This window comes from Pelophylax lessonae (genome assembly GCF_965119305.1).
Source record: "Pelophylax lessonae genome assembly, chromosome: 1".
Taxonomy (NCBI): domain Eukaryota; kingdom Metazoa; phylum Chordata; class Amphibia; order Anura; family Ranidae; genus Pelophylax; species Pelophylax lessonae.
Genome location: NC_138768.1, coordinates 821,734,072 through 821,806,160, shown reverse-complemented (window position 1 = coordinate 821,806,160; position 72,089 = coordinate 821,734,072). Strand labels below are relative to the sequence as shown.

The following is a 72,089-nucleotide window of genomic DNA, read 5'->3' as shown; positions in this document are numbered from 1 at the left end:
AGGAAAGGAAAAAGACAAAGGAAGGGGGGAGAAAGGATGTAAGCAAGGAAGAAAGAAGGATAGAAGGGAAGTCAGAATATAAAGAAGAAGAAAAAGGATGAAGAGGAAGTAAGAGGGGAGGAAAGGAGGAAGAAGGGATGGATGGAGAAAAGAAAGGATAGAAGAAAGGAAGGAAAGAACAGAAAGGGGTGAAGGGATGGAATAAAGGAAGGAAGGATAGAAAGAGGGTGGGGGTGGAGGAAAGAAGGTAAGTAGTAAAGAAGGAAACCGTAGGGCTTCTCAGGATTTCTAGAAAGGAAGGGAGGGAGGAAGAAAGGAAGCAGAGGGAGGGAAGGAAATAAAGAACAGGAAGGTAGAAGAGGGAAAAAAAAATAAAAAAAATAGACGAGGGAAGGAAGAAAGGAAGGAAGAGGAGGGGAAGCATAGAAGCAAGGAGGGAAGGAAGGAAGGAGAGGGAGGAAGAAGGAAGGAAAGGAGGAAAAAAGGAAGGAGAAATTAATGAAAGAAGAAGGCAAGGAAGGAGATAAAAAATAGAATAGAATATAGAATATAGAATATAGAATATAGAATAGAAAGGAAGAAAGGATACAGGAATGAAGAATGAGGGGAGGAAAGATAGAAGGAAGGAGAGAAACGAAAGTGGAAGAAGAAAAGGAAAGGTAGGAAAGGAGGGTGATAAAAAGTAAAGAAAGAAAAATCAAGGAATAATGGAAGGATTGATGGAAAAAGGGGAGGGAAAGAGTAGGGAAGAGAGAGTTGGGTAATGAAGGAATTTTTGGGAAGATTCCCTAATTTAGAGAGAAATCTTTGGCCATTGATGAATAAATATTAAGGATTAGTTCAAATAATGGTTTGGAGTCAGAGCTTAACACACCTCATACACTTATCAAGCACTGACATGCATTTACTAAGTGCTTGGCAAGCCCTGTCAGCAGCTAGCTATGCTCACCATTCTCTACAGTTAGAGAAAATCAACATTAGAAGCTTCACAAAATGTTTCTCAGTTGGTTCTATCAATGTGAATCGCATCATCCGCTCTAACCTATCATACAGGTCGGGCGGCTGATGCGATTGACATACACCAGTCATCCCAGCTGCAAAAATCCACTGATTGTTCATAACTGCCTGTGTGAAGGAGGCCTTCTAGTTCCCTATAAGATGGAAGCACCCTATTGGACACAAGCACTTCCTGTCTTGGTGACACAAGCAGCAATATAAACCTGAGGTTCAAACTTTTCCAAGCTCTACTGCGGCTGTTTGTGTCACTACTGAACAGATTTAAAGCAGATCTCCAGTTTTCTTGTGACTTTAAATTGTTGGTTTGGACCAAGCTGGTCAAAACCAACTATTTATTTTACTAACAGATGCACCTGATGCCTGCGTTGTGTATTGTGTGTAACAGCAGCTATACAGCCCGGGGGGCAACGCCTACCTTGTGGTCCATGATCCACACCATTGAACAGCCAACTGCATGCCTTTCAGGTGCGGTATCTTTGACCAGACCCCTCTTTACGACCAACGTTTATGTTATGTAATATGATTTATGTTTATAATATTCATATACAATGATTTTATGTTTTTCCTTACATATATATTGCATATTTTTCTTCTAGTAACTGTACCGATGCTTGTATAACCCCTCAACTGCCCCTGAGGAAGCGGCTGTTGCCGTGAAACATGTTGGGCTACAGTTTTGGGCATCATCGATCTTCACACAGATACTAACCAGGGGATTCTGCTTCTGGCTGGTAAAGGGTCTGTAGTTGTTTCTATCAGCCTCTGTGGAAGATACGACATATACTGTCTGTATACAGTTTGCTATAATATGGCTTGTATTTCTTATGTTTTTAAACCAATGCTGTAATACTGTTTTGATTTGCTGAAAGTCAGTATACATTTTATGTTTTTGTTTTTTCAATAAAATCATATATTTTATATATTATTCCTTTAGCATACTTGTCTAATGACGGCACCCTAATAGAAAGTCCCCCCCATGCGCCCTCTTCATGTTCTCTCTCTCTATTTAGCAGCTATACAGAGCTATGTTCTGACAACAGAATGGTCATTTCCCATCCCATTCCTGGAGCAATGTCGACTCAGGCTGAGTCCTGTTCACAGGAAGCCATGTATTTTATGAATGGATACAAGGCTTCCTCTGATTGGCTGAGGTGAAGAGGAGGTTGGGTGCCACAGGGACAGGAACTAAAAAGAATTTCTTGCAGCACCAGCATAGTAAAAACACTACAGAGGTTCTGATCCTTCCCTTTATATCCAAAGAATAGTAAAAAAAGTTTTGGTTGGAGTTGGGTTTAGGAGGTTTTAGCAGAATGTTGACCCTCTTTGGTTACTGATATATGAGCACTGAAGAAAAATGCTTCCAAAAGTCATATCCTTTTTTTTCCCTCAGATTAAATTCCATTTTTCCTTAGTAAGTGAGAAACTGATGGAGCATCACGGAGGGGTTAATGTTTTAAAGTGCAGTCATTATCTTGAGAGGAATGCTGTGCTCAGGATGTGAAGAGCCTTGGGGCAGTCTGAGGAGACCTCTCCCAGGTAAAACAGTAACACAAGTCCCCATCCAAGCTGGCCTGCGGCACCGATGAGAGCGGTGGAGCTCGGATTCATGTGTTTATGTTTTAGCATGGTCCCTAGAGACAGACAAAAGCTTCCAGCAAGTGTTTTGTCATGATCTATCATTGGTCTGTAGGCCTGCTACACTATCACTTCCTAAAACATGGCCGGAGAACAACTGCTTCCCATATTAGCCTCCATCTTTCACTGGCTGGGAACCTTTTAAGTCATCAGTCAGGTGTTGGGAGACACAGAAATTAGTTTGGGCCAAAGATCACAGGCCTAATGACATCAAGTACAGTGCAGTGTTTCTCTTTCCTTATCTTCCACTTTTCTTAACACTCGCTCAACAATTTGTGCAAACAGTGGGACTAATTTGAGCAAGATTTGCAATCATCAAGAAAGGATCAAATTGTATCTACAAAGATCAAAAGCGATCTAAAAGATGGTGTGCATCACATTCCAGCACATGGTACCCATTGGATATAAAAACATAATGGGGTATATTTTTTTTTAGGAAATTTGCATCTACAGAGCTGGCCAAAAGTGTTGAGAATGAGACAAATATTAATTTTCACAAAGTCTGCTGCCTCAGTTTTTATGATGGCAATTTGCATATACTCCAGAATGTTATGAAAAGTGATCAGATGAATTGCAATTAATTGCGAAGTCCATTTTTTTCCATGACAATGAACTTAAAGTGATACTAAACCTAAGAAGGTTTTTTTACCTTAAAGCGGAGTTCCACCCAAAAGTGGAACTTCCGCTTTTTTGTTTCCTCCCCCCCTCCGGTGCCACATTTGGCACCTTTCAGGGGGGAGGGGGGAACGAGTACCTGTTTTTGACAGGTACCCTTCCCCACTTCTGGGATACGGCGCCGCGATGCCGTCCCTCTGAAGCTCTGCCCCCTTTTCCCTCCTCCGCCGCCAAACCTGTAGGAATGCGCAGCGTGCTTCGCGCATGCGCAGTAGGGACCCACCCGAAAAAGCTGCAAGGCTTCACTGCTGGGTTCACTTACCGGCAATGGCGGCGGCAGCACCCGACAGCCGATGGAAACATCGGCTGCGGTGCCGACATCGCTGGACTCCAGGACAGGTAAGTGTCCTAATATTAAAAGTCAGCAGCTGCAGTATGTGTAGCTGCTGACTTTTAATTTTTGGAAGGGGAGGCGGAACTCCGCTTTAATGCATTGCTTGCATCAAGGTAAAACATTTTTTCAGATTCCCTGTGCCCCACCCCCCCCCCCTTCCCTGCGTGAAGATGAAGAGAGGGGAGAAGAGATCAGCTCTGTGTACGGCTTCATCTCTCCCACTTCCTCTTCTCACAGCATGCCATTGGCTCTTGCTGCTGTCAATCAAATGCAGTGAAGAGGAAGTGGGGGATAGGCCTCAGTCCCGCTGTGTAAGTCTATGGAGCACGGCTTCATAGATACACAGGTCAGATGCGAGCATGCACCGTATGTTCCCATAGCAAACAGCTTGCTATGGGGACACACAAAAGAAGAGGAGGGGCCAAGATCGCCACCAGGGACTGGAGAAAAAGAAGATGGGGCCACACTGTGCAAAACCACTGAGTAGTATAACATGCTTGGTATTTTAATTGAAAAAAAAAATCTGACTTTAGTAACACTTTAATGCCCCACCCCCCCCCCCCCCAAAAAAAAACAAAAAAAAAAAAACATTTCCATTGCATTATAGCCCTGCCACACAAGAAAAAGCTGACATCATGTCAATGATTGTCTCGTTAACACAGGTGTCAGTGTTGACGAGGACAGGGCTGGAAATCACTCTGTAACGTTAATTGGGTTCGAATAACAGACTGGAAGCTTTAAAAAGAGGGTGGTGCTTGAAATCATTGTTCTTCCTCTGTTAACCATGCTTATCTGCAAAGAAACACATGAAGTCATCATTGCTTTGCACAAAAAGGGATTTACAGGCAAAGATATTGCTGCTGCTAAGACTGCACCTACATCAACCATTCATTGTATAATCAAGAACTTCAAGGAGGTGGAGAACCACTACCCCCCAAACCATGCAGGAAATAACTTTGTTGTTTCAAACCAACCATAGATTTGAACGCCATAATGATATGTCTTTGAGAAAATTCACCTACCAGTGGGACTTCTGGACCTCTGCGTAATACACACCATGTGTTTATGATGGGGTCCCCTGGGGTCCCCCCCTTTCACCCCTCCCCTTCCCCCCCCACCCCACACGTAGGCTGGAGACCCAAAAGGGCGGCATACGTGTGGGAGACCTTGCACCTGCCCCCCCCCCCCCCCCAAATGACCTACAGTACATTATGCTATTTATATTTAGCCTTACCTATATACTCTTCCTGCTTGAGTGTATTTCTGCATCTCTATATCCCTTGGACATTCTGCTTGGTACGCATTCTACATATGTATATATGATCTCCATGTCAATATGTGATTGCCAATTTATGATCGTTACGTCTGTTTTTTATTGTTATTTGATGAGTAATGGCGATACCACGAGAGTTTACCTTTGCCCCCTTGCCTCCTGCCTCCTGCCGTTCTGATGGATGACGGACCACCACCCCCTCCCCCCCCCCCCCCCATTATATCCTCACTTGGATACTATTTTGCACTATGTTTCACATTTGCTGTTTTGTACTACATTATTGTTACAGTTCACATTTGTTTGTACCTGTGGAAATTCAATAAAAATGTATAAAAAAAAAAAGAACTTCAAGGAGGTTTAATTGTTGTGAAGAAAGCTTCAGGGCACCCAAGAAAGTCCAGCAAACGCCAGGACCATCTCCTACCGTGGATTCAGCTGTGGGATCGGGATTCCACCAGTGGAGAGCTTGCTCAGGAATGGCAGCAGGCAGGTGTGAGGGCATCTGCAGGCACAGTGAGGAGAAAACTTGTGGAGGATGGCCTGGTGTCAAGAAGGGCAGCAAAAAGGAAATTTCTGTACAGGAAAAAAAATCAGGGATGGACTGATATTCTGCAAAAGGTACAGGGATTGGACTGTTAAGGACTGGGGTAAAGTTATTTTCTCTGAGGAATCTTCATTCCGATTGGTTGGGGCAACCGGAAAAAAACCTTGTCCGGAGAAGAAAAGGTGAGTGCTACCATCAGTCCTATGTCATGCCAACAGTTGCATCTCAGGCAAGGGAGTGGGCTCACTTTCAATTTTGCCTAAGAACACAGCCATGAATAAAGAATGGTACAAAAACGTCCCCCGAAAGCAGCTTTCCCCAACCATCAAAGAACGGTTTAGTGATGAACAACGCCTTTTCCAGCATGATGGAGCACCTTGCCATAAGGCAAAAGTGATAACTAAGTGGCTTGGGGAACAAAACATAGAAGTTTTGGGTTCTCGGCCAGGAAACTCCCCGGAACTTAATCCTATTGAGAACTTGTGGTCAATCCTCAAAAGGGGGGGGGTTAACAAAAAAAATCCCACAAATTCGGACAAGCTCTAAGCATTGAGTATTCGATAACGGGCTGCCATTAGTCAGGATGTGGCCCAGAAGTTGATTGACAGCATGCCAGGGAGAATTTTAGAGGTCTTGAAAAAGAAGGGTCAACACTGCAAATATTGAATCTTTGCAAAAACATCATGTAATTGTCAATAAAAGCCTTTGACACCTATGAAATGCTTGTAATTATACTTCAGTATACCATACTAACATCTGACAAAAAGATTTAAAAACACTGAAGCAACAGACTTTGTACAAATGAATTTGTGTCATTCTCAAAACTTTTGGCCATGGCTTTACATTCATTGTGTGCGAATGGGCGTGAAAACAAATGTTATTAGGCCACTAGAATAGTACCTGACAAGGTGACCCAAAAGTCTGGGCGTCCAGTATTTCAAGCCGAATGACTGCTCTGATTTCCAGAATGTTGATAGGGGTACATCTCTCTACCCATGACCACTTCCTGTGGACAGTGGCTTCCTCCAGAACTGCTTCCCAGCTGGAGAGGCTGGCATCTGTAGTCACCACTTTCCAGGTCGTTGAAAGAAAGGATTTCCCCTTCTCCAGATATCTGGTCAACAACCACCAATTCAGACTCTGATGTACTCTTGGTACCAGAGACATGGACCAGTCCAGAGACTGAACCCTTCCGGTCCATGTAGACGGAATGTTGTTCTGTAAGGGTCTGGCATGGAATTCAGCATAGGGAATTCCCTAGTAACATCATGCAAAGACGTATAGGATATCTCAGCCTTACTACGGACCGAACCAGATCCTTCAGGTCTGTAACCCTTCTTGTTGGCAAGAATATCTTTGCCTTTACCGTGTCCACAAGAAGACCCAGATATTCCAGATGCTGAACCAGCTGTAATGCTGACTTTTCTAAGTTCAGTATCCAGCCCAGACGTTCTAGGAACTGTACTGTCTGGAGGACAAAGTATTAGTAATAGATCGTCTAGATATCCTATTACAGATAGCCCTCGAGACCTTAGAACAGCCAATAATGGAGCTAGGATCCTTGTGAACACTCTTGGAGTTGTGGCTAACCCGAAGGGCAGGGCCACAAACTGAAAGTGTTGGTTTTCAATTGCAAAGCATAGAAACCTTTGCTGAGCCTGCAATATAGGCACGTGAAGATATGCATCCTTGATGTCTATGGATGCTAGAAAATTCTCTCCCTGCAGGGAGGCTATGACTGAACGAACTCACTCCATACGGAAAGTACGAACATTCAGAAACTGGTTTTAGAGTTTTGAGATCCAGAATAGGTCTCACATCCCTGCTTGGTTTGGGGATTATGAACAGGTTTGAGTAAAAACCTCTGAACCTTTTGTTTTCCAGAAACTCTATTATCACTCTTTGAGCCCTCAGCTGGTCCAATGCCAGAAAGAGATCCTTTTTAGGGGATCTGTCAGTATACTTGACCTATAAACCGAGTATACGGGAACACCAGAAATTCCAGTTTGTACTCCTGAAATATGGTGGAAAAAACCCAGTTGTCTTGGATCGATTCCACCCAAACCTTTGAGAACTGCAGCAGCCTTCCCCCCACCCAAGTGAGTGGGAGCGCCCCTTCACAGAGTAGGCTTAGAGGAAGACTTGGCTGATCTCTGGGCCCATCGCTTTTACTGACCCTGCCCTGAAGGCTTGGTTCCAGACCCAGATGGTTGAGGCCGTCACCCCCGTCTGGAATTAGAAGCACTGGTAGTATGAGTGCTGGGGATCTTAAAAGAAAGACGCTTGCTCTTTCTTTTCACAGGTAACAACATATCCTTCCCCCCCAAGATCATTTGGATATACTTATCCAGATCATCACCAAAAAGGCGTTCTCCCTGAAAAGGGAAGCCAGACAGTAACTTTTTCATGTTAATTAACATAAAGTGCGAGGTAGATCTGACAGATCTTCCACAGACTCTCCTTGAGAAGGAACTGTCTTGGACACTTGCTTCATACAGTCTTTTAAAGACTGACAAACTCCTATGGCCGCTACTGCTGGTTGTACTATTGCAGATCCTGCAACTGCAAAGAAGGCTTTCAATAAAGATTCCAACGTCTTATCTGCTGGATCTTTAAAAACCTGGGCATTATCCACAGGGCAGGTTAAACTCTTGTTAACCGAACAAATGACAGCATCAACAGTGGGTATATATACTGTATATACACACCATTTCTTAGTAAACTTTTTCCTTCATAGGATACAATAGTGAAAACCTTTTAGGAGGAACAAAAAATCCTATCAGGATGTTCCAAATCATTATACATTTCTTGCTCCACAAGCGGATGTATGGGAAACGTCTGAGGACTATGAGGAGGGCGCAGTGAGCCTAGAGAGGAAAAGGAGACTTCAGCTGTCTCTAAGGGAGGAAATTTGTGTCCAGACCGGATAAGAGACTGAACCAACAATCTCTGGGTTTTAGAGGCTGACAGAGACTATGAGGAGGGCGCAATGAGCCTAGAGAGGAAAAGGAGTCTTTAGCTGTCTCTAAGGGAGGAAATTTGTGTCCAGACCAGACCATTTCAGTAAGGCACTGAACCAAGAACCTCTGGGTTTGAGAGGCTGATAGAGACTCCTCTTACCCTTACTCCCCAGAAGTGGAAACCTCAGCTTGACCTACTATAGGGTCATCATCAGCTACTTCTTCCACATCCTCTGCCCAATCCTGAACTTAATTCAGGGGGTGGCTCAGGTGAGGGGGATCTATCATGTTTCTTCCCTCTTAGTGATGCTGCAATCATGTGAGCAATCATATCTTTAAGGCTGGCTAATGCTGATGCAAAATTGTCCTTACTGACGTAGGTTGCGGCATAAGCACCTGGGGTAGCTACTATGCCTGACAACCATAATGGCTTAGATTGGCTCATCATCTCTGGCTGTTCGGGGGGAGTAGACATAGAGGAAGCAAGGCTAGGACCTTCTAGGCCTGACAGTGGCATCACAGTGCCCACCCCCAGCCCTCTTTGGGGCAGACATTGCTTTATAGCAAGACAAACTCGAGGTACTAACAGTAGTGTACCCAAGGCTTGTACAGTTTATCACACACAGCACTGATTATCCCAAGATACAAGACCTGTTTGTGCCAGTAATCATACACCCACAGTGACTCATGCAACTCGGCTGCTGCTGCTGCTCTGTGTCCCCCTTCAGCCTCAGCAGCGGCTAGCGCGTTGGAAACAGTTCCTTCTAAATTGCGCCCATTTATGCTATACTGCGGCGTGCTATGTGGCGTCCACATGCATGCCAATTGCATTCAACACGCCCTCCATACGGCATACGCCTGTACTTAAAGGTGAAGGATAGGCTTTCCCAACAGAAACGCTATCAAGGGAGGAGACAAACATGCGGGCGCTTATGCGCCAAAGCGAAAACAGCAACCACATGGGGTGAGAGCAGCTTAGGCTGAATTTTGTTTGTCACAGCTGATACCTTTCAGGTGATCAGCCCAGGGCAAGAAAACAGTGTGATAACAATAGGCAAATAAATAATTTTTAAACAAACTTTGTATCAATCCCACAACTGCACAAGCTCATATAATTACAATTAATATAAATGGAACATTTAATCCCTAAGGAAAAGCGGGAGCTTTCAACAAGATGTATTTTGCATACCTTACAACATCCACAGTCTCATGCACACATTGGTTTGTCACATCTGATACCTCTCAGGTAATCAACACAGGGTGAAAACAGTGTGTCAGAAAAACAAGCACAGAAATAATGCTTAACAGGATGTATTTTGCTTAGGCTTAACATCCATAGTCTCATGCAGAGACTCACATGGCACTCGGTCTCTGTTATCTTTTTAAAGTGCATAAAATATTTACAATTTGCAATTATGCCAGCAACTTTTACCTTCAAGGTTTGCTGTATGTGTAAATATTTTAAATTGGACTCACCAGTCCTGCTGCAGGATTCTGTATGAAAAAGGAATCCAATCTTCACCCATCACGGCGAGCTTTGTCTTGGTGACCTTCAGGGACTGGGTCCCCTTGTTTTAGAGGGGCCACGACCTTGGACCTGTAGAGCACCCTGCACAGAGCGCCTTTGGGGTTTGGTATTCCTAGGGTCTGGGTCCCAGGGTCCAGCGCCTAAGAAGGACAGCATTACAGGCAAAACCTCGTATCTGCTTCCCGAGGCTCAGGTACCATCTTTTTAGGGCTACCATCCAGTCTTGTTGCTAATAAAGGCCTGATGTATTTTTGCTGTTCTTGGCTAACCTGTACCCTTAACCCTCTCTCCCTAGACTGTTGACCCAATAAAGCATGCAAAGGGAGATTGGAAGCCTTGAAGTCTGATTGGTGCGACTGCAGGATCACTGAGTTTTTGGGTACAGCCATAGGATAGGTCACTAGTGGGGGTGGGGGGGGGAGCAGGGGAGACCATTAAATTCTTGAATTTCCTTTGGAGGGGTCATTGCTACATTACCACCTGTTTTCATTAAGGGAGGGTTATTCTTAAACATTCTGTGGGCTCCTTCCTTTCTAATGAGCATTTGATTATGTATAGGATCTGCTGCCCTCTACTGTCTGAATTTGTAAATGCCTGTAAATATGTATGCACTTCCTGCCCCTGTTTTTGTTGGTTTTGAAACCCCAGGAGGAGGAAGAGAGAGAAAGAGAGAACTGAACAAAATGGTCTTATACAGACAGGGGCTGCTACTGCTGTTGTATTTTCACCCAGATAAGAAGACCATTTTGCAAGCATTCTTACATTCTAAAAGTTTAACTACAGCTGCCCATAGCTTTTTTGAGTATATTTCTGAAACCTTGTGACAGACCTATTTCTGTCCTATTGCTATTATTTCATATGCATAGTGCCAGATAGCCTGGTCTCTGCTACTGTATGTGTTGTGGGCACCTTCCAATATGTTAGTTGGTGAACGTGTTTATTGCAATATGCTTTACATGCAGCTCAAATTATTCTAGTTAACCTTGCCCCTTCTGGTCTGGGGTTCTATAGCTAGTTTTAGCTTAGGGTTCGATAACCAGGATAGACTAGAGCTAGGTTAGATCAACAACAATCAAAATGGCCCCTTCCTCCACCTACAAATGGCCTTCATAGCAAAGAGCACATGGAAGGGCAACGCATGCGAGACAAAAGCAGAAAAAACTTCCAGCTCAATTCACCAATCAGTTTGCTTCCCAACCGAATTAACCTGTCTAACAGTATGCTTTAAAAACAGGGATTTAGTTAGCACACATTTGAAAACGCATGTGTAAGCTGCAGGGCCACTCCACGGCACCCTGTGATACCTGCAGTCCTAACTCCTGTAAATTTATGAGAGTCTCCACAGTGGAAGCACATGCACTCTAATGGATAGATAGGGGGCAGGTGAGCCTGGAGGTGGCCCAACCCTACATAAAGGCACTTGGGGCCACATGAGTTAGGACTGCAGGTAATACAGGGTGCCGTGGAGTGGCCCTGCAGCTTATACATGCATTTTCAAATGTGTGCTAACTAAACCCCTGTTTATAATGCATACTGTTATACAGGTTAATTCGGTTGGTAAGCAAACTGGTTGGCAAATTGAGCTGGGAATATTTTCTGCTTTTGTCTCTAGAGCCAAGTTAGGCTTCTTTGGCCATATCAGGCTCATAGGCTTAGAGGTCCGGTCACATGTCAGATTAGAAACTATTAGGGAGGGACTAAACAGTAGAGTAGATAGGCTGTTCCATAGCCACAGTTCCAGTTTCAAACCACAATTCCTGACGGTGAGAAGCTCTATTCCAGGCTGGTTGGACTACAGTTGGAGGAACTCCCTGTGACTGCTGATCTTGTCTTGAGGTCTCCGACAGATGTGGGATCGGCCTCTGGGGTCCCTGCAACTGAACTTTGCTGCAACATTTACTTTGAGGTATCCCTATTAATAACTATATACTATTTACCCAGGTATATATGCACAATTCTACCAGGACTCCTATCAGTCCCTTTGCTGATAAAAACTGTTTGTTCATTGGATATATGTACTGTTATTAATCTCTTCTCATATAAAGCTTGGTTTATTTTTATACTCGTGTACATCTATATGCTTTTGATTACTGTTATATGCTGGTTACAGTAGTGGGGAGGTACCCCAATATTCCGTCTATGCTTGAGGAATTCATATTGTACAATTGTTTGTGTTAAGTTCATATTGAATGGCCTAGGTGCCGTCATTGAACTATGATAACAATTGCTGTTTTACCACCTACCGACCACTCATCTAAAGATGGCCATGCAGTCGTTTGGGGCTTACAAATGTTGCAGCTGCAACGTTTTGCTTTGCTGCCTCAGCAAAAATGAATCAATGGCTGACTGATGTACGTATACAAACGTACTGTCATCATTTAGGTATTACAAGATCATAGCTGAAGCTACATCCATGAATTTGGTACTGTATTTTCTAGCTTTTGTTCTTCTGTTTTGATCACTTTGTCAGTGCTGAACCACTCCCCCTTACCACTGCCCATGGTAGTTAGTGGGCTTTCCCGTTCCTCTAAAGAGCTCAGGACCACAAGAAGCAGCCAGGAGGACAGCAGCCAAGCAGCAGAAAAGATGGGAGAACACCCATTCCTTGATCTCCTCTGTTACAAAGGAGCCTGGAAGCGACAATTTCATCACTTCCACTTTCAGAGTTGTCATTACTTTACTGTTACACCCAGGGAAGCAGCCAACCAAGCACGATCTATGCTTCATTATTTGCTTTGATATCTCCATTAAGAGAGGACCTGTCACTGCACAATACTATCACTATTAGCCCCCCTTGTGATAGCAATACATTTAAATAAAATAAATAAATAAATAAATGTAAAAAAAAAAAAAAAAATGAATTGAAATACAATAAATAAAAATAAAAATATTTACAAAAAATGTAAAAGCACCCCCATCCGCCTGCGCATTCATGCAAATGCAACACGCATATAGGTCCGGCACATGTATGTAAACAGCGATTGCGCCACACATGTGAGATATCACCATGAACGTCAGAGTGAGAACAATGATTCTCAGGCTAGAATTTGTGAATCGGTCTAAACTGAGAACCTGTGAAGCCTTATAAAAGATCACCTATGAACAATTTTAGGTACCATAGTTTGTCACCGTTTTACTGGCATGCGCTAATTTGACATGTTTAGTATTTGTTTACTTGACGCAACATCATCTTCAATACCTTACCAAAAAGTGGGTATTATATTGTGTTTATGTGCATTAAAATTCATTTTAGTGTATTTTTTTCTCAGAAAATTTGCATATGATAAAGAACTACGCAAAAATCACATGACAATACAGCCACCATTTTATTCTCGGGGTCCTCCACTTTTAGAAAAATATATAATATTTTGGCGTTCTAAATATTTTTTTTTAAACAAAAAAATGCAGATTTTAACATGCAGATGAAGAATGTAAAAATTAGCCCAGAGTTCAAGAGGGCAGCATGCTGCATTTGGCAGGCGGTATCAACGTCAATTGTGACCCATTTAAATGTATGGTACTGCTCTGCAACTTTTGTGGACCACTTTTCAGAGTGAACAAGCCCTAACAGGGAAACAGACAGCATTAAACACCTGACTGGGGTTCAAACCCCTTACCACTCTGTCCAAAACTAAATTCAAAATAGTCTTTGGGTTTTGATAAATTGTAATGTAAAGCCCCGTACACACGTACCGAATGTCGGCCGAACGATCAGCCGTCTTTTGTCCGGTGCTGTCCTGTCGGTTGAAAAGTGCTAAAGACTGCACACGAATTTTGTCGGCCAACAACAGCCGACTGCAGAAGTGATGTCATGTGATGGTTAACTTTCCATGTGTTTTTTCTTCTCTGAGCATGCCCAGTCTTGCTCATTTGCTGTTTGTCGGCCGAATTCTGTACTGACTGGCGAACAATCGGCCGTTCTGGTTTTGGCCAAAAAAAATTTTAATGCCTGCACACCAGATTCTGTTCGGCCGAAAAGTCGCAGTCGGTTGTCGTAAGCATCATACTAACAAGCCGACAATCGGCCGATCGGTCGGTGGCCGAATATGTACGGCCGACAATCGCTACGTGTGTACGGGCCTTAAGTCTTTTTTTTTTTTTTTTTTTATTTAATTTTTCTTTAATAAAAGGTGACATTTATAGTCACTAATTTATGATTTGACGCTCAGATCACAGGCTGGAAATTGGTGTATTTGTTTTTTAGTTTATTGCCTTTAAATGTTTACGTTGTCTCAGACAGGTGATCCATCACAGACTGGCAGCTTTGTATCCTTTTTGCCTCTGGAGAAGATCCATTTTCGTAAATTCCTGTCACACAAGCAGAGATGGACCTTCAAGACAGAGAGGCCACCAAGCTCTTCCTATGACCACTCTACCAGTCCGTCATGGTGATAAATCAAAGGATGGAAGGAACTTTCCTTGACGAAATCTTGTTGAGAAAGACATTTGCTCATTCATTCAGAAAGGATGGTGGCAAATTGCAAGACGGATGAGGTCATCCATCACTGAAGACTTCCAACCAACAAGGAGAAGTGGACGTCTAGCTGGAAAGGTTTGGTTTCGAGGTGATAACAGACATGAGCTTCTTTAAAGAGCCAGTTCAAGCAGCTCTACTGAGGTCCTGGGCTGGTAGGACGTCATTGTAATCATCAGAATTCCACCAAAACATCTACCAGGCCTAAAACAAGTAACAGAGATGGTACTTTCTAATATGTATCTAAAGTGAATCTAAACCCAATCTCTAAGTCCCGGTTCACACTGCCACGACTTGTGAGGCGACTTGGTCGCCTGAAAATTCACGCTTTATTCTGTGCAATGGAACCGTTCTAATCAGAGCGACTCAAGTCGCTCCGACTTAAAAAAAGGTTCCTGCACTACTTGGCGGCAACTTCGGAGCGGCTTGCATTGACTTCTATTAGAGAAGTAGTTTGCAAGCCGCGATGAAGTCGCGCTGCACGGGGCGGCTTCAAAGTCGGGGCGACTTTGAGTCGCCCCAGTATGAACCGGCTCTAAGGCTGCATTCATAACTGGGCGTTTGAAAATCATGGGCAGAATTGCCATGATTCTGCCCGCGATTCCAAAAGGCTCTGCTAAAATGACAAATCGCACAACACGAATTTCAGATGCCACTCATTATAACGGCACAATAAAATGCGGTGAGGTTCTGCCGCAGCTGTCACGTGATAAATCACAATGCAATCGTGGCAAACCACATGGCGCGAAGCTTGTCGCCCGAAAGAAGCTCCTGATCCTTTTTTGGGTGACAAGCTTAACGCGATGCGGTTTACCATAATTTTTTTTTGCGACAAGCGCGGCAGAACCACACCGCATTTTTAGGTGCCATTAAAATGCATGGCATTTTGATATTACTATTGCTATATTTGCTCTGTTTGTTTTTGTCTAAAAATCCAATAAAAACTAATAGATTAAAAAAAGAATGCATATCATCTGAAGTTCGTGTTGTGCGTTGTCATTTTATCAGAACGTTCTGAAAGCACGGCAATTCTGCCGTTGATGCAGAACGCCCAGGTGTGAATGCAGCCCAAAAGGCCATTAACGCATTTGGACCTGGTTCACACCTATGGGGTTTGCAGTGCGTTTTCAGTTTTGCAGAAACACACTACACTCCATTTAATATGAATTCCTATGAGTCACGCTCACATCGCTGCATTTTCAATCAGTGCGTTTTTTTGGAAAGGGTCAGGGACATTTTTGCCTACAGCAGGTTGCATTCTTGGTTCCATAGACTTTAGTGGAAACGCAGCAGAAATGCACCACAAGGTGCGTGCGTTTTTTATGTGTTTCTGCGACATCTTTGCTGGTTTCTCCTGAATGACAACAGATACCTCCCAAAAACACAAAACACATCAAACATGTGTGTCAAAAAATGCACTAGGAAAACGCAACAACCACAAACTGCATAGGTGTGAACCTAGTCTAATGTAATTACAAAAATGGGTTTCAAAATTTTTAATCTGCAGCTTTCATTGAGGGCTAGTTCACACCACATGCGCTCCAGGGCTTTTTTTTCTGCATCCAAAACGCATAGAAAGAAAGTAGGTTACATGGCTTTCAAAGGCATAGTTCACACCAGTGCTTACAGTTCCAGTGCATTCCAGTGCGTTCCAGTTCTAGAAAAAAAAAAGTAGAACATGTAGAACTGTACTTGAACGCAGTAGGGGCCAGTTAACACCATAGAAACGCAGTCCAGATGCGTTCAGATGCTTTTCAGCATGTGCGTTCCTGATATGTTCCAGATGCTTTTCTGCATGTGTATTTTTGATGCCCTCCAGTGCGTTTTTTATGCATTTTTGTCCGTTTTTGATGCAGTCCATTGCATTTTCCCCCTCTTTTTCTTAACCTTAAATAAGGACTTGTGTGTTCCAGCGCGTTTTTTGGTGCGTTTTACAGCATTCCAGTACAGTCCAGTGCAGGAAAAATGCAGCATGTTCTACTTTTTTTCTGGAACTGGAACGCACTGGAACTGTAAGCACTGGTGTGTACTATGCCACTGGAAACCATATAACCTATTTTTCATGCGTTTTTAATGCAAAAAAAAAAAAGGCACTGGACTGCATGTGGTGTAACCTGGCCCTTAAAAAACGCATCAAAATGCACCAGAACACATAAATAATGCACAAAAAATGCACTGGACCCTAATACAATGAAAAAAACAGGAAGAAGAAGAAAAAAGAAGGAAGGAAAAGGAAAAAAGGCATCCGGAACACATTGAAACACATCAAAAAACGCACTGGAATGCATAAAACGCATTAAAAACTTGCATGCAGAAAGGCATCCAGAACGGATCTGGAGGAGGTTTTTTTCACGTGGTGTGAACTAGCCCTTGAAGAAAACCTGTTAATCCTGCCATAAAGGTTGGGGAACTTCCTGTTATGGGGTGACAACTGTCTCCAGTTGTGACCCCCGTCTTAGCACCTTGTCACCCTGCGAAGACTACAAGAACCCATGAAACACATTGTGCATGTAGAGACCACCGTTGTAACAATCAGGGAGCAGTTCCAGAGCAATGACATTCCGCTGATGATGCAACGGGCTCAGGTAGGCAGGAACTGCCTGAAAGAGGTTGGAGGAGCTCCGCACCACTGAGATGAAAAAAAAAAAAAAAATGATGCAAACTATTTTATTTATTTATTTATTTTTTTGCAAAGAAAAGGCACCAGCAGTTTATTATACAGTGGTGGTCAAAAGTTTGGGCACCCCAGGTAAAAATTTGTTTTAATGTGCATAAAGAAGCCACGGAAAGATGGAAAAATCTCCAAAAGGCATCAAATTACAGATTAGACATTCTTATAATATGTCAACAAAAGTTAGATTTGATTTCCATCATTTACACTTTCAAAATTACAGAAAGAAAAAAAAAATGGCGTCTGCAAAAATTTGGGCACCCTGCAGAATTTATAGCATGCACTGCCCCCTTTGCAAGGCTGAAACCTGCCAGTGTCATGGATTGTTCTCAATCATCGTCTGGGAAGACCAGGTGATGTCAATCTCAAAGGTTTTGAGTTCTGTGGACCGATGAGGTTAAAATTAAACTTTTTGGCCGGAATGAGCAAAGGTATGTTTCGAGAAGAAGGGGCACAGAATTTAATGAAAAGAACCTCTGTCCAACTGTTAAGCATGGGGGTGGATCAATCATGCTTTGGGGTTGTATTGCAGCCAGTGGCACAGGGAACATCTCACGAGTAGAAGGAAAAATGGATTCAATAAAATTTCAGCAAATTTTGGATGGTAACTTGATGCCATCTGTGAAAAAGCTGAAGTCAAAGAGAGGATGGCTTCTACAAATGGATAATGATCCTAAACACACCTCGAAATTCACGGGGGATTACATCAAGAGGCGTAAACTGAAGGTTTTGCCATGGCCTTCACAATCTCCTGACCTCAACATAATTGAGCAGTGCGTGACAGAAAGCTCAGAAATCTCAAAGAACTGGAAGACTTTTGTAAGGAAGAATGGGCAACGATACCTCAAACAAGAATTGAAATACTCTTGGCTGGCTACAAAAAGTGATTACAAGCTGTGATACTGGCCAAAGGGGGCAGTACAAGATTAACTCTGCAGGGTGCCCAAACTTTTGCAGACGCCATTTTTTTTTTGTTTTCTGTAATTTTGAAAGTGTAAATGATATAAAATCTAACTTTTGTTGACATATTATAAGAATGTCTAATCTGTAATTTGATGGCTTTTGGAGATTTTTCCATATTTCCTTGGCTTCTTTATGCACATTAATACAATTTTTTACCTGGGGTGCCCAAACTTTTGATCACCACTGTACACCATGCTTTAGCAAACTAAAGGCTAGGTTCACACTGCTGTAGCTGCGATTTGATCCCATTTTCAGTGTGATTATTTATTGCGACTTGGTTGCATTTTGGATGTGGTTTGTATATTCTATGGGGCCAAATCATACTGGAATCACACCAGGGTGGTACAGGACAGGACCCTTTTCCAAAATTGCACTGCATTGCTCTGCCTTAAAGATGAAGTAAAGCTTCCTCTGTAACTTGTACCTATAGGTAGGCCTATAATAAGTCTTACCTATAGGTTTTGTATATATCTCCTACCTAAACATGTACTGTTTAGGAGATATTTACTTTGCATGCAGCCAGGGACATCACTGGCGCATGCGCTATGAAGGAACGCAACCCGTGCTGTTCCTTCAGAGCTCTGTGCTGTGAACGGCAGCTCCTGCGCACATGTGCGGGAGTGACATCATCGTGGCTCCGGGCAATCAGATGGCCGGAGGACATAAACCCAAAAGTAAGATGGCTGAACATGTCGGCCATGTCACCGGTGATAATACTACTACCCTAGCCTGTCTATATACTACCCTAGCCTGTCTATATACTACCCTAGCCTGCCTATATACTACCCTAACCTGTCCAAATACTACCCTAGCTTGTCTATATACTACCCTAGCCTATCCATATACTACCCTAGCCTGTCCATATCTACCCTAGCCTGTCCATATACTACCCTAGCCTGTCTATATACTAGCCTAGCCTGTCTATATACTACCCTAGCCTGTCCATATACTACCCTAGCCTGTCTATATACTAGACTAACCTTTTCCATGTACTGCCCTAGAATGTCTATATACTACCCTAGCCTGTCCATATACTACAATAGCCTGTCCATCTACTATCATAGCCTGTCCATATACTACACTAGCCTGTCCATCTACTATCATAGCCTGTCCATCTACTACCCTAGCCTGTCTTCATACTACCCTAGCTGGTCCATATACTACCCTAGCCTGTCCATATACTACCCTAGCCTGTCCATATCCATGGCGTGAGGAAACGAGCCGGTGTCGCCATTATTTGTCTTTAGGCCAGTCCAGAGGCTCAGATGCAGGCCTGCAGACCATGTGTGAAGAAATAGGTGAAGCCACGCCACCATAAAATAGGTCAGGAGCGGAGCCGAAATTGTGGTGTCGGCACATTTTGTCAAAAATCCTCCCTGCACCAGCCCTGAACTCAAGTTGCTGAACTATCATCCAGTGAGGGCTCTTTCAAACAGGCAGTGAGCTTACCGTCCTCAGGAAAGTGATTCACGGTGGATCGTTAGATGGCGGTTTAGCACTACTTCCGCCTCCTGATGCCTTTTGTTTTGTGTTTACTTTTTTTGACAAACTGCAATCTTTCATTGCGGGGCTGCATCACAACTGTGAGCCAAGTGTTTAGTTTGTGGTCATGGCATGGCCCATTCATCTCAGTGGTGGAGTTTGACAGGTGGTGGCACCTGTCAAATTCCGCAGCCCAGGAAATCCCCAGGAATACAAAGGACACTGATTGGCTGGAGGAGAGGACTGCTGCAAACTGCCTGTGAGTATGGGAAATGTAGTCCCTAGGAGACATTTTTTTTATCAAGCGAAGGATGGGATAGAACTAAAAGTCCCAGGAGAAGAGGGATCTGATGCTGGAGGAAAAGGAAGCAGAAGCCTGGAACTTGGGGCAGTCGTGTGGAGGACAGTGAGAGGGGACCATTTGAGTTTCAGAGAGATGTCTTCTGGAGAGTTCAACTTGGTGTTGGATAGCGAGAGACTCTTCTGCCATATCTACAAGTACATGGAAGTGACAGCTGTGAGTGATCACCACTGTCAGGTCCTGAGTCAACAGTTCCAGACAGAGAGTGAGATCAGCTAGTTAACAACCATGCAAAGTCAGTCCATGTCAATAGCATACAACATGCACCTTGATGCATTGCAACAGATATTAACAAGCCTGGTCAATGGTTGCCAACCCCATCCTCTCCAGATTCAAAATTCAAAAACACACAAAGGAAATGATTGTTGACACAAGGCAATTGCAGTTGCATAATGGTACAAAATGCACACACCGAGATCTAATCAGACCCTCAATCATTATTTTTACTGCTAAACGCCTGCACAGGTACAGTTATTTCCATATTTTTCTCAGCTGCTCAATACTAAAGGCAGAGTTACACATGGACATCATAGATTTTCCAGCACTATGGATGACTTATGCAATCAGAGCCATTCCAAAATGTTCAGTACTCAGGTTAGATAATAAAAACAAGACTTGATTGGCTATTGATACGTAATACTGCCATTTTCTATACACTGCCTGAATATATTGTGCAGCATAATCCTATGTGTATGAGTTTCAATGATGAGCAGATTGATTCACCAAAGCTTACAATCATCCTTCTTTCAGTAATTAGTGTCATCCGGATGCTTGTCACCGATCCCTGGTAATTCTTTCAATTTTACTGAGAGGCGTTCAATTCCTTCCTGTGGGCAGTTTTGTGCCTTTCACTCAATGACCTCTGGGTTTTCTTTTTTACTGATTAATGAGCAATGGAGAGAGTCATGGGCCAATATTCTTTGGTTTACAGTGATATGTGTGACCTAAAGCTGAAGAGTAAAGCATATAACACCTTCTCTTGCCCCCCATGCCACCTAAACAACATACAGTTAAACATTTTTAATCCTTTGAGACCCTGCAATGTCATGACTGGGTCTATCTGCTGGTCTTTGCTCTGAGTTTGATGAGAGGAGCACTCAGGCTCCTGTAAACATCATAGCACCCTGCCTTAGATTTTCATTCAAGATTATTATATGAAAGAACACATCACTGGCAACCTTTTAGATGGGCATTCTCCTTTATGCTGGCCACTGGGTGTTGCAGAATGGAGCTGTGCAATCTGCTGATCAGTTGCTTGAGCATGCATGTCCAAAGGGATGCTAGGGACTTGTTCATTTATATAAAGCTTGAGAACAATATGACTAATTGGAAAGAAAGCTAACTGTGAGAGGCAGCAAACAAAAGTAAAGATCAGGAGGAGAAGTGATTGATGATGATTGAAGATATTCACACAAGAAATGAGGGTGGGCTCAAGATAGCTGCTGCAACTTCAAATGCTTATGAATTGTGGAGATGCAAGTTTGAAGGGTATTTTGAGAAATCAGTTTCCAGCAAAGGGCTTGCTACAAGGGAAAAGAGTAAGGCTGGGTTACTGCTCTAAGTCAAGTCAGAAGTATTATACCTCCTTCTTAGGACCCACCCTATAAGAAAATACAGGGCATCCTTATTACGTCAGTTATATCACAATGGTTGGGGAAATGCACACCATTATTATTTGTACCCCTGTGTTTCGTCATAAGAGGAATTCCAATTGAATCCTATTCAGGTCAGTGTGTGAAGTGGGAGAAGCCTGCACTCAGAACAATGCTTAATATCCCCCATATCAAGTCTGATCAGGTAAAGTACCCATGTGGGTGGGGCTTACATGTGGTTATGGCGCAGCTGCATAGTGATCAGATTTTTTTTAAATCTTTCTTAAACTGCAGCAAAGGAAATAATGCTAAACATTCTTCCAGAATCAACTTTAATAACAAGGAACTCCAGTTCAAACATAGTGAAATTCTGCAGTGTGTAGGCAGGTTGAAGTGTATAAGTGTAGTAGGCCAGCCCAGGCAGAGAAGGGGGTTAAACAATTTCAGCTCAGTTCCCGGGCTTTTGGCTTCGGTGGAACCACCTGTTATATAAAGAGGGGGACCGCTCAGACCAAGAGCGTTGGCATCGCATTGGCTGGTGGCTGGAGAATGGAGTGAAGACACTTGTGAGTGCAAGGTTGGCATTGACTCTCACCTTAGAGGTATGCCTGAGCCACTACGCTATCTTAGCTAGATGCAGGGACAGGACATTATTACTTTTGTATTGCCATGCTGCATTTCAACAGTAAGTTGCTTTAACCGTTTTAAGCCTGGTTTGAAGTTATTCAAAGGGTTGCATGTTGGTTCTGCCGTATTCCAAAGAACCTGGGTCTGTAAATGCACTATAGGGTATGAAGTAACATTGCACGGAAAGGTTAACTTCACAAGACAAGGAAAAATAGTGTAGTTGCTATGGGTAACCAAGTAAAGGAACAAGTTACAAGCAACCAGTCGTTAGGTGTGGTACCTGGTAAGGTTTCTGGTCCTCCGGTAGCGAGGTGGTTGGTATTCTGGCTCACTCGCCAGCAGTTCCTCTCCCATGGCAATCGGGAACAGATTAGTGTTAGGGAGATCTATGGCCTGGTCACATGGTACGAGAAAGCAAGAGTAGAGTGAGAACATGCATGAGGTCTGTGATAGGTGATGGTGGAAACCAATTCTGTTGCTGGGAGTGAGGAAACAGAGATGCACTGGACTGGTGGCATGGATGCAGGCACAGCACGTCCCTTCTAATGCAAACATACAAGTTACGTTGTGTAGTGACATGGGACAAGTTGCTTTTCAGAGGAACTCTGTACTTTATTACTGCATACAGTGAAGGCTCATCTATAAGTTGAGGAACTGCCTTAATGTTTGACTTTTCACATGACCGCAAGCCCCATCTGGTCCCGGGCATTGATAAGAGGGTTCCACGCAGGGGTTACTCCATGTGAATGGCACAGTAGATCCCACCCACAAGTGCAGTAGGCATACAGTGCACACCTGTACATCTTTGATTGAAAAGAATAAAAGTACTGCACCCATCAGAAGCTCTCCTCTCGTTATTTACTCAATGCCAAAGGGGCCGCTACACTCTTTTTCGGTGGTTCGAATCCTGGCTTTCCTCTAAACGGGGGTTTGAGCATCACCTGGCCTTGACAGTTTTCTTTCAGCATCCAATGGCCACACATTCCTTGGTGCGTACCTTTATCCAGGAAGTTCGACACTTGGCTCCTCCAGTGCGGTCTCCATTGCCGCCGTGGGATCTCAATTTGGTGTTGTCAGTTCTTCCGAAGCCTCCTTTGGAAAATATTCAGGAGGATCCCCTGCTTACGTTATCTCAGAAGGTGGCCTTTTTGGTGGCTATTACTACTGCGCGCAGGGTGTAGGAGCTGGCAGGGCTGTCTTGTCGTTCACCTTACCTGGTGGTAAGGTGAACGATAAGGTGAATACAGTATTGTTTAGGGAGATGCCTTGGAACTTTGCTGAACAATCAAAGACAACTCTTAACTTGTCTGGCTTCTTAGGGTGATAAACCCCATTATGTGGGATGTACCACACTGTTTCTTCCTCGATAATGAAGGGACTGGTTCTGCATCACTTTTTCTGATTATTTCTTCCATGAATGCAGTGTAGTGTTCATGGTACTGTTTATTTGCCTTTAACCTTTTCTTTAGATGATGAAGTCGAATAATGGCCAGCCTCTTATTGTTTGGTAGTGCCAGTTGACTGTTGTCTTTGAAGGGTAATGGCATCTCATAGTCTCCATCTTTCCTTTTCATTATGGTTTCAGAGAGAAACTGCACAAAGCGAACGTCATCTTGAGGCACTTACTTATCTTCATAATTTCTTTCAATGAAGTCCATTTCTAAAGCCTTTAACACATCAGTGACCGGGGGCATTGGCATTTCTTTTACTGCGACTCTGTGTACGAAGCTCTGGCTACCCTGTCTATCAAGATGTGGAATTGCTGATCCTATAATGCTCCAGCCAAGCATAGTTTTTTGAGCGAAGGGTTCACTTTCGGAGACAGTAACGACCTCCATGGGAGCCAGTGCTGATGGGCAGTCATAGCCAATCAGCAGTCCTACTTCACAGTCTTGAAGTGGCTGTAACTTGTTTGCCAAGTGTTTGAGGTGTGACCACTGGAGTGCAGTCTCCTTAGTGGGGATGTGAGACATATCTACTGGAATGAAATCTCTCGTATAGGCTTGACGGAGTTGGACTTGAGCTTTAGAGTTGAAGCCAACGCACTCGCAGACCATGAGCAATTTGGCTTGATATAACTGTGTCAACAGCTGTCATTGTGCTGAGCTTTAGCTGTAACGGCTTGGTGCTCACACTTAGCTTAGATACCAGGATAAAGGTTGAATCACTCTGCGTGTCAAGTAAGGCATAAGTGAGGATTTCTCTCTGAGGCTCTGCCACAGCTGACAACAGAACTGGAACAATGCAGGATGTGGCAGAAGTATGTCTTGTCAATGTATGGGACATAATTTTGGGAACGTTGTCGTTTACTTTATTTCCCATGGCTACTGGATCATCGTTTGATGTTTTGACAGGCACAGTGTTTCTCTGTATGTGCAAACAGGTTGGATGATGTCGACTGCATATGTTACACGTGTGTCTTCCTTTGCAGTTTTTTGTAGTGTGGCCCTTTCTTAACCGCCTTAGCGGTATCCCCGAGCGTGACTCGGGGTAGGAATTTTCTGCTATTAGCGGTATCCCCGAGTCACGCTCGGGGTCAATGGGCAGAGCGTGCAGACATCGCAGCGGAGCTTCTCTTACCTTATCCTGGCGATCCAGCGATGAGCTCTCATTGCTGTGACCGCCAGCCGAGATCTCCGCCACTCGTCTGTCGGTAGGAGGACTTCCTAGTTCCGTTCCCTGCAGCAGCAATGCTGCATGGGAGCGGAACTAGGGAGGGAAATTCAAAAAAAAAAAAACGTTGCACAAAACACAAACACATTTTATATTATATATATGCATATATATATATATATATATATATATATATATATATATATATATATATATATATATATGCATATATATATATATATATATATATATATATATATATATATATATGCATATATATATATATATATATATATGCATATATATATATATATATATATATGTATATATATATATACAGTGGGTACGGAAAGTATTCAGACCCCCTTAAATTTTTCACTCTTTGTTATATTGCAGCCATTTTCTAAAATCATTTAAGTTCATTCTTCTTCCTCATGAATGTACACATAGCACCCCATACTGACAGAAAAACACAGAATTGTTGACATTGTTGCAGATTTATTAAAAAAGAAAAACTGAAATATCACATGGTCCTAAGTATTCAGACCCTTTGCTCAGTATTCAGTAGAAGCCCCCTTTTGATCGAATACAGCCAGGAGTCTTTTTGGGAAAGATGCAACAAGTCTTTCACACCTGGATTTGGGGATCCTCTGCCATTCCTCCTTGCAGATCCTCTCCAGTTCTGTCAGGATGGATGGTAAATGTTGGTGGACAGCCATTTTTAGGTCTCTCCAGAGATGCTCAATTGGGTTTAAGTCAGGGCTCTGGCTGGGCCATTCAAGAACAGTCACAGAGTTGTTGTGAAGCCACTCCTTCGTTATTTTAGCTGTGTGCTTAGGGTCATTGTCTTGTTGGAAGGTAAACCTTCGGCCCAGTCTGAGGTCCAGAGCACTCTGGAGAAGGTTTTTGTCCAGGATATCCCTGTACTTGGCCGCATTCATCTTTCCCTCGATTGCAACCAGTCGTCCTGTCCCTGCAGCTGAAAAACACCCCCACAGCATGATGCTGCCACCACCATGCTTCACTGTTGGGACTGTATTGGACAGGTGATGAGCAGTGCCTGGTTTTCTCCACACATACCGCTTAGAATTAAGGCCAAAAAGTTCTATTTTGGTCTCATCAGACCAGAGAATCTTATTTCTCACCATCTTGGAGTCCTTCAGGTGTTTTTTAGCAAACTCCATGCGGGCTTTCATGTGTCTTACACTGAGGAGAGGCTTCCGTCGGGCCACTCTGCCATAAAGCCCCGACTGGTGGAGGGCTGCAGTGATGGTTGACTTTCTACAACTTTCTCCCATCTCCTGACTGCATCTCTGGAGCTCAGCCACAGTGATCTTTGGGTTCTTCTTTACCTCTCTCACCAAGGCTCTTCTCCCCCGATAACTCAGTTTGGCCGGACGGCCAGCTCTAGGAAGGGTTCTGGTCGTCCCAAACGTCTTCCATTTGAGGATTATGGAGGCCACTGTGCTCTTAGGAACCTTAAGTGCAGCAGAAATCTTTTTGTAACCTTGGCCAGATCTGTGCCTTGCCACCATTCTGTCTCTGAGCTCTTCAGGCAGTTCCTTTGACCTCATGATTCTCATTTGCTCTGACATGCATTGTGATCTGGAAGGTCTTATATAGACAGGTGTGTGGCTTTCCTAATCAAGTCCAATCAGTATAATCAAACACAGCTGGACTCAAATGAAGGTGTAGAACCATCTCAAGGATGATCAGAAGAAATGGAAAGCACCTGAGTTAAATATATGAGTGTCACAGCAAAGGGTCTGAATACTTAGGACCATGTGATATTTCAGTTTTTCTTTTTTAATAAATCTGCAACAATGTCAACAATTCTGTGTTTTTCTGTCAGTATGGGGTGCTATGTGTACATTCATGAGGAAGAAGAATGAACTTAAATGATTTTAGCAAATGGCTGCAATATAACAAAGAGTGAAAAATTTAAGGGGGGTCTGAATACTTTCCGTACCCACTGTATATATATATATATATATATATATATATATATATATATATATATATATACCTATATACACACACATATATATATATATATATATATATATATATATATATAAAATTATATTATTGATTCGATTATAATTCATGCGTTATATATATATATACACACACACACATATATATATATATATATATCTATATACACACATATATATATAATATATAACGCATGAATTATAATCTAATCAATAATATAATTTTATTATATATATTATATATTAAATAATAAAATAATATTATTGATTCGATTATAATTCACTTGTTTGTGTTTCAAATTTATCACATCTGGGATGTCTACTAGAGACTTGTTTTGGTCAGGTTTAAGTCAGTAATTACTAAGAATTGTAGGCCTATAATACATAACGCCAAATTTCCATGAAAAGAATTGTACCGCTTTTGGAACAGAATTCCTGACAGAATCATACCGCCAGGGAGGTTAAGCAACCAAAGCAGAGGCCTTCTTTTCATCGATGGTCTTTGCTGCAAAGGTTGGACATTTAGCGACACCATGTGTTTCGTCTTTGCAGACTAGGCAAGGTGGTTTTGGTCTTGAAGCTGAGATCTCTGGAACGTTGAAGGTAGAGGGCTTCGTTTGAGTGCTTGTGTTGAGCACCTTGGCTCTCTTGGGAATTCTCTCATCTGTAGTCTTGGTACTGAGGAGGAAGGGGGAGGCAATGGGGTTGAATACAATCATGGTTTCCTTTTGCAGGAACTCTGTGAAGCGAGCAAAGGTTGGGCATTCTTGAGACTTGTCAAGCTCGTCCACAACGATGCGACTCCATCTGCGCACGATCCATTCAGGCAGTTTCTTGAGAAGCTTGTGGTTTTCTTAACAATAATTTAGAATAGCTAGGCCTTTAACATGAGGAATGGCCTCCACACAACCTTGGAAGGAAATCAGCAAACTCTCTTAATGCTACAGGATCGTTTGCTGATATCTTTGGCCATTTAGTCAACTTTTCTCTGAAAGCTCTTTGCACTATGAATGGACCTCCATACCTGTCCTGTAGGATTCCCCAAGCACCTAGATAAGTGTCTTCTGAATGTCAATAGAAGAAACCTTCTATTGCCTTATGAGCTTCACCACCGAGATACCTCTTCAATTACAGCATTTTTTCGCACACAGGGAGTGGTTTCTGATCAGTCAGCGCCATAAAGGATATCTTCCAATCTATGAACTTCAAAGGATCACCTGTAAATACAGTTGGTTCAGGTATAGGGAGACGGTTGGAGATGAGCAGACTTGCCAGTCCTGGGGTTAGACTAACTTCTTCTAGTGGTCTTGACACCCCAAGTGGTGTATTTGAAGGTTGAAATGGCACAGCTTTTGGATTCAATGAGGTTTGAGGTTCATTATTTTGGCAGAGGTATTGCACCTTGTGGTCTGTCCCCTGTTCATACATTTCAAGACTATCATAGGCATTGTAGGCTTTCACTCTTGCTGCAGCTACCTTGACTTCATTTTCTGCTTGTAGCTGTTGTAGCCTTGCCTTTTCTTCATCCAACATCAGTTTAATTTCTGCCTCCAATTTGTTCAGCTTAGCTTGTTGCTTGCGCATCTGTTGCATCGCCTTTGCCTGTTCTATCTTGGCTGCAAGATCTGCTTCTGCGTCTGCGCGTTTGCTAGATTTGGAAGTGGCTCTCGAGCTTGAGTTGGAGTCTGGTAATGACTCTGAGAGGACAGTTTCTGTTTCTGTGTTACCAAAGACTGACTTATGCTCTTCTTTATTAAATACCATCCTTACTCTTTCCTTCTCAAGTTGATCATTAAAATTTTGTCTACATTCTCTAGCTGTTTGCTGGTTAAGTTGCAGATTTCAGCTGTTAACACGGTGCATGCATCCATTCTCTTAACAACGTACGGGGTAGTGGAATTATTGTGGCAAATGGACTAATACTGTAGGTGTTCTTTGGCTTTAATCTCTTTCAATCTTGTATTAAGGTCTTCAGTTGAGCAGAAATTCTTTAACTTCGTCCTAAATTCTTTTGCTAGCTCCTTCCAAGAGTTGTACACCTTGTTGAATGCCTTTTAATTTTTCTTAACTGTTTCTTCGTGCATTTCTTGGCCTTTTTCTGTTAGGCTTCGCTCTCTGGAGCTGCACCGCACCTGTTGTGACTCTGTGGGTTTGTCTGTTTCTTCAGCAGGTGACAACATTTTGTTCTAGTGTGCCTTTGCCTTTCAAGTGTGTGTGCCTGAAACCTAATTTGAATGAGTGTTGACTCAAACTTGCTACTAAGGGCTACGACCGAAAACAGGCATTTACACTTGTAACTTATAAAGATTAGCAAACAATGCATACAATAAGACAAAATGTTTTAAACGAATATACGACAATTCACCCTTTACATAACTAACTGCAGTTTAGTGGATTAGGAATTTGGAAGACAGCGTTGTTTTAAGTTTGACACTAGGCCTCTAAACACTAGACTCTCATATCACAAACATAACAACGTAATCACTGCTTTGGCAAAATTAATTATTTGGCTCACATACTAATTAACTATGCTTCCGGACCACGTATAAAGGACCTGCTATATTTAAAAGTCCACGTGACATGTTTACTTTTCAGCCGAGTCTCTGTTGCCAGGATGGCGTCCGCACATGTCCTGCGAGGCGTTGGGAAGCCTTTACTCACAGTTTGATGAAGACAGCGATGCAGCCGGTGATGGCAGAGATGCAGTGTCGAGTCTCCACCGCAGCGATGAGTTTTCACTTCAGTGAGGGGTTTTTCACTTCAGCGACGAGTTTTCACTGTAGCGGCCCCTTTGGCATCGAGTAAATAACAAGAGGAGAGCTTCTGACGGGTGCAGTACTTTTTTTCTTTTGCATCAAGGTGTGCAGGAGGGTTGAACACCACCAACATTAATCTCTTTAACCTCTTTAACACCTTGAGCACCGTAAACCATAAGCATCATGAGCACCGTAGCACCATGAGCACCGTAAGCACCGTAAGCACCATAAGCACCGTGAAAACTGTAAAGCGAAATACAATACATTTGTTTACAGTAATCACCAAAAAGGGGGTTACAAGGTTAATTACAAATGTGAAGTTACAAGGTGGATTTCAGTTGTCTGCACACCTATCTAAATGACATTAAACATCTATGGACATCTAACATGACTATAATGATTTGGATTATCTATAGCATATTTTTAACTAACAGCATGGACACAATTTATGTCTAAAAACATATATACTTTTATATATATAATGCACTTTTACTGCGTACCTCGCTCCGCTTGCCAAGGGGTGCAACTTTAAACCTTAGAAAAACTCCATAGCAATCGCCTTCCCATGAGGTTCTGCTGACATGCTTTGCATATGATATTCTGGCTCACAGAAAGCCTTGCCTCTAAACTAGATAAAGGAGGAGTGGTCTGCTGATTAAAACATTCCCCAGGGAAACAAAAGGAAGGCAGAAAGGTTCCACCTGGCAGTTAGTGCAGAACAAGGATTTAAAGTGATAAGCAGACAGTTACAAGGAGCAAGGGTGAACCCTAAGAGACTCACACCACGCAATGTACATCTTCCAAGTGTGATGTTAAATCTTCCTAGAGGTAGATTTTCTAGCCTTTAAGAGCGCAGGAATCACCTATTCAGACAACCCTCTATCCTTCAGCACCTGGCTTTCAGCAGCCAAGCAAGTTAAAGCCAGCGACTGTGAAGCAGGATGGAAGATTGGCCCTTGGGACAGCAGATCTTCCCTGAGAGGAAGTCTCCAAGGAGCATTGGTGACCAGCCGTACCAGATAGGCATACAAAGACCGGAGAGGCCAGTCTAGAGCCACTAGGATGCCTGGAATCCCTTCTGCCTTAATTCTTCGCTGGAGTCTCGGCAGAAGTTTGAGAGGAGGAAAGACGTAAATCAGACGATACTGACTACAAGGAGCCACTAAGGCGTCTGTGGCATTGGCTAGAGGATCCCGGGACCATGCCACAAACCTCTGTACTTTCCTGTTGAGACAAGAGGCCAGCAGATCCACCTCGGGAGTAGCCCACTGGAGACACAACTGATGAAACACCTCCAGATGAAGTGACCATTCCCCCTGGTCCAACACCGGTCGACTGAGGTAATCCGCTTGCCAATTTTCCGCTCCTTGAATGTGCACAGCAGAGAGGGCTGGAACAAAAAGTTCTGCTCACCCTAGAATACCAGCTACTTCCCGAGCTGCCATGGCACTTCTTGTGCTCCTGTGCCCCCTTGGTGATTGACATAAGCCACGGCTGTGGCATTGTCTGATTGACTACATACCAGACACGGCTGAAGACGAATAGTCCAATAATCCAGACAAAGTCTGATCACTCAGAGTTCCAGTACATTGACCGGTAGCCTGGACTCTTCCTGAGTCCAGACCTATTGAGCACAATCTGTGCCGAGGACACATCCCCTCTCGGACAGAGTGGCATCCATGGTGACGACCGTCCAAAACAGGGGAAGAAAATATTTTCATGGGATGTTGCCATGGAACCTGTTAGGAAAGTGTGTGTGTGTGTGTGTGTGTTACCCTGCTAATAGCATCCAGGTACATTACAGGCATCTAAATGCTGTAATTTTTTTTTTGGGGGGGGGATGGGTGTGGTCACCTGGTGTAGTATGGGGGATAGGGGAGTCCTCTCTCTCTCACCTCTCCCCTCTCTCTTGCTCTCACCTCTATTCTCTCCCCCGCTTTCTCTCTCTCACCCCTCCCTTACCCCCGCTCTCCTCCCTAACCCCCCTCTCTTCTCCCTCACCCCCCCCCCCTCGCTCTCTCAACCCCCTCTACCCTCTCTCCCACCCTCTCTCTCTCCTCGTCCCCTCTCTCTCCCCCCATGACATCCACTTTAATTTGTTTATCATACTCATACATTGCAGAAAGACTGCGAGAACCAGATTTCTGGTCTAAATATACCACTTGTATTAGAGCTGATAGCAATCGCTGTAAAATCCGTTGTTCATTAACTACATGCCAAATGATCCATGTGTTCCAAAGCAGCTGGGTTACCGCTAAGGTGGGTCATTCTTCACCAGAACTTGGGAATGCGGGCAGATATGTATAAATACGGCAGTTCATCAGGTCATATGAATTCCTCCCTTTTATTTACAACAGAGAGATGATAGAAGGTTCATAACATCCTAGGCAGAAGCCCAGGGACACCTTAACGGTCAGGAGCGCAGCTGAATCATCACCAGGATGGAGACGATGGTGGGATGATGACAGCTGGATCCTGTGTATAGAGCAGGCTGCTCACTCCAGGGCCAGGAAGGTTCAAGTTCAATGACCATAGACTTTGTAAAGTGAGTAAAACACTCAACATTCATAAGGGTAACGAAGACTTGGCTTACACAGGTGACTCTGGAAAAAACAAAACAAAACAAAAAATATAACCAACAAGATTTACTGTTTTTTTTTTCTATCTTATCAGAAAACTTTACACCTGCCCAGGGCTAGCTGCAAATTCTCCTGGGCCTCATGTTGCAGATAGCTGGTAGGGTCTGTTTTTGACTTTGCCTATTAGCTCTTACATATACAAATGACATATAAAAAGGACAGCCTCTGATTACAGGTACATATGTGTCGGTGGGTGCACATCTCACTGCCAGTCTGTGTGTTTACATCACTGCTGGAAACAATGAAACTCATGGATTACAGCCATGTGAAAAGTAAGTACACCCCATGGGAGTTTTGTCTTTTTCAACTATGTTGAACAGGCAAACATCAGATCTTCATTCAAATCGTGCCTACAGAAAAAAAATGACACAAAAAATTGACATTGTGAATTCATTTTTATAATCTAAATTAACAAAATTGCAGATTTATCATATGGAAAAAGTAGGTATCCCTACATTTACTACCACTTTACTACCGCTATAAATGTATAACAGTAGAACCTGATATTTCAGATTAGGGGCCAATTATTAGGAAAAAATACAGGTGGACCTTGAATTTTGTAAAACCCCTGGCATCTAACATCTGGTGTTCTCTAAGAACCCCAAAATGTCATTGTGGGACATTTAAAGTGGAGTTCCACCCTAATTTTATACTTGCCTCCATCTTCTCGCTCCGGGTCACCTGAAAAACAAATGGATAATCGCATTTTTTTTTACTTACCTTGTAGAGAAGAAAATATACTTACCTTACTTCCTTCTTCCTCCTTCCTCGGCCGCGGCCCGTCGTCACCTCCTGGCTTTGCAATGATTCCTGGGAGCTGAACGTCATCGCTCCCAGGAATCATTGCGCCTGCACCGGCCCCGACGTCAGTTCCGGGTCGCGCGCGTCATTCCCTTCTAAACAGCTTCTGGGCATGCCCAGAAGCTGTGGAGGGATGACGCGCGCGCACCGGAAGTGACGGCGGGGCCGGCGCAGGGCATCGTGGGACCAAACAAGATGGAAGAGGACGCTGAAGAGGATCGCGCTGGCTTCAAGCTTCCCACACCTGAGATGGCAGCGCTGAACAAGACTATTTCAAGGTAAGTATTTGTCCTAACAGGTAAGTGCAACCTGGGACAGATCAGAGGCTAGCCATTGTGGAATGTACTAGCCCTGACTATCCCGGGGGTATTTAAAAAAAAATAAATAAATTCCAGGGTGGAACTCCGCTTTAAGTAAGTCTTGCGATAGTTGAGGTGCATGCATCCACAATCAAAATGAGATTGTACCAATTGAACTTGCATGAGATACGTGTTAGAAGAATGCCTTTGTTGTCCAAAGAGAACATTAGAGCCAGATTACAGTTAGACATTGAATATATAAACCAGCCTTTTTTCTAATCCAAGGAACCCCTGAAATAACTTTCTGGTTTTAGGGAACCTCTACTAATAATTACTATATACTTACAGTTTAGTAAAAAGATAATTGGAGTCACAAGAAACTCATCTGAGAGGCATAAATTTCTAATTGCTCAAGGAACCCCTAGCAAACTCCGGATGAAGCCTAGGGTTCCATGAAACACGGGGAAAAATGTCCACAATGCCTTTGTTAACCACTTAAGCCCCGGAAGATTTTACCCCCTTCCTGACCAGGGCCTATTTTGCGATTCGGCACTGTGTGACTTTAACGGACAATTGCGTGGTCGTGCGACGTTGTACCCAAATTAAATTGACGTCCTTTTTTTCCCACAAACAGAGCTTTCTTTTGGTGGTATTTGATCACCTGTGCGATTTTCTGTGCGCTATAAACAAAAAAAGAGGGCCAATTTTGCAAAAATAACAATATTTTTCACATTTTTTTTAACATGAAATTCCCCCCAAAAAAATGTAAAGATCAAACTTTTTTAACATTTTAGGCCAATTTGTTTTCTGCTACATATGTTTGGTAAAAAAAAAAAAACGCAAAAAGCGTATTTTGATTGGTTTGCGCAAAAGTTTTTGTGTTTACTAACTAAGAGAAAGATTTTTGTCATTTTTATTGTTTTTTTTTTTAACGAGTAATGGCGGCGATCTGCGATTGTTTTTTTTACGGGACTGCGACATTGCGGCGGACAGATCGGACCCTTGACTGACATTTTTGACACTTTTGGGGGTACCAGTGACATTACTACAGTAATCAGTGTTATACATATGCACTGTTACTGTAAAAATGACACTGGGAGGGAAGGGGTTAACTTTATTGGAGAGGGAGGGGTTAAGTGTGTCCCTAGGGGCGTGCTTCTAACTGTGATTGGATGTGGCTGTGTGTGTAACAGCAGAGATCAACGATCCTACATAGCAGAACTGTATGATCTGTGCTGTTACACAGGGATAAAGACGGTGGCTTTGTTTACATTAGCTGCCTGCCTTTCTCCCGCTGTATCCGACGATCGCGAGTGACCGGCCGACATCGGGTCCGCCGGTCACACGCGCGGGCTGCTTAGGGAACGAGCGGGGGCGGGAGGGCGCCTCCGGCGGTGCGCGCTCGCCCCCTATGGGCTCACAGGCTAGTGACGTACCGGTACGTCACTTTGCCTGTGAGGGGCTGACCGCCGCCGTGTATAGTCGGGCGGCGGTCGGCAAGTGGTTAAAAAGACAGAAACGTGCATAAGTGCCGATGCCTAAGGTGGCCATTAAAATGTCACTAAACCCACATCATAAAAATGATCAATAAATGGTGTAATGCATGTTCATACTCACTCAGTCATTATGAGATTCATTTTCTTTATTTCTGTATTCTACAAAAAACCCAATTGATCCTACTGCTCTCTATCTCCCTCTTCTGTCCATATCCCCAATTCAGCTACTAATTTTGCAGCTGATGTCGCAACTCTGCACATGCTCAGTTTTCAGTGAGTTTCTATGCTGAGCATTTCCTCCCTATCACATCACGAGCAGCCCATGTGACTATAGAGTCACACATGTGGGTGTTTACACCGTGGTAAATGACAGCCCACTCTCTCCTCCCTCCTCCGTGTCCACTAATCATCTAAACACAATGGGGGTGGGATATTACATGTAGATTAATGGAGCCTTCACCTCCCACTTATTCTAAAACACAGGCTGGAGGGGCGTGACACAGCCTAAGACTGTCAGAAATCCTCCAACATCATGTTTTTTCTACAAAATAATAAAGATTTGATTTCAAATATATATTTGTATGACAATTTAAAACAGTTTATTGTTTTTTTTTGTTTTTTTTTTTAACATGTGACCAGCAGCTAGAAGTTCCTCCACCACTGTTTCCCTGCAGACAGGCTGGGAGAGAGTTAGGTCATGTGACAGCAGTATATCAATAGGAAAACTTACATATATTTTTTTGTTATTAAAATAATTACAGTGCCATCGTCCATGTATAAAAACAGAAGGAACAATGTAAATTAAACAGTGTGTGTTTATTATTATTATTATTATTATTATTATTAGCACCAACAGTTTACGCAGCGCTTTACAATATAAAAGGGAGACAATACAGTTACAATACAATAAATTACAAGAGGATTAAGTGCTAGTTCACACATATGCAATGCGGGAACCCTGAGAATCCACTGCGGGTTCCCACATCACACTCGACTCGCAGGCAGTTCACACTACCATATGCGAATCACTGGGGGCGTCAATACAAAGTTAATGACACCCCCAGATCAGTTCGCATATCGCAGTGCGAACTGTCAGTTCGAACATAAATCGTATCGCATAGGTGTGAACACCCATGTGATCTGATTCTGGTAAGGACCAAAAAAAGGGTCCTGAGCAACTTTGATCCGAATGCGATGTGAATTCAGCCATACAGTCTGTATGGCTGAATTCGCAACGCACAGACAGCGCGTGTGATTTGCAGGGCAGTGCGCTGCGAATCACATGCAATTTCTGACATCGCTTAAGTGTGAACCGGCACTTAGACCCTGTTCAGATCTAATTATTATTACTTTAAGAATTTATGGCACTCCCGCATGTCTGCTAAAGAGCGTTGCGTTTCTCTGCGGGTCGGAACGTGTGCGATTTTACAGCACATATGTGAACCTAGCCTAAGTGTCCAATCCTTGACATCATTGGGTTGATACTTTGTTTGACACACATATTGTATCTCAGAGCCGGTTCACAAATATGCGATGACAGACATCGCATGTGATTCGGAGCGCACTGCTATGCAAATCACATGCAATGCGAATTCAGTCATACAGATTGTATGGCTGAATTTGCATCGCATTCAGACACAACTTGCACAGGACCCTTTTTTGGATCCGCACCAGAATCGGATTGCATGGGTGTTCACACCTATGCGATCAGATTCATGTCTGAACTGACAGTTTGCACTACGATATGCAAACTGATCTGGGGGTGTTGTTAAACTTTGTATGGACACCCCCAGCGATTCGTATACGGCAGTGTGAAATGCCTGCAAGTTGAATGCGATGCGGGAACCCGCAGTGGGTTTGCAGGGTTCCCGCATCGCATAGGTGTGAACCGGCACTCCCAAGAGACACTAGAAGCTGGCAGATGTAACGGTAAATCTTTGCCCGTTTTACACGTCTACTTATCTGTTTGTTTATGTCCCTGTACAGTAAGTTAATTGACAAAATAGGCTTTATTATCCATTGTGTTTATTTTTCTTCTTCTTTTTTGTTTTTCCACGCAATTCTAGGAAATGTGGTCGTTCAATAAGCAGTTACATATAGCAGAGTAATAGATTTCCCTTCCATTGTTCAGTCTTAGCTGTCAATGATTTCTATTTTTTCTCGGAGTATTTCTTCCCAATTGTCTTCTCTCGGCACATGCAAATAGCTGCAATCTTTATTCCACAATGCCTGGATGTGGGCGGGGGGGTCGGGGGTAAGATCGGCTTGTAGAATGACTTCTGGAAATTTAGCAGCTGAAGCCGGAGCCAGACAACATCGGGGCCTGTTGATGGAAAATGAAAATAAAAAGGTCTTTAACCCATTCACTGCCACATCCAATTTCCCTTTTTTTTTTTCTCTTGCACGCAGACCTGAAAATTACTTAAAACCACCAAAATATTTTAGCTTTTCTGAAAGGCACAGGTGTCAAACACAAGGCCCGGGGGCCGAATGCGGCCCCCCAGGCCATTTCATGTGGCCCTTGCACCTCTCCTGGAGCTGCAGCACTCCCCTGTTCTCTGCCCCCACCTTGTCTCTGTAGTCAAAAGCAGAGAGGACAGAACTCCTTTGCCAGATCCTGCACCCCTCTGTGCAGCTGCAGAAAGATTCATCTTTGCCCCCCCCCCTTCTCAGCAGTCCGCAGCAGAGAGGAGGGCAGAACTCCTCCTGCAGATCCTGCACCTCTCTGTGCTGCCACAACACCACCTTGCCTTTGCCTCCCCTGGTCTCAGCATTCAGCAGACTCTGGAAGCTGACTCCAGCCCTCCTCTGGTTCTCCTCCAGACCCTGCACTTCTTCCCAGATCCACCCGCATCTTCTTCCTGGCAGCATCACAAGGTAAGGGGGTGCATTGTGATTTAAGGAAGGGTGGGTGACTCTTGACTGATGGTGGGGGGGTTCTTGACATCCTATGTAAGGGTGTAAGGGGGTGTCGGGTGCACTGGACATCTAATCTTACAGATATAACCGGCCCTTTCAGGGCAACCATAATGCTGATGCGGCCCACGATGAGTTTGACACCCCTGCCCTATGGAATAACATTTTTTTTTATGTCACACCTTATTAGCGCAATGGTTTATGAAGCACAACAATTTAGTAAAAAAATACATTAACCACTTCCCGATCGCCTGCCTGCAATGTACTGTGAGTAGGTGATATGTACTGCGGTTTTGTACACAGTGGGAGCCTGTCAACAAGTTCAATGATTGGTGGCCGGGACCTGCTGATTGGCTGTGTACAATCACAGCCCAGAGCTGTGTGCTGATAAACAACACAGAGCTCTCAACAGAGGAAGGGGTCTGTCAGTTTCTTATCCCTGCAAACCAGAGATGAGAAACTGAGAGATCGAGAAGTGACATGTGAAGACTGTACATAAATTACACATAGGTACACATTTAACCCCTTGATCGCCCTAGACGTTAACCCCTTCCAAGCCAGTGTCATTAGTACAGTGACAGTGTATATTATTAGCACTAATCACTGTATTAGTGTCAATGGTGATGTCAGTGGCAGTTAATCAGTTCTCCCCCAGCATTAGTTAGTGTCAGACTGGCCACCGCACTATCAGTCCCATTATACTGTAAGTCGCTGATCACAGCCATTAGTAGTATAAAAAAAAAAAACACAGTATATCACAAAAGTGAGTACACCCCTAACATTTTTGTAATATGTTAATATATCTTTCATGTGACAAAACTGAAGAAAATACACTTTGCTACAATGTAAAGTAGTGAGTGTACAGCAGTGGCGGCCCGTCTATTAGGGGCGCAGGGGCGCCGCCCCCCTCCCCCTCATCCATGCATTCGGCCCCCTAATCTACATGCAGGATGCATGGATTCATGGATGCATGGAGCCAGAGGCTATAATAGGCTTCAAAAAAGGGTGGGCTTGGGGAGCATTGTAGCATTTTGATTGGGGGGGGGGGGCAGGGAAGACAAAATATAAGCAGATTAAACTTCAGCTTTAACTTTAAAGTAGTTGTAAACCTTTGTTTTTTTTTTTTTTTTTGTTTTGTTTTTTTTTTTTTTTAGATTAGAACAACAATCATGCCCATACTTACCTGCTCTGTGCAGTAGTTTTGCACCCCGATCCTCTTCTACTGGGGTCCCCCTCCTGCGCTTCAGGCCCCTCCTCTTTCCATGGGGGCACCCATGCACGCTCACACCTGAGCCCTGCTGCTGCATCCATTGACACAGACATCGGGACTCTGCCCCACCCCTGTGTCACAGAATTTGACTGATAGCAGCGAGAGCCAATGGCTCCCTCCCACTGCTATAAAGCTGGCCAATGAGGAGGGAGAGAGCAGCAGGAGCGACTGCTGTCATGCACATCGCTGGATCAGGTTAAGCTCAGGTAAGAAAGGGTGAAAAAAAATAAAACTTTATAACCACTTCAATAAGCTTTTTTTTTTTAAAATGAATCTTCTCGCAATATTTGGGATACTCCATATTCTCTTGATTTTGCTGGAGGGAGCGCGCCTTATGCCGGGTGTAAGGTACATATACTTTTTTACTTTTCTCTACAGTTGTTTTTTTCTACCGTGGTGGTGGTGCTTGTACATAGAGAGGTGGGCCAGTGCTAGGGAGTTACAGCAAGATCTCCTTTATTGTGTGGAATATCTGACTGCGTGTCTGAAATATCTAACTGTGTGGGCGAAAACCTAAACGAAGTGCTGGAACATTGTAACAATCTGCTGTCTTGCATTATTAATATAATAACCAATATGAATGCTATAAATGTGGAATACTTGTTCTGGTTGCTGTCGGTTTGCTGGTAATGGTAAGACACCCCAACCGCAGAGTGGGGGCAGAGCTGGTAATGGTTCTCCTCCCAGCAACGTTTAATCGTCCTGAGAATGTCTTCGTCCTTAACCGAGCAGGATGTCATCATTCCCTGCAGCTGTGGAAGATTGGAACATGATATAAAATATATCAGTGAAGAAAAACAACAACTGGTCTCGGCAAAAATGTTTGTTTCAAAATGAAGGATCTTTCTTTCAGCGTTAAAGTCCCACTCTGGGATATCTGAAAGTCCTACCTTGCAGTGGGGATGCACTTGCACTGTAAGGGTTCTCTGCTTATTTAGTCTAGGCAGGGGCAGACTGGGCCCGGGGGGCAGGGAGGCAACTGCCCCCCCAAGGCTGCTCTGATGACCCGTAAAAAGGCCACACCACCTCCGCCACAGACATGCCTAATGGTTTCCCGGTGAAGAGGAGTAAAAAGTCCCCACCAGTGACCTACCAAGTGGTGTCCAAGCAGAGGCTGGCTTAATGCCCCACTGGAGGCTCATCTCCCTCCGGCCAGCCCCTGACCAAGCCTCCCTAGGTCCCCATGCAGCCCCCAGATGGCCAGTTCAGGAACCTGAGGTAGGTTTAACAGGCGCTGTCCACCCTGACCCACCCGTGAGCACAGAATACCTGAAGCAGAACTTCATCTTGAGATGGGGGTCTGGAGAAGGCAGGGAAGAGGGAGACTGGGAGGTAGGCAGAGTCATTGCACTATGGGCCTCTGGGTTGTACTTGCCCCCTGGGCCAAAAGTTTCCAGTCAGCTCCTAGGGCAAATTAAAATCACTTCAACTTACCTGATCCTCTGTTTCCCCTGGCAGTTGGCACTTCCCCATGCTCCAGTGGTGGACTGTCCCACGGCATCATTGCATTTATTGCAGGGCTATAGACCTTGAACTGGACTTGATGATGTCAGGACTTTAGACTTCTGGAACATGGGGGAGAAGATGTAGCAGGGACCAGTCTAGTAGTATGGAGGAGTGGAGGATTGGGTAAGTAAATCTTCGTTTCAATCCCTCCTAAAACTAAACAAGCAATTATCCCTTGTATTGCAGGCACAGCTCCACTGCAAGGGAGAATTTTTACATTTCTCAGAGTTGGGCTTTAAAGTTCCACTCCAGACACAAGAATCTTACCAGGTTTAGATCAGTAAGCATGCCTTAACCTTGGGTCAAGACCTTCATTTATGGCAGGTTTCTTCAGTGTGCTATGAACAAGATCATTTACGTGTCCAAATAGTAGAACTCCTGCTGTGCTTTTTCTGGCAGACTTTGGAAGTCCCCAATTCTGAATTCTGAGGTCACGTCTCTGCAACTCCTAATGCCAACCCCTTTTTTTGGCAAAAAAGAGAGTAAAAGCCTCTCTGTTTTTTTTCCCTTTTTTTTAGCCACCTGTGTTCCATTGGGGAGAATTATTTGTAATTTATATACCATGGACACAACAAGGGAAAGGAAATATCTCCAAACTGGGGGAAATCCTGTGTTAGATACACTTCCCCTCTGTTTCGGTTCACATGACCACTCCCTTATTTTCAGTTCTGGTGATGGTGGTCACCAGGACAAATATAGAGGGTGAATCTTCCAAGTGGGGACAAAAGCAAAAGAAAAACACTTGAGGGGATCTAACCCTTCCACACGAGAACCAAAACTAAAAAGAAATGGTTTGGCTTTGGATACGTTTAACAGGAATCCACCCAGATGAATGATATATAGAAAAAACAATTATGGAGAAAAAGCCCATTTTGGTGTTTATTCTTAAATAATAAAGGGTCCACATTTAACCACTTGCCGACTATTTACTGCGGCACTCAGCCGCTCCTGGGCAAACCGACGTAGACCTACGTCACTCGCCCAGGAGCCTGTAGGGGGCGAGCGCGCGCTGCTGGAGGCGCGCTCCCGCCCCCGCTCGTTCACGGACATCCCCGCGCGTGTGACCGGCGGCTCCGACGTCCTCCGGCCACTCGCGATCTCCCGCAGGAGAGGGAGAAGGACGGATGGCTGATGTAAACACAGTCGTCTGTCATTCTCCCTGATGTAAGTACAGAGGCTATGTGATCCTGCTATGTAGGATCGTATGTCTCTGTGATTACTTCACAAGCCACGCCCCCCCACAGTTAGAATCACGCCCCTAGGGATACATTTAACCCACTGATCACCAATAAAGTTAACCGCTTCCCTGCCAGTGTCATTTTTACAGTAACAGTGCATATTTATAGCACTGATTACTGTAGTAATGTCACTGGTACTCCCAAAAGTGTCAAAAATGTCAGTCAGGGGTCCGATCTGTCTGCCGCAGTGTCGCAGTCTTGCAAAAAAAAAATCGCAGATCGCCGCCATTACTAGTTGTAAAAATGACAAATCTTTCCCTTAGTTAGTAAACGCAATAACTTTTGCGCAAACCAATCAAAATACGCTCTTATTGTGATTTTTTTTTTTTACCAAAAATATGTTGCAGAAAACAAATTGGCCTAAATTGTTAAAAAATTTAGATTTTTACTTTTTTTTTTGAGAATTTCATTAAAAAAAAATGTGAAAAATATTATTTGTTCAAAATTGTCGCTCTTTTATTGTTTATAGCGCAAAAAATAAAAATCACACTGGTGATCAAATACCACCAAAAGAAAGCTCTATTTGTGGGGAAAAAGGGACGTCAATTTCATTTAGGTACAGTGTCGCACGACCGTGCAATTGTCCGTTAAAATCACGCAGTGCAACATCGCAAAATAGGGCATGGTCTTCGAGCAGCCAAATCCTCAGGGGCTTAAGTGGTTAAAACAGTATCAAATCCAGAACCAAAAATGTAATATATTGCAGCTTACCAATCATTAGATGTGATGGCTATATTATTTTTCTTTTTAGGCATTTTGTTTTCTGGTGATCTGGCCAGTAACACCCCCCCCACACACACACACACACACACACATACACACGCACTCTGGATGAAGGAGCACAGGGGGCACTTGTGGACAGCTGGGGGGAGCTAACACTTTATAAGCAGGTACAGCATTAGCTTTGGTCCTTTTTGGGATAAAAATAAAAGCTGATCATTGTAAGCACCCCTGTCAGTGGTAAATGATTCATCTCAACCATCTAACTGATACAATTGCAGGACAGCTTGTTTTGTAGAGAAGCAATAGACTTACTGGCTAGAACACCAGGTGAAAATAAAGGAAAGAGACTAAAAAAGATGCAGCCATCACATCTAATAATTGGTAAGCTGCAATATAATAAATATTTGGTACATTAGACAAAGGGTCCCCACATTTCATCAAAGGGAAGAGATAGTGGGGGAAAGGGAGATTTTTAAGTGCCTGACAAAACACAAAATGCTTCACAGATACACTAAATTCTAAAAGCATCATGCAATTCATTAATACAAAAAATCCTTTAAAAAAAAAAAAAAAACGTATATTTTCAAAAGGTTTTTGACAGCATGTTAGACATGTATCATGACCGCCCCCTGCAAAAAAATGCATAGAATAATACATATAGATCTGGATCAACGCGTTTCATGCGAATCATATACTTCCTTGTTGTGATCATAGTCTCGCAATGCACCGTGAACAGATCATATTTTTGGTAATCTGTATTCAAGCTTATCAAAACCAGAAATGTGGATCCTGAAAAAGCCCTTGATTCGGGCGAAATACATTGATCCAGATCTATATGTATTAATCTACGCATTTTTTTGCATGGGATGGTCATGATACATGTCTGACATGCTGTCTAAAACCTTTTGAAAATATATGTGTTTTTAAGGATTTTTTGTGTTAATTAATTGCAGGATGCTTTAAGAAGCTTATCAAAACCAGAAACGTGGATCCTGAAGAAGCCCTTGATTTGGACGAAACGCCTTGATCCAGATCTATATGTATTATTCTATGCATTTACATGTCTGACATGCCGTCTAAAGCTTTTTGAAAATATACATTTTTTAAAGGATTTTTTTGTATTAATGAATTGCATTATGCTTTTAGGATTGAGTGTATCTGTGTAGAATTTTGTTTTTTGTCGGGCACTTAAAATTCCCCTTTTTCCCCTCTATCTCTTCCCTGTGATGAGATGTGGGGATCCTTTGTCTAATGTACCTATCTATATGGGGATAGTGCCATGGTATTTTTGATTACAGAATCCTCTCCTACCTAATTACATAATAAATGTTTGCTTTTGGATTTTAATACCGCTTTACATAATTCCCCCCATTTAATGCCCCATAAAAGCTTCCCTTAGAAAAAAAAAAAAAAAAACTCCACTATGTAATATTTTTTCACCACATATGTATGCCATTGGCTAGATTTACCTTCACTTGCACAGAATATTCAACATACAAAAATTGTCCCACTATTCAATGCAAAGTGAGGCTTCACCTCGTTTACTAAGGCCGGCCATAGGCTTGTCAAATCTCAGCTGGCTCAGCAGGAACCGGCCGAGATTCTAACCAGGTATGGACAGGCTGAATGTACCAAGTTGATCAATCAACTTGGGTAAAAAACGCTGGCCGGATTTTACATGCGAATATTGCTAGCAGCTGGTATAGCTGCTAGCAATATTCACCGTCTCCTCCCAGTGGGGACAGCTTCTCCCGCCCCACCCCCACCCCCACTGGGAGAATACAATGGCTCGGTGGGAGGGATTCCCCAATCAACACTGTCCCTTGGTTTGAGGACAGAATTTTGCTCCGTGTATGGCCTGCTTAAGCTCTGAAGCACTTGTGCTTACAGAGTGCACAGTCTATTTGCATTAAGTAAATCAACCCCAATATGTAAGACAGAAGCCATAGCAATAAAACAACAAAACAGTCTAATAAAAATGCCTGTAATCTACCTTTTTGTGAAGCTCTGACGGTAATTTGAGCTGTTTCTTAGCACTAAATTCTTCCATCATGGCTTTAATTTTTCCACAGTCCCCATCAACAATTAGCCACAATATCCTTTCCATGTTGTAAGGATCCTGTAAAAGAAAAAACATTATTTGATGTTCTGTTTAGTAGACCAAGAACAGTGTCAGTCAGTAGGCGTTTGGCTTCTTTTATTGCCGGATTAATCAGAGATCAATAGCAGGAGTTTTAGAAGAAAGACTAAAGCCAGCCATAGATGGAGTGATTTTCTGTCCTGCAACCATGGGTGTTCTCCCAGTGGTAGTGATTACACAGTGATTGTTATCGGCTATAGCCGCTGGCAATAAATCGCATGAAAAATCCAACAATGAACTAGAGTACAATCGGCCTGCCCATACATTGTTTGAATCTTGTCCCTACTAAACCAGATGAGATTAGTCTATGGCTGGCTTCAGGCCCCTCTTCGCTCAGGTGATTCAATCAGGTCCGCCTTTCAGTTTTTCAGGTGGAGCTGATTGGAGGGTCCATGTTTTCCTATGGTCAGGCGAGTGTATATGGACTTGTGTCTGTTTACACCTGCCTACCTCCAATCCGATCAGGTCCGCTTAAAAAAAAAACAGAAGAGGATACCATCCTCCTCCATCTAGGTGGAGCAGATTGGAGGGTAGTCAGGTGTAAACAGACTCCTGGCTGCCCATAGAGCAGAGCAATCCCTCTCCATGTCCGCTCTGCTCACTCTGCAGAAACTGAGCGGACACAAATGTGTCACCTGTCCTGACCTGTCTCCAATTAGCAGGCTATCTGTGAGCTGATCCCCAGCTGATTGGAACAGAATCTGTCCCATGCGAAATGGGCCTTATGTTTTTACAGCAATAGAGAAGTCTTGAATGATGGTTGTGCCTTCAGTTTTGTGCTAGATGAATGGCAGTAAAATTATAATTGCATTCTGCTATTTTTCCACTAGATGTCAGCACTGACCAGATCTTTAGAGCTGGATTTACAGTATGTGCTTAGTAGTACACTGATTCAGCCTGGACCAATGTAAGTATGTATGAGCCATGCCTGGAAAATTCCCCTGGAAGATGGAGATTACTGTGGTGGGCACTGCTACTCCAGTGATTGCTGCTAGCTCCCAGATCCTGTGCCAAGTGATTGCCCTGCTGCTTAGTGAACAGCGGCTTCTACCTCTGGCATAAGCTTTGTTTGCACAGGTGGAAGTCATATTTGGTAGTTCACACATATGAGTGGATGATTTATAATGATTATATCTGTGTTTACAACTAGCACAGAACACTTTAACCACTTGACCTCCAAAAGATTTTACCCCTTCATGACCAGAGAATGTTTTGCTACTTAGCACTGTGCTACTTTAACTAGTAATTGTGTGGTAATGCAACATTGTACTCACATTAAAATGTTCTTCCCCCCCCCCCCCCACAAATGAAGCTTTTTTTGCTGGTATTTTATCACCCCCCCCCCCCCAAAAAAAAACCGGAAGATTAAAAAAAAAAAAAACACACAATATACGTATATATATATATTTTTTTTTTTTTCTGCTATAAAACATATTCATTAAATTAAAAAGAAAAAATCAAATTTCTTAATAAATTTATGCCAAAATGTATTCTGCTACACGCCTCTAGTAATGGAGGTCATCAGCAACTTATAGTGGGGCTGTGATAGTATGGCGGGCAATCTGACACTAGCCAACACTGTGTGGGGGGTACACTAACTGACATCAATAGTAACACTAATACAGTGATCAGTGCTTATAACATACACTGTTACTGTACTCATGACCCTGGCTGGGAACATCAAGGGATGATCAAGGGGTTAAATGTGTGCCTAACAATGTTTACTGTGTGTATTATGTGGTGCTTTTACTACGACACCTTGCTGTTTTTTCCCTGTTCCCTTGTTTACCAACACAGAGCTCCCTTCTCTGAATGATAGACCTTATCAGTGAGTGCCAGCGATCAATCATTGGCCGGCACCCGCTGATTGGCTTGTGCTGTAAGAAATCACAGCACAGCCGGGGCGGTGGGTGCGCACATGCACCACCTATCAGGAAGCACTGATCATGTATGCATTGGGCGGTGGGTGCGCACATGCACCACCTAACAGGAAGCACTGATTATGTATGCATTGGGCGGTGGGTGCGCACATGCACCACCTACCAGGAAGCACTGATTATGTATGCATTGGGCGGTGGGTGCGCACATGCACCACCTACCAGGAAACACTGATTATGTATGCATTGGGCGGTGGGTGCGCACATGCACCACCTACCAGGAAGCACTGATTATGTATGCATTGGGAGGTGGGTGCGCACATGCACCACCTACCAGGAAGCACTGATCATGTATGGATCTGAGAACAGGGATATACTTACCTAATTCCCGTGATCCTGCCCAAAACAAGACCTGTCCCTGTGGCTCCTGCCCAACACCCTCTGGTCTAGCAGTTTTATGCAGAGGACTGTTCCTGACATCATCACCCCCATAGACCTGCTCTGGACGTGAGGACGTCAGGAATAGTTCACAGCTGGATCGTGGGGGAGTGCCTTTTGCCAGTGGAGCAGAGGAATGAGATGAATATAAGCTTTCCCACATGCACAGACCCACTGCATGGGAAAACTTGTTTTTTTTTCCAGGAGTTGGGCTGTAATACATCCATAAATGCATTTTTATATGAAAATGGTGTAGGTTCCTAAATTTGACTTTATCAGCCTCTTGCAGTCCCTGTACAGCAGAGCTCAGACCAGGGGTGGGAGAAGCAGCAAAGCAGGCAATCAGATGTGCTGCAGTACAAGGAGAATCCTGATTGGAGAAGAGAGCAGAGTGACCATGAGATGATCTCATCAGTCTACTGCTTTTCCTTTTACTGTCAAATCCCAGGGTGAGGTGGGGTAGAGACTGGTAAGTGTTTTAGAAGTGGAGCAGAGAAATTCAAGGCTTATGTCCTCCAGGCAAGGTTGTGCTTTGTGGCAGAGCTGTTTAAATCTTAGACTGGTTGGACAGAAATACAATCTTTGAAAGTTTAAACAGCTCCCTTACATGTATTTCCATTCGGTTCACCTTTAAACCTGCAGATACTGTACAATGCTGGGGATCCATAAAGAAGGAAAGAATTAAAATAGCGTGTGAAAAAAATGAAATGTAGCGATGCCTCGGATTTCCCCAGGAAGTGGGCGCGTTGGCAGGTTGTCTGGATTGACCTGTCCATGCTGCTGTCACTGCAACCCCTACAAGATAAGCGCTCTAAAAACATACAGAGGGGTGTCAGATGTTCAACATTTGGTACCTGGATATCCATTGCAGAAGCCAATGTAATCTCTGTATCTCCTAATGAGAAGTCTCCGTGTTGAACGGCTCTGTGAATTATATCATTTTTATTTACAGCAGCAACCAACTGGATGGGTAGCCCCATCTTCTGAGCGATGCAGCCCGCTGTGAGAGGAAAAAGAACAGAAAAAGGTAAGTCTGTGTAATAGTTCTATCTCAACTTACAATCAGATAAAACTGAAAGATATTCAGAATGCCTAGAAAAATAGGTGGGGATCAGTCTCAGGGCCGGCGCTACCTATAGGCAAAGTAGGCGCCCGCCTAGAGTGCACATCAGCTGGTGCGGCGCTGCGACAGCATGCTGATATTGTGTGAAGCAAGCTCTGGAGCTGGTGCTGTTTGTCTTCTGGGTCTACCAGCCAGGTCCAAAGGCGCAGGTGCAGGCTCGGGGGCCTTCAGACCATGGCTGGCATAATAAAGCGAGCCAGTGCCACCACTCTTTGTCTTCAGGTGGGGTCAGAGGTGCAGGTGTGGGCCTATGGACCACGATTGAAAAACTAGGTGGAGAGGCGCCGCAAAAATCTCCACCCCTGCCACCTCCACCGTATACATGGGCATGGCAAAGTGGGAAAGTGGGTGGAGTCAGGGAAAATGTAGTTCCAAAACATCTGGGGTGCCAAGGTTTTCCGTGACTGGCCTAGGGTGTCAAAAATCCTTGCACCAGCCCTGGTCAGACTGCAATGTGACAGGACCACATGAAGTCTGACTCTTTCTTTAATGGCACAGGCAATCTATTACGACTCTGTGGCCCCTTAGCATGGGGCCCACCAGTGTTCCCATTGTACCCAAGCGGAAACCTCCAGACATCGCCCCTCTGAGACACCCTGTGAGTAACCCAGTCTTGCCTAATCTGAACCCAGGCTCTCTAATTCCACATGCACTTTGCACTTTTTGGACTAAAGCACAGAGTAGGTAGGCTGACTCTGAGTTCCACTGCCAAACCACAGTTCCTGCTGGTGACAAGTCCCATTCCAGGCTGGTTGGACATAATTTAGAGGATACCCCCATGACAGATGATCTTGTCTTCATATCTCTGACACAAAGACAGACACTGCATCATACTACCACTGCAACTGGACATTGCTGCAACATTTATCTGGAGGTATCTCTATTAATAACTATATATATATATATATAACCGGGTATATATATGCACAAAGTCAGGAGTCCTATCGGGCCCTTTTGCTGATAATACCGGTTAGTACATTCAATGTATGTACTGTTATTAATCTGTTCCTATATAAAGCTTGTCATATTTCCATGCAGGTGTGCACGAGGCCTCAAATTTCCTCAATTTACTTGCCCCGGGCTCCCCCTCTCCTGAAATGATAGCACCGGGGCCTGGGGCTAAGGAAACTGGTCCGCGCGGCTGCTGATGTCAGTCAACGCGCAAGCCGCGACTCGCAAATATTTATAGGAGGGGAAAAATAAGCCACTCTTTACCAGTTTTCAGAGCGCTGATCACCGCTCACGTGACCCATCGCCTCTCTCCTCCTCTCGGCCTTGCCTCCTCCCCTCCTCCTCCCCTCCTGACTGATGTCAGCGGGGAATCCTCGGCCCCGTCCACTGAAGGAAGCTGTCAGACAGGCAGAGGAGAGAGCTGGTCACGCGATCGGTGATCGGCGCTTTAAAAACTGGTACAGAACAGCTTTTTTTTTTTTTTATAGCACATACACAGACATAGGGGCACGGGCACACAGGATTATTAAACAGACCAGACAGGATAATATAAAGTGGTTTAACAACCACTTTAAAGGGGAAGTTGAGATTCCAGGGGGGATTCCAGGGGGGCTCACAGACAGGACAACTTTTAAAAGCTGAAAATAACCAACAGATTTATCCCCAACTGTTCCTTGCGGCAGCCTAATATTAGCCATCTCATACCTGTAATATTCCCTGCTCCGCCTGTTGGTACAACTATCTCCACAGGGGGCAGTGTGTCTCCCTGTGATGCTGGAGCACATTGGAAGTACCCGTAGATGAAATGGGCTATCTGAACCATCACTCGAGCCCAGTTTACAGAATTAACGCTCATTAAATTATGCTTGCTTGCAAAACTTGTGTCTGCGAAGAGTTTTCTTACAGGTACATCCAGCTCATCTGATGTTCCTTCAACTGCCAAAGAATAGCAGAAAATTTAGAAGCGTTGCATGTTATATGTAAAAGAATTATACAGGTAATTAGTGAGATTGTTTGTGCGCATGGCGGATATACAATAGCTCACATATTTCAAATGAATCACTTAGTAATTACATTGTTTCCATTCTAATGATATCTATATTTGGGGATTTTTTTTTTTAAATACTTTAAAGTTATTTACAGTGTATACTGTATATGGTTTTTAATTGTTCATAGATAATAGATGGTGAAGGTGCCTGGTTTTAATGTTTTGGCCCTTGATGTAATGCAAAAACCTGCTGCCCTTTTTTATTTTAATGGTGGTGTGCCAAAAAAATACAAGTAGTAGATAAGGGAAAAAATAGGCGCTGGTAATCAGGTAATCAGTGGTAGTGTTCCAGGTGTGTTAGGGGGTATTCGATTGTCTACACCAATGTCCATAAAGATAAACCTCGTTTACCAATAAATAAATAAATAAATGGTGGACTTTAAAATCATCTATAATACCATAATGTGAACTATTTGTAATAACAACCTAGTAAAAAGGTGAAATATATATCTCTGTGTCTATATAAAATTGGTGACTTTTAGTGATAATAAAATTGCAATTAGTGACACTTGTTTTATAAAACCTTGTGTGACATAAAAACGCATGTAATTAGCAATAAAATCCATAAAATCTGTAATTCATTTATATTTTTTATGCAATAGGTGAAAGAAAGTCCGTGGTGATTAAATAAAATCTTCAAAGTGCTTTTGTGCTCCAATTTGTGCTCTTGATAAAATTCAGCAATATTTGCTTCCTACCAGATGGCTTTAGGCCACAAGGACCTAGATCGCTTTTGATCCCTTTAAGGATAGATCAATCCTCCACCGAGTTTATCCAATCCAGGGATAGGTGGTAGATGTTTCAATCTGGATCTGGACCGCAGGATAGGGTCTCAAGCAGATGTATATGGGAAAATATGATAGGGAAGCCAAAATATAGTGTAATCCGTTTTTATTATAGTGACAAAATAAAAGATAAAATTGGCTGCTTACAGTGTGTAGTGCCTTCTCCTGGCACTAGGTGGAAGCGCTGCAATATGTTTTGGGTTTATGGAAGTGACCACTCTGGTGCTCTGTAATAGGATACGGTTTCCTTCCCAGCCCCTGTAGTGTGGAAGTGGTGGCGTGCGTTCCAGACCAAAGCAGGAAATAACGTCGCTGGTTAACTCAGTTTCCGGTTTACAGACCACAATGCATTTCGCGGATATCGCGTCCTCAGGAAGTCTCAGACAAATATTGCTGAATTTTATCAAGAGCACAAATTGGAGCACAAAAGCACTTTGAAGATTTTATTTAATCACCACGGACTTTCACAAAAATATAAATGAATTACATATTTTATGGATTTTATTGCTAATTATATGCGTTTTTATGTCACACAAGGTTTTATAAAACAAGTGTCACTAATTGCAATTTTATTATCACTAAAAGTCACCAATTTTATATAGACACAGAGATATATATTTCCCCTTTTTACTAGGTTGTTATTACAAATGGTTCACATTATGGTATTATAGATGATTTTAGTCCCCGTTCACACTGGGGCGACCTGTGAGGCGACCTGGTTGCCTCACAAGTCGCCGTAGGTCGCCTTCCATAGGGAAGCTGCGGACCCGTTCTAATAGGAGCGACACAAGTCGCTCCGACTTAGAAAAAGGGTCCGGAGCTTCTTTGGGGCGACCCGGAGCGACCGTCATAGACTTCAATGTTATGAAGTCCGTGCCGGCCGCTCCCAGGTCGCGGCGCGCTGCTCGCACCGCGACCTCGGAGGTCGCCCCGGGAAGTCGGATCGCCCCAGTGTGAACGGGGCCTTAAAGTCCACCATTTATTTATTTATTTATTGGTAAACGAGGTTTATCTTTATGGACATAATTGATTGGTGTAGACAATCTAATACCCCCTAACACACCTGGAACACCACCACTGATTACCTGCGCATATTTTTTCACTTATCTTTTAATTGTTCGTGTCTAAGAAAATAAATATCTTCTAAAAATTTTTGTAGAAATACGCTCTAACATGTTTTCAATGTGAAACTTAAATAGATGCAATAATAATAATAATATCTCTAACGTCTTTACTAACAAAGCTCGTTATTTAAAACATGAAGCTCAGATTATGCACCCAGCTAAATTAGTTAGGGGGTTGACTCCTAGTACAGTTACAGAGACAAGAAGCCTGAGAGGAAAAAAAATTATTAAAAGGCCTTTTTTAAAAAAATAAAAAAATAAATAACAAACATGTCATAGTAATACTCGTCTGCTCTGTGCTGTGGTTTTGCACAGAGCAGCCCTGATGCTCCCTTTTATCGGTTCCCCGCAGCTCTGTGTGTCCATTCACACACAGAGGCATAACTCCCCCCCCCCTCTCCTTATTGGCTCACCGATTGTGATTGACAGCAGTGGGGAGCAAATGGCTTTCACTGCTGTCTCAGCCAATGAGGAGAGTCGAGGCTCTCGTGCACATCGCTGGAGGAAAATCAGACTCAGATAAATATTGCGGGGGCAGGGCTGCTGCACAGAGAAGGTTTTTTTTTTACCTTCACACATACAATGCATGAAGGTAGAAAAATTTGTGCCTTTAGAACCACTTTGATTAAAAGGGTTGAATCAAATCTCTGTGTGCATGTTCTAAAGCATGTTATCATGAACTGCTATTCATTTTCAATGGCACCCCAATGTGCAGATATGGATAAAACTCACAGTGAATAACAACTGAACTTTGATTTCGCTTTAATAAAACTCCTGAGCATTATATCATTTCTGAAAGCAGAGATCTTGTAGAATAAAAAAAATGGCTCCTGCAATTTTTTATGCTGCACAAAATTTGTGAAACTGTTTATCAAACCCATAATTTCATAAAAACATAAACTAAAATGAATTTTAGTGCAAACACACACAATATAATAGCCATAATATATTATATTATATTGGTAAAATATAAAAGATGAGGTTGCATCGAGTAAATAGATACCAAACATGTCAAGTCTTATCAACTTGACACCCGCGCTATAGCTAAAAGTCGCCTACAGTGCTGGCTTCAAATGCCAGGAGGACATACATGGACTTCCTCCCGTTCGGCGTCACGCTCTGTGATCACAGAGCAGGGTAAAGGGCCAATCACAGCCAGCCCTTTACCAAGTGATTAGCTGTCAGCCAATGACAGCTGATCACAGAAGTAAACAGAAGCCGGTGCCCACCAGTGCTGCTAATCAGTACCCTCCAGTGCTGCTAATCAGTGTTGACCAGTGCTGCTAATCAGTGTTGACCAGTGCCATCTATCACTGCTGATCAGTACTGCTAATCAGTGCCCACCAGTGCTGCCAATCAGTACCTCATCATCAGCGCCTTCTGATCAGTGCCGCTTATTAGTGCCATCTCTCTGTGCCACCTATCAGTGGCCATCAGTGCCACCTATTAGTGCAGCCTATCAGTGCCCATCAGCATAGGAGAAAAGTTACCTGTTTGCAAAATGTTATAACAAAATATAAAAAAACATTTTGTTTGTTTCTTTTTTTTTTTGTTTGTTTAGCAAGAAAATAAGACACCCCAGTGGTGAATAAATACAACCAAAAGAAAGCTCTATTTGTGAAAAAAAAAAAAAGATAAAAATGTATTTGGGTACAGTGTTGCATGACCACGCAATTGTCATTCAAAATGTGACAGAGCTGAAAGCTGAAAATTGGCCTGGGCAGGAAGGGGGTATAAGTGCTCGGTAAGCAAGTGGTAAAATTGCGTGTGCCCGCTATTCCACAAAAAACTACCCCAAATGCTTCATAGGTGACCCTTCAAAAGGCACTAGAACTCATTGGCTTAGAGTTACCCATGAATTATGGCCCTAGAATGATTACTTTCACTCTCACATTGGTGGCAATTGCTCCTACATGCGTGGTGCAATCATGGTTTACATACATGTGTGCATTTGCGGGTGTGTGCAGGGCCACAGGGCTATATTTCATTTTCTTTTTGTTGGTTTGTTTTTTATTACATTTTATTATAATTTTATTTGTTTTTTTAACTTTTGTTTTCTCATTTACTGTTATTACTATCACAAAGGGGCTAACAAGCCACCATGTGATTGCTTGGTCAGAACATAGGTACTCTTTTATATAGACATCGGGGGTCTGTTAGATGTGTCCCTGTGTCTGTGCAGTTAGACCCCTGATGTCTTCACTGCCCCTCCCCCCCCCACTGCAGCTAATCAAGTACAGATCATGCTTGATTAGCTGCTTCCCTGGCTGTAGCAGCCCCGGTAGGACAGCTGGAAGCCGGCTAAAGAAAACAAATACAAGCTTACAGCTATTACTCGTTTGGGTTGCTTCACTCTCTGGACATGCATCGTACAAAGTGATTAAACACTGAATAATAGTAATGTACAGGCAACCTACCCCCTAACACATGAACATTATCTTCAAACACGGTTATCATCTGCAGCTCCTGGATCTTAGTACAGCGTCCGATTGGATAAAGAACAATAATATCAATATTCGGATTTTCTCGAACACCCTCAATTGCAGAACTTCCTGTGTCTCCAGATGTTGCTGAAACAGAAGTTGAATGCACAGCTCAGCACTGAATAATACAGAAAGCTCTTAGGCCCCTTTCACACAGTGGAGTCCGTCGGCGGACTCCGTTTTTCTCAGCGGGGGAATCGGTCCGCCGATCCCCCGCTGAGCAGGCGGATGGCAGCTCTATCTCCGCTCTATGTGCGGAGACAGAGCTGTCATGTCTCCGCTGTTCTCTATGGGGAATCGGATGGGAACGGATCGCTGGACGGATGGAAAATAGGATTTCCATCGGTCCGGATTTGATGGACCGGATCAGAGCGGATGTCAGTGGACATGTCTCCACTGACATCCGATGCCCGCGGACATGTCTCCACTGACATCCGATGCCCGCGGACATGTCTCCACTGACATCCGATGACCGCGGACATGTCTCTACTGACATCCGATGCCCGCAGACATGTCTCCACTGACATCCGATGCCCGCGGACATGTCTCTACTGACATCCGATGCCCGCGGACATGTCTCTACTGACATCCGATGCCCGCGGACATGTCTCTACTGACATCCGATGCCCGAGGACATGTCTCCACTGACATCCGATGCCCGCGGACATGTCTCTACTGACATCCGATGCCCGCGGACATGTCTCTACTGACATCCGATGCCCGAGGACATGTCTCTACTGACATCCGATGCCCGCGGACATGTCTCTACTGACATCCGATGCCCGCGGACATGTCTCTACTGACATCCGATGACCGCGGACATGTCTCTACTGACATCCGATGCCCGCAGACATGTCTCCACTGACATCCGATGCCCGCGGACATGTCTCTACTGACATCCGATGCCCGCGGACATGTCTCTACTGACATCCGATGCCCGCGGACATGTCTCTACTGACATCCGATGCCCACGGACATGTCTCTACTGACATCCGATGCCCGAGGACATGTCTCTACTGACATCCGATGCCCGAGGACATGTCTCTACTGACATCCGATGCCCGCGGACATGTCTCTACTGACATCCAATGCCCGCGGACATGACTCCACTGACATCCGATGCCCCATAGAGATGCATGGGGCATCCGTTCAATCCACCTGAAAAACTGACAGGCGGATTTGAACGGTCCGCTAGTGTGGAAGGGGCCTAAGTCTAGGCAGTAATTAAAAACAATCAGTCAGTAATAGATGTGAGACTGTGCAAGACCCAAACCCCCAATATATTAGCACAGAAATGGATGCAGAAATAAGAAATATACACCGATCAGCCATAACTTTTACTACTACAGACAGGTGAAGTGAATAACATTGATTATCTCATTAAAACGGCTTCCGCCACCACCACCCAGAGGTTAGCCTCTCACCTGGAATTTTGACCTGTGTATTACCACTAGGTCATTGCCTAATGCCCCATACACACGTGCAGATTATCTGCAGACTTTTGTCTGCAGACTTACCAAAACCATATAATATGAGGTCAAACCAAAACACTTTCAATTTGTATGCAATCCGGCAGGCCCTTGCACTACATAGAAAAGGTAAGTCTGCAGACAAAAGTCTGCAGATAATCTGCACGTGTGTATGGGGCATAAGCCATTGGATTGATCCCTGGTAACATGGGTGTGAGGAGGAATATCTTTAACCCTTGAGACAAACTGCCTTTTTTGACCTAGTGGTAATACACAGGTGGAAATTCCAGGTGAGAGGCTAGCCTCTGGGTGGTGGTGGAGGAAGCACTGGCACTTTTTGAAGCACTGGATAAGCCCCTCTCTACTGTGTTTATGCACTAGGGAGAAGAAGCTTTATGGACTTTGGATAATTCATTTTTTATACACATCTTTTATTTGAGTGGTTTATGTGATTGATTATAGCACATTGTCACTTTATTATTGCTATTAAGCACTCTATGTCATTCATTTGCACTTTTGCACAAAGAGTCACTTTATAATTTTTTGCACTGTGCCCAGTGAGTATACACTGGCATTTGATAGGATATCATTTAATTAAGCGCTGTACCTTATTATTTATCAAGTCAAAGCATCCGACCTGCATAGTTGTTTCTGACCAGTGACTCCAAAAGTATTGAAGCCTTTGAATCATCTTGACAGCTACTTTGTTCTGACAAGTTTTCCTGACACCAACAGAAAAATGGTGACAGGGGAGGGACCTCCAGGAGATTGACAGCTTCAGCTTTGTAGCTGTGTGCTGTGTGAAGGGGGGGGGAGGATCCTTCTCCCTCCAATCAGCTCCTTACTGATGTAACTTCAGCTCTCCGCCCTCCGCTTTTCAGAGCTGAGAGATCCTGTGTACATTCTGCACTTTGAATGGAAGTAGAGGAAAGGTGTCTGCAGATAAACGGGTACAACTTATGTTGGAGGATTTGTTTTAGCTCTGTATCAACTGAAGCCAGTCGCTTCACTGGGTATACGTAAGGGTTTACAATCACTTTAAGGTTCTTTCACGCATTATATGAAAGATATGGAAAAAAGGGCTATCTGTAGGATAACAATGATATATTGCTGACAACGTACCAACCAGGATGTTCACATGTCGATTTTTTTTCTTCAAAAAGTAATTCAGAAACTGTCCCACACAGGACATGGCGAGGTCTTTAAAAGCGTATGTTGGACCATGCCACATTTCCATCACATTCAACCCATTTTCCAGCCTAGTAATTGGAACTATGTCTTGGTGTCTGAAGCGGAGTAAAGCTTTGTCGAGCAGACCTATGCAGGGAAAAGATATACTGTATGACTGCATTCCACATGTCTAAACCAAAAAACAAAAACTGAATATATTGAAGCTTACCAGTCAATAGATACAGTCACTGTGTTATTTTTTATTTATCTTTTTAGGTTTTTTTTTCCTTTATTTTCATCTGGTGATCTGCTAGCAATCCACCTCCTGTCTTAGGCCTCATGTGGCTGATGTGCACATGCACATCTAGGCGTTTTAGTTCTCCATGTCTTTATGGACCTTGCTTTGTGCACTGGTCCAAATTTCATGGAGATGGGATTATGGTGTGGGGTTGTTTTTCAGGGGTTGGGTTTGGCCCCATGCTCGGGAGTGACATCACGGTCCGGCCATTCAAACAGACCTGGAAGGAAGACCAGGCGAAGATGGGAGTGCCAAAAGCATGTCACTGGAGGAATCTGCGTTGAAGGTAGGTTTCTCCGGATCCACTTGTTTCTTTGTATAGCTAGTATGGCTAGTAATTATGTATATATACACTATATTGTCAAAAGTATTGGGACACCTGCCTTTACACACACTTGAACTTTAATGGCATCCCAGTCTTATTCCGTAGGGTTCAATATTGAGTTGGCCGACCCTTTGCAGCTATAACAGTTTCAACCCTTCTGTGAAGGATGTAACAAGGTTTAGGAGTGTGTCTATGGGAATTTTTGACCATTCTTCAAGAAGCGCATTTAAAAGGCCTGGCTCCCAGTCTCCACTCTAATTCATCCCAAAGGTGTTCTATCAGGTTGAGGTCAGGACTCTGTGCAAGCCAGTTAAATTCCTCCACCCCAAATTCGCTCATCCTTGTCTTTATGGACCTTGCTTTGTGCACTGGTCCAAATCATGTGGTGGAGGAGGGATTATGGTGTGGGGTTGTTTTTCAGGGGTTGGGCTTGGTCCCTTAGTTCCAGTGAAGGGAACTCTTAAGGCGTCAGCATACCAAGACATTTTGGACAATTTCATGCTCCCAACTTTGTAAAAACAGTTTGGAGACTGCCCCTTCCTGTTCCAACATCACTGTGCATCAGTGTAAAAAGCAAGGTCCATAAAGACATGGATGAGCGTGTTTTGGGTGGAGGAACTTGACTGGCCTGCACAGAGTTCTGATATCAACCCTATAGAACACCTATTAGAGTGGAGACTGCAAGCCAGGCCCACATCAGTGCCTGACATCACAAATGTGCTTCTGGAAGAATGGTCAAACATTCCCATCAGGCCCGGACTGGGACAAAAAATAGGCCCGGGCATTTTGGACTGAGCAGCCCAGGAGGGGGGCGTGGCTGGGGCGGGGCGTTCATCGGGATGGTTGATGACAGGATTTAATGTTCCAGGATGTTTGGATTCGATTACGGTACCTTTTTTTAGATTAATCTGATAAATTGGGTCCAATTTAGAGCAGAGCTGCCATATAATGCTGTTTATTTTTGTCTTACTTTAAATCCTGTTTTGATCACTGAGTCCTAAAAATATTATGAAGCAGCACAAGATGAGGGTTACCATAATCAAGGGGTAGACAACCTTTTTGGCCACAGTGTGCCGAAAAATGTTTTCAAAGAAATTGGGAGTGCCAGATACATAAAAAACAGCTTCATATAAAGTAACTGCTCTAAACCGCTTGAATAATAGTAAGAAATCAAGTTAGCTTTGCATCTTCACAAATCAGATCACCCCAATTCCTGCACCTTCACACATCAGATCACCCCAATTCCTGCACTATCACACCTCAGATCACCCCAATTCCTGCACTATCACACCTCAGATCACCCCAATTCCTGCACCTTCACACCTCAGATCACCCCAATTCCTGCACCTTCCCACCTCAGATCAGCCCCAATTCCTGCACCTTCCCACCTCAGATCACTCCAATTCCTGCACCTTCACACCTCAGATCAGCCCCAATTCCTGCACTATCACACCTCAGATCACTCAAATTCCTGCACTATCACACCTCAGATCACCCCAATTCCTGCACTATCACACCTCAGATCACCCCAATTCCTGCACCTTCACACCTCAGATCACCCCCAATTCCTGCACTATCACACCTCAGATCACCCCAATTCCTGCACCTTCACACCTCAGATCACCCCAATTCCTGCACTATCACACCTCAGATCACCCCCAATTCCTGCACTATCACACCTCAGATCACCCCCAATTCCTGCACTATCACACCTCAGATCACCCCAATTCCTGCACCTTCACACCTCAGATCACCCCAATTCCTGCACCTTCACACCTCAGATCACCCCAATTCCTGTACTATCACACCTCAGATCACCCCAATTCCTGCACTATCACACCTCAGATCACCCCAATTCCTGCACTATCACACCTCAGATCACCCCAATTCCTGCACCTTCACACCTCAGATCACCCCAATTCCTGCACTATCACACTTCAGATCACCCCAATTCCTGCACCTTCACACCTCAGATCACCCCAATTCCTGCACTATCACACCTCAGATCACCCCCAATTCCTGCACTATCACACCTCAGATCACCCCAATTCCTGCACTATCACACCTCAGATCACCCCAATTCCTGCACTATCACACCTCAGATCACCCCAATTCCTGCACCTTCACACCTCAGATCACCCCAATTCCTGCACTATCACACTTCAGATCACCCCAATTCCTGCACCTTCACACCTCAGATCACCCCAATTCCTGCACTATCACACCTCAGATCACCCCCAATTCCTGCACTATCACACCTCAGATCACCCCAATTCCTGCACCTTCACACCTCACACCACCCCAATTCCTGCACCTTCACACCTCACAACACCCCAATTCCTGCACCATCACACCTCAGATCACCCCAATTCCTGCACCTTCCCACCTCAGATCACCCCAATTCCTGCACCTTCCCACCTCAGACCACCCCAATTCCTGCACCTTCACACCTCAGACCACCCCAATTCCTGCACCGTCACACCTCAGACCACCCCAATTCCTGCACTATCACACCTCAGATCAGCCCCAATTCCTGCACCTTCCCACCTCAGATCACCCCAATTCCTGCACCTTCCCACCTCAGATCACCCCAATTCCTGCACTATCACACCTCAGATCACCCCAATTCCTGCACCTTCACACCTCAGATCACCCCAATTCCTGCAACTTCACACCTCAGATCACCCCAATTCCTGCACCTTCACACCTCAGATCACCCCAATTCCTGCAACTTCACACCTCAGATCACCCCAATTCCTGCACTATCACACCTCAGATCACCCCAATTCCTGCACCTTCACACCTCAGATCACCCCAATTCCTGCAACTTCACACCTCAGATCACCCCAATTCCTGCAACTTCACACCTCAGATCACCCCAATTCCTGCAACTTCATACTTCAGATCACCCCAATTCCTGCACCGTCACACCTCAGATCAGCCCCAATTCCTGCACTATCACACCTCAGATCACCCCAATTCCTGCACCTTCACACCTCAGATCAACCCAATTCCTGCAACTTCACACCTCAGATCACCCCAATTCATGCACCTTTACACCTCAGATCACCCCAATTCCTGCACCTTTACACCTCAGATCACCCCAATTCCTGCATCTTTACACCTCAGATCAGCCCTAATTCCTGCAACTTCACACCTCAGATCAGCCCCAATTCCTGCACCTTCACACCTCAGATCACCCCAATTCCTGCACCTTCACACCTCAGATCACCCCAATTCCTGCATCTTCACACCTCAGATCACCCCAATTCCTGCAGCTTCATACATCAGATCACCCCAATTCCTGCACTATCACACCTCAGATCACCCCAATTCCTGCACCTTCACACCTCAGATCACCCCAATTCCTGCACCTTCACACCTCAGATCACCCCAATTCCTGCACTATCACACCTCAGACCATCCCAATTCCTGCACGGTCACACCTCAGATCACCCCAATTCCTGCACCTTCACACCTCAGATCACCCCAATTCCTGCAACTTCACACCTCAGATCACCCCAATTCATGCACCTTTACACCTCAGATCACCCCAATTCCTGCACCTTTACACCTCAGATCACCCCAATTCCTGCATCTTTACACCTCAGATCAGCCCTAATTCCTGCAACTTCACACCTCAGATCACCCCAATTCCTGCACTTTCTCACCTCAGATCACCCCAATTCCTGCACTGTTACACTTCAGATCAGTCACTGCTAGAAAACATGTGCCATGCGGCATGCCAGTTTGCTTGTTACATGTGATGTGACAGCCAGGTGCACATTTCAAAGTTGAAAATGTGCACCTGGCTGTCACATCACATGTAACAAGCAAACTGGCATGGCACATGTTTTCTAGCACTAGTGACAGAGTGTGTAGCTGTTTTCTGTTTTTTACGCCTGCCTGCTGCTAAGCCAGAAGTGAGCAATGCTCTGCCGGAGGCCAGAACCACAAATCCCAGCAGTGTTGTGTTTGTTTTTGTGCCCTTTCCTTACATGACACATGTTCTAGCAGTAAGGGCTCTTTCACACGGGCGATCCGATCAGATCCAGTTCCTGTCAGTTTTTTAGGCGGATCTGATCGGATCCTCCATGCAGCTCTATGGGGCAGTGGATGTCAGGGGAGACACCTCTGCTGACACCCGCTGCCATCCGTATCCGATCCTGTCCGTGAAATCTGGACGGATGGAAACCCTATTTTTCCATCCGTTCAGTAATCGGATCGGATCTGATGAGAGCGGACAGGCGGTCCGCTCTCATCCGATCCCCCATAGAGGGCAGCGGGGGCTGAGACACCTCCCTCTCCGCTCTGCAAGCGGAGACGGAGCTGTCATCCGCCGGCTCAGCGGGGATCGCGGATCCTACGGAGGCGGACCGTGTGAAAGAGTCCTAAGTGTGTAGCTGTTTTGAAAACAGCTACACACTCACTATCACTGCTGCTAGAAAACATGTGCCATGCGGCATGCCAGTTTGCTTGTTACATGTGATGTGACAGCCAGGTGCACATTTTCAAGTTGAAAATGTGCACCTGGCTGTCACATCACATGTATCAAGCAAACTGGCATGGCACATGTTTTCTAGCAGCAGTGACAGTGTGTAGCTGTTTTCTGTTTTTTACGCCTGCGGCCTGCCTGCTGCTAAGCCAGAAGTGAGCAATGCTCTGCCGGAGGCCAGAACCACAAATCCCAGCAGTGTTGTGTTTGTTTTTGTGCCCTTTCCTTACATGGCACATGTTTTCTAGCAGCAGTGAGACCCCGTTCACACTGGGGCGACGCTACTTGCCGGGGCGACCTCACAGGTCGCGGTGCGCAGCTCACACCGCGACCTCGGAGCGGCCGACACAGACTTCATATCATTGAAGTCAATGCAGGTCGCTCCAGGTCGCCCCAAAGAAGCTCCGGACCCTTTTTCTAAGTCGGAGCGACTTGTGTCGCTCCTATTAGAACAGGTCCGCAGCTTCTCTATGGCAGGCGACCTACGGCGACCAGGTCGCCTGACAGGTCGCCCCAGTGTGAACGGGCTCTGACAGTGTGTGTGTAGCTGTTTTCAAAACAGCTACACACTCACTGCTAGAAAACATGTGTCATGTAAGGAAAGGGCACAAAAACAAACACAACACTGCTGGGATTTGTGGTTCTGGCCTCCGGCAGAGCATTGCTCACTTCTGGCTTAGCAGCAGGCAGGCGTAAAAAACAGATAACAGTCAGCTACACACTGTCACTGCTAGAAAACATGTGCCATCGTGCCAGTTTGCTTGTTACATGTGATGTGACAGCCAGGTGCACATTTTCAAGTTGAAAATGTGCACCTGCTGTCACATCACATGTAACAAGCAAACTGGCATGATGGCACATGTTTTCTAGCAGTGACAGTTCCAGACCAGTCTGACCAGAACACTGCTCTGCCAATGGAGGCCAGCTCAGAACCACAAATCCCAGCTGTTGTGTCTGTTTTTGTGCTGCCTGCGGCTGCCCTTTCCTTACCTTGTTGCAGCAGTCAGCCCTTGGCTCGTCGTCCTTTCTCTCACTCTGCTCAGCTGTCTGCGGTGCGGCGCCGGCGACTTCATTCCCGCTTCTTCCTGAATCAAGCAGGGGCCAGGGGGTGACGGTCCCCGGCCTCTAGCTCCACCCCTTCACCTTCAGTCACCTGACGCCGGTCCACCCCTCCAGTCCAGAGCGCCTACATTGGATGCCGCTGCAATCCGACGTGACAGTGGCCGGCGGCCGCAGTGAGCGGCGCTGGGCTCAGCTCAGCATCAGCCGGCTGCCAGCTGAGCCCAGGCAGTGCTAGGACTCGGAGTGAGTGGCGGCCACTGGCGGGGAGTCAGGGACAGCGGCGGGCGGCCCTCAGTCTCCGCGGAATCGGCCGCGGAGAGGCCAGCAGCGGCCGGCAACCGCCGGCATCGGGACACAAACAGTGACACTGTCTGACGGACTGAGAGCGGAGGCCCCGGCCCACCGGGCATCTGCCCGGTCTGCCCTATGGTCAGTCCGGCCCTGATTCCCATAGACACACTCCTAAACCTTGTGTACAGCCTTCCCAGAAGAGTTGAAGCTGTTATAGCTGCAAAGGGGGGGCCAACTCAATATGAAAACCCTACGGACTGAGGCTGGGATGCCATTAAAGTTCATGTGCATGTAAAGGCAGGCGTCCCAATATTTGTCCCAATACTTTTCCCAATATACTGTATATATACATAATTACTTGCTATACAAAGAAACAAGTGGATCTAGAGAAACTTACCTTTAAAGCCGATTCCTCCAGTGACATGCTTTTTGGCACTCCCATCTTCGCCTGGTCTTCCTTCCAGGTCTGTTTGAATGGCTGGACCGTGATGTCACTCCCGAGCATAGGGCCAAACCCAACCCCTGAAAAACAACCCCACACCATAATCCCATCTCCATGAAATTTGGACCATTGCACAGTGAACACTTAAGCTGTAGCAGTTTATCCACTTAAGCCCCGAAGATTTTACCCCCTTCCTGACCAGGGTTTTTTTTGCGATTTTTTACTGCGTGACTTTAACGGACAATTGTGCGGTCATGCGACGCTGTACCTAAACGAATTTCACGTCCTTTTTTTCCCACAAACAGAGCTTTATTTTGGTGGTATTTGATCACCTGTGCGATTTTTTGATCATGCGCTATAAACAAAAAAAGAGCGTAAATTTTGCAAAAATAACAATATTTTTCACTTTTTTTTATATGAAATTCCCCCCCAAAAAAATGTAAAAATCAAAATTTTTTAACATTTTCGGCCAATTTGTTTTATGCTACATATGTTTGGTAAAAAAAAAAATCGCAAAAAGCGTATTTTGATTGGTTTGCACAAAAGTTATCGCGTTTACTAACAAAGGGAAAGATTTTTGTCATTTTTGTTGTTTTTTTTTTAACGCGTAATGCGATTTTTTTTGCGGTACTGCGACATTGGGGCGGACAGATCGGACCCTTGACTGACATTTTTGACACTTTTGGGGTTACCAGTGACATTTCTACAGTAATCAGTGCTATACATATGCACTGTTACTGTAAAATGACACTGGTAGTGAAGGGGTTAACTTTATTTGAGAGGGAGGGGTGGTGTGTGTCCCTAGGGGCGTGATTCTAACTCTGATTGGCTGTGGCTTGAGGTGTAGGAACAATGATCAACGGTCCTACATAGTAAAACCGTATGATCATTGTTTCTACACAGGGGAGAATGACAGGCGGCTTGTTTACATTAGCCGCCTGCCTTTCTCCCTCTCCCCCGACGATTGCCGACATCGGGTTCGCCGGTCACACGTGCGGGGGGCTCTCGCTCCCCAGAGCCTCACAGGCTAGCGACGTAGACCTACGTCGCTCTGCCTGTGAGGGGCTGACTGCCGCAGTAAATATACTGTGAGCAATCGGCAAGTGGTTAAAGCGGATTCCTCCAGTGACATGCTTTTGGCACTCCCTGGTCTTCCTTCCAGGTCTGTTTGAATGGCCGGACCGTGATGTCACTCCCAAGCATGGGGCCAAACCCAACCCCTGAAAAACAACCCCACACCATAATCCCATCTCCAGGAAATCTGGACCAGTGCACAGTGAACACTTTAGCAGTAGCAGTTTGTACATTTCTCTTCATTTTTTTAATGTATAACTTACCTTGTAGATCATTCCTAGGAATGAGCGCTGAAGGAATAAAGAGAGAGCACACTTCATTCACTAATTCCTTGTAGGAGAGAGAACTCCATGATCTCAAAGTCTGCTCATCCAGCTTCGGGATCTGCTCTGGCATATACAGACCATCATCTACAGCAAACCCAGAAAACAGGACCTCCTCAAACCCCACACCAGACACGGCTCCTCTTGTGCTGGTGTACTTCATTCTTGCTGTAAAGGGAAAAAACAGTGATATGTACACACAACACGCATCAGGGGCACCTTAACCACCTTAAGACCGGAAGGATTTGCCCCCTTAATGACCAGGCCCTATTTTGTGATTCGGCACTGCATTATTTTTACCGACAATTGCGCGGTCCTGCGATGCTGAACCCAGATAAAATTGATGTCCTTTTTTTCCCACAAATAGAGCTTTCTTTTGGTGGTATTCGATCACCTGTGCGATTTTTATTTTTTGCGCTATAAACAAAAAAAGAGCGACAATTTTGAAAAAAAAAAAACCAATATTTTTCACATTCTGCTATATGACATTCTCAAAATAAAAAAATGTAAAAATCAACATTTTTTAACATTGTTTTCTGCTACATATTTTTGGTAAAAAAAATAAAATTGCAATAAGCGTATTTTGATTGGTTTGCGCAAAAGTTATCGCGTCTACTAACCACGGGAAAGATTTATGTTATTTTTAATGGTTTTTTTTTATATTTTACTAGTAATGGCGGCAATCTGCGATTTTTTGTGGGACTGCGACATTGCGGCAGACAGATTGGATCCCTAACTGACATTTTTGACACTTTTGGGGGGGACCAGTGACATTACTACAGTAATCAGTGCTTAAAATGTGCACTATTACTGTAATAATGACACTGACAGGGATGGGGTTAACAGTATAGGTAAGTGATGGTGAACCTTGGCACCGCAGATGTTTTGGAACTACATTTTCCATGGTGCTCAACTAAACTGCATGAGCACCATGGAAAATGTAGTTCCAAAACATCTGGGGTGCCAAGGTTTGCCATCACTGGTATAGGTGATCAAGGGTTTAAATGTGACCCTAGGGGAGTGATTCTAACTGTGGGGGGGCATGGTTTCTGAGATGATCATAGAGACTTGTGATCCTATATAGAAGGATCACATGAGCTCTGTGATCATTTCAGGGAGAAGGACGGTCAGCTGTGTTTACAACAGCCAACCATCCTCTCTCTGCGGGGAGCGATCGCCAGTGTCAGGCGGCAATCGGAGCCGCCTGACACATGCATCGGCTTCCCCACGGATGATTGGGGGAGGAAGCGCGCCGTCGTTTTGCCTGTACGAGCCAGCCTGTCGCAGTAAATATACAGGAGCTGGTCGGCAACTGGTTAAAAAGACTTAACCCCTTACCATATAAAGTGCTTTTTACTATGAAAACCAGGATCGACTATTGTACTAGCATTATGTCAGCTGTAGTTGTGGCTATAACTATGCAGTCCATCAAACAAAGTCCTAAGCAGGGAACCTCGTTTATTACAGTTTGTGTCTCAATTGAAGAGATTTCTCATCACTTCCTGTTTTAGTAACGAATGCCATCTTTACAGGAAGTAACAGTGAAAACAAAGCATGCCAGAAGTTAATAGTTTAAGAGTGGAAAAGTTTAGACCAGTGGTGGTCAAATTACTTGATATAAGGAGCTACTGCTACACAGCCTTCCGCTCTGCTCATCATGAGAGACCAGCAGAGGGGAAGGCTGTAAAGCAATGGCTGCTTCATTGTCTCCTCAGAACGTGTGATTTAAAGTAGAAGTGATCTGTCTTTATGCAAGTGCTTTTTTATTCATTCATAAATATTTGGATTTGCGGAGAGCACTATGGTGTTTAATTTTGTATCTCTTTGAGCAAGTTATTTATATAGATTGATCCTTGCTGCTTGATGACATCTGGAAACATCAGTGGAGTGACAGCCCTGCCCAGGCTAAAAATGGATGAGTATAAGACCTTTTCTTTTAGAGTTTAAGAAGATAAGGTAAGAGTGTACTCATAAGAGGTAGTAATGGTGGAGTCACACCTGAACACAAAACAGAAGAGTTTTTTTACTTGTGGAAGTTTTTCATAATTTGTGGGAGTTTTTAAAAAACTTACAGCACCTTTAAAAAAAATTTCATACCCCTTGACATTTCCACATTTTGTCATGTTACAACCAAAATCGTAATTGTATTTTATTGGGATTTTATGTGCTAGACCAACACAAAGTGGCACATAATTGTGAAGTAGAAGGAAATTATAAATCATTTTCAAGATTATTTACAAATAAATATGTGAAAAGTGTGGCGTGCATTTGTATTCACCAACTCCCCCCCCCCCCCCCCCCAGAGATAATACTTTGTAGAACCACCTTTCACTGCAATCTGTAAGTATTTTTGGGGAATGTCCCTACCAGCTTTGCACATCTAGAGAGTGACATTTTTGTCCATTCTTCTTAGCAAAATAGCTCAAGCTCTGTCTTGGATGAGGAGTGTCTGTGAACAGAAATTTTCAAATCTTTCCACAGATTCTCAATTGGATTTAGGTCTGGACTTTGGGCCATTCTAACACATGAATATGCTTTGATCTAAACTATTCTATGTTTAGGGTCGTTGTCCTGCTAGAAGTTGAACCTCCGCCCCAGTCTCAAGTCTTTTGCAGAAAAGCATCCCCACAACATGATGCTGCCACCACCATGTCTCACGGTGGGGATGGTGTGTTCAGGGTGATGTGCAGTGTTAGTTTTCCGCCACAGATAGCATTTTCCTTTTAAGCCAAAACGTTCAATTTTGGTCTCATCTGACCAGAGCACCTTCTTCCACATGTTTGCTGTGTCCCCCACATGGCTTCTCACAAACTGCAAAGGATTTCTTATGGCTTTCTTCTTGCCACTCTTCCATAACCAGTTTACAATCCCCCGCCGCAGATGTACTGCGGCAGGCAGCCACACCCAGGCAAATCACCGTACATGTAAGGCGCTCTCTCAGGAGTCTAGGAGGCGAGCATCCTTCTCCCTGGGATGATCACAGAGCTCATGTGATCCTGCTATATAGGATCACATGTCTCTATGGTCATTTCCCAAGCCACGCCCCCCACAGTTAGAATCACTCCCCTAGGCTCACATTTAACCCCTTGATCATCCACGGGGTTAACCCCTTCCCTGCCAATGGCATTATTACAGTAACAGTGCATATTTTTAGCACTGATTACTGTAGTAATGTCACTTGTACCCCCAAAAGTGTCAAAAATGTCAGTTAGGGGTCCGATCTGTCCGCCACAATGTCGCAGTCCCGCAAAAAAAAAAAAAAAAAAAAAATCGCAGATCGCTGCCATTACTAGTAAAAAACACAAACAAAAATGACATAAATCTTTCCCGTAGTCAGTAGACCCGATAACTTTTGCGCAAACCATTAAAAAAACGCTTATTGCAATATTTTTTACCAAAAACATGTAGCAGAAAACAAATTGGCCTAAAATGTTAAAAAAGTTTGATTTTTAATTTTTTTTTTTGGGGGGGGAATGTTATATAGCAGAATGTGAAAAATATTGTTTTTTTTTTCAAAATTGTCGCTCTTGTCGCAGAGGTGATCAAATACCACCAAAAGAAAGCTCTATTTGTGGGGAAAAAGGTTGTAAATTTTGTATGGGTACAGCTTTGCACGATCGCGCAATTGTCCGTTAAAGTAACTCAGTGCTGAATCGCAAAATATGGCCTGGTCATTAAGGGGGAAAAATCTTCCGGGGCTGAAGTGGATAAAGGGCAGATTTGTGAAGCGCACGACTAATAGTTGTCCTGTGGACAGATTCTCCCACCTGAGCCGTGGATCTCTGCAGCTCCTCCAGAGTTACCATGGGCCTCTTGCAGGGCCGGACTGGCCTACCGGGATACCGGGAAATTTCCCGGTGGGCCGCTGGCCCTGGGGCCCCTTTAAGACAAGGCCGCCTGCAGCGCCGCTTTAAGCATTGGCGGCCGCTGCATTGATTGGGGCCGCTCGCCAGTCGCCGCTGATGATGGTTGGCCGCTGCAGGCCTGCACTGCCTCGCCCCCCCGCTGGGCTCCATCTCTTCTACGTTAGCCGATGTGAGTGGCGTGACGTCACGAGGCAGCTGCCCCTGCGCGGCGGATCGCCGGCGGTGCTGGTGCATGAACTGAGGCGAGCTGACTGGCTGTGGCTGGCGGCTGCTGAAGAATGTCTGTCACGGCGCCGACAAGGATGATCCCTCCTCCTGTGACACAGACGAGACGTCACGCGCCATCATGTGATGTGATCGCAGGTGAGGGGGCTTACTGAGGGGTCTGTCTGTACTGGGAGGGGGGCTTACTGAGGGGTCTGTCTGTACTGGGAGGGGGGATTACTGAGGAGTCTGTCTGTACTGGGAGGGGGGCTTACTAAGGGGTCTATCTGTACTGGGAGGGGGGCTTACTGAGGGGTCTGTCTGTACTGGGAGGGGGGCTTACTAAGGGGTCTGTACTGGGAGGGGGGCTTACTGGGGGGCCTGTACTGGGAGGGGGGCTTGCTGAGGGGTCTGTACTGGGAGGGGGGCTTACTGAGGGGTCTGTATTGTATTAGGGATAGGGGGTAAACAGCATTGTATTAGGGGGAGGGGGGGTCAGAATTTTATAAGGGGGAGGGGCCGGGGGAACAGCATTGTATTAGGGGAAGGGAGGGTCAGCATTGTATTAGGGGGAGGGAGGGTCAGCATTGAATTAGGGGGAGGGGGATCAGCATTGTATTAGGGGGAGGGACGTTGCGCTGAAAATGACGTTGCGCTGGTATAATGACGCAATGCTATGGGGCTGGTATGTCATTTTTTCCAGGGCTGGTTTTCATACCCAGTCCGGCCCTGGCCTCTTGGCTGCTCCCCTAACTGCTTTCAGCCCGCCTACGCTCAAATGACAGCAGACCGATGTGGCTCTTGTTCTGGGATGACGTCATATGACGGCGCCCTGTTTAGCCTGTTCCTAGGACATGCCACGACCCCGGCCATGGCTCTTTACCCATATGATCGGCTGTGTCCAATCACAGGCAGTCACATGTAAACAAGGAAGTGCCGTTATCGGCTTTTCCTCTATCACACTGACAGAATGTGAAGTGAGGAGAGCTGATAAGCGGCCCCTCCTCACAGGGAATACATGTAAAAGGTAAACAGGGCACTGATCATCAGTGCCCTGATTACAATGCAGCCCCAACAGTGCCCATCAGTGACACCAATCTGTGCCCATCAGTAAAGCCAGTCTGTGCCCAGTTATGCCACTCAGTACTACCTTTCGGTGCTGCCCATCAGTGTCACCTATCATTGCCCATAAGTGCCGCCTATCAGTGCTGCCTATCAGTGCTGCATATTAGTGCCTCCTCATCAGTGCCACCCCATCAGTGCAGCCTCATCAGTGCCCATCAGTGCAGGAGAAAAAAAACAATTCTGAGAAGAAAAACTTTTTTTTCCCTCAAAATTTTTTTCCTCAAAACCAGCGGTAATAAAATACCACCAAAAGAAAGCTCTTTTTGTGTGAAGAAAATAATAAAAAATAAATTTGGGTACAATGTTGCATGACTGCGCAATTGTCATTCAAAGTGCAACAGCACTGAAAGCTAAAGATTGGCCTGGGCAGGAAGGGGGTGAAAGTGCCCATTATTGAATTGGTTAATGCTCTCCTTGCCCAGCCTGTCAGTTTAGGTGGACGGCCATGTCTTGGTAGGGTTGCAGTTGTGCCATACTCTTTCCATTTTGGGATGATGGATTGAACAACGCTCCATGAGATGTTCAAAGCTTGGGATATTTTTTTATAACCTAACCCTGCTTTTCTCCACAACTTTATCCCTGACCTGTCTGGTGTGTCCCTTGGCCTTCATGGTGCTGTTTGTTCACTAAGGTTCTCTAACAAACCTCTGAGGGCTTCACAGAACAGCTGTATTTATATGAAGATTAAGAGAGGAGATATTCACACTGCATGCAGCCGCTGATGTCAGCGTCGCATGCGCTCTGGAGGGCAAGGGATGGTATACCGTGCCGTCCCTTCAGAGCTCTTTGGTCCGTGACTCCTGTGGCGACATCGTGGTGCACTCAGACGGCTGAAAGGCGCGAACCTGGATGGAAGACCGGGTGAAGATAAAAGCTCTGTCAGCGGTGACAGCGCGGCGCTGAAGGGCTTTGTTCTAAGGTAAGTATTTCATAATGTGCTAGTATAAGATGCATACTAGTGCATTAAAGGGTTGATTTACTAAAGGCAAATCGTCTGTACACTTAACAAAGTGCAGTTGCTCCAGAGCTTAGTAAATGAGCAGAAGCTCTGCTAACTTCCATCATCCAATCATGTGCACGCAAAGATGCTGTTTTTTTTTTTTGTTTTGTTTTGGGTTTTTTTCCCCCCTGCATCTGATTGGGTATTCTTCGCATAATGAAGGTTTACCTAAGCTCTGGAGCAACCGCACTTGTGCAGAGGGCAATTGCACTTTGCAAAGTGCAAATTCTATTTGCCTTTAGTAAATCAAACCCCTAAAGCCTCGTACACACGCAACGATTGTTGGCCCGTGAATTTTCGGGCAACATCCGATCGGCCGATTGTCAGCTTGTTAGAATGATGCTTCCGACAACCGACTGCGACTTTTCGGCCGAATAAAATCTGGTGTGCAGACTATAACATTTTTGTTGGCCGTCAACAGAACGGCCGATTTTCCGTCAGTCAGTACAGATTTCGGCAGACAAAAATCTGATGAGCAAGACTGGGCATGCTCAGAGAAGAAAAAACACACGGAAAGTAAACCAGCACATGACATCACTTCTGCAGTTGGTTGTTGTTGGCCTAGAAAATTTGTGTGCAGTCTAGA

At 44.4% G+C, this 72,089-nt stretch overlaps 1 protein-coding gene across 1 annotated transcript; it reads right to left on the bottom strand.

Annotated features, from left to right (window-relative positions):
- Positions 1–36,684: 36,684 nt before the first annotated feature.
- Positions 36,685–65,471, bottom strand: THNSL2 (threonine synthase like 2; the record flags this gene model as incomplete). Its single annotated transcript, XM_082269587.1, has 8 exons — positions 36,685–37,060; positions 39,524–39,675; positions 44,384–44,509; positions 47,700–47,845; positions 49,625–49,855; positions 54,294–54,446; positions 56,951–57,145; positions 65,249–65,471. The coding sequence occupies 8 exons, from the start codon at positions 65,469–65,471 to the stop codon at positions 36,871–36,873; spliced, it is 1,416 nt and encodes a 471-aa protein (XP_082125713.1). The 3' UTR covers positions 36,685–36,870.
- Positions 65,472–72,089: the final 6,618 nt, after the last annotated feature.